General features: G+C 44.2%; 1 protein-coding gene and 1 long non-coding RNA gene across 2 annotated transcripts; one reads left to right on the plus strand and one right to left on the minus strand.

Annotated features, from left to right (window-relative positions):
• Nucleotides 1-8420: 8420 nt before the first annotated feature.
• Nucleotides 8421-34948, minus strand: LOC123401062. Its single transcript, XR_006611023.1, has 2 exons — nucleotides 34663-34948; nucleotides 8421-10369 (listed from the first exon to the last, which is right to left on the minus strand). It is a non-coding gene; the product is annotated as an uncharacterized LOC123401062 (long non-coding RNA).
• Nucleotides 11763-15704, plus strand: LOC123401061. The gene is made up of 2 exons (XM_045094774.1): nucleotides 11763-13372; nucleotides 15338-15704. Exons 1-2 carry the CDS (start codon nucleotides 12589-12591, stop codon nucleotides 15379-15381), a joined length of 828 nt encoding a protein of 275 aa, XP_044950709.1. The 5' UTR covers nucleotides 11763-12588; the 3' UTR covers nucleotides 15382-15704.
• Nucleotides 34949-72089: the final 37141 nt, after the last annotated feature.

The following is a 72089-nucleotide window of genomic DNA, read 5'->3' on the forward strand; positions in this document are numbered from 1 at the left end:
AAACGACCTATAGTTAGCTAGGGTTCCACCTAGATGACATAATTAGCTTGGTTAGCTCCTAAATGGTCTATTTAATAAAACATGACCTATACTTAGCTAATTATCCTCGCAATGACATAATTAGCACGAAAAAGGCATTCTTAGCCAATTTAGCCCGAAGAAGGGGACAAGAGGAGAAGCAAGAGGAAAAATGAAAGGAAGGAAAAAGAAGAAGAGGAGAAGAAGAAGAAGGAGAGGGAGGAGGAGAAGGAGAAGGAGAAGAAGGAGGAGAAGCAGGAGAAGGAACTCCTCCTTCTCCTTCTTCTTCCTCCTTCTTCCTCCTTCTCCTTCTTCTTTTCTTCTTCTTCTCCTCTTCCTTCTTCTTCTCCTCCTCCTCCTCCTCCTCCTCCTTTTACTTCTTCTTCTCTTTCTCTTCTTCTACGTAGCTTAGACTCATCCAAGAAAGGCTAAATTGGCTAATTATCCTACGAAATGACATAATTAGCTTAGTTAGCTCCAAAATGACCTATTTAATAAAAAATGACCTACTGTTAGCTAAGTTATCTCCTAAATTACATAATAAGGCTTACGTAGCTGCAAGATGACATATTCCCCCTAACTTAGGTATTAAATGGCCTATAATTAGCCTAGCTAGATCCAAAATGTCTTAATAAGCATAGTTTGCTCCGGAATGACCTATTTTACCCAAGTTAGCTCCGAAACGACCTATAGTTAGCTAGGGTTCCACCTAGATGACATAATTAGCTTAGTTAGCTCCTAAATGGTCTATTTAATAAAACATGACCTATACTTAGCTAATTATCATCGAAATGACATAATTAGCTCCAAAAAGGCATTCTTAGCCAATTTAGCTCAAAGAAGGGGAGAAGAGGAGAAGAAAGATGAAAAATGAAAGGAAGGAAGAAGAAGAAGAAGAGAAGAAGAAGAATGAGAAGGAAGAGGAGAAGGAGAAGGAGAAGAAGGAGGAGAAGGAGGAGAAGGAGCTCCTCCTTCTCCTTCTTCTTCCTCCTTCTTCCTCCTTCTCCTTCTCCTTCTTCTTTTCTTCTTCTTCTCCTCTTCCTTCTCCTTCTCCTCCTCCTCCTCTTCCTCCTTCTTTTACTTCTTCTTCCCTTTCTCTTCTTCTACGTAGCTTAGACTCATCCAAGAAAGGCTAAATTGGCTAATTATCCTACGAAATGACATAATTAGCTTAGTTAGCTCCAAAATGACCTATTTAATAAAAAATGACCTACAGTTAGCTAAGTTATCTCCTAAATTACATAATAAGGCTTACGTAGCTGCAAGATGACCTATTCCCCCTAACTTAGGTATTAAATGGCCTATAATTAGCCTAGCTAGATCCAAAATGGCTTAATAAGCATAGTTTGCTCTGGAATGACCTATTTTACCCAAGTTAGCTCCGAAACGACCTATAGTTAGCTAGGGTTCCACCTAGATGACATAATTAGCTTAGTTAGCTCCTAAATGGTCTATTTAATAAAACATGACCTATACTTAGCTAATTATCCTCGAAATGACATAATTAGCTCCAAAAAGGCTTTCTTAGCCAATTTAGCCTGAAGAAGGGGACAAGAGGAGAAGAAAGAGGAAAAATGAAAGGAAGGAAGAAGAAGAGGAGAAGAAGAAGAAGGAGAGGGAGGAGGATAAGGAGAAGGAGAAGAAGGAGGAGAAGGAGCTCCTCCTTCTCCTTCTTCTTTTCTTCTTCTTCTCCTCTTCCTTCTCCTTCTCCTCCTCCTCCTCCTCCTCCTTCTTTTACTTCTTCTTCTCTTTCTCTTCTTCTACGTAGCTGAGACTCATCCAAGAAAGGCTAAATTGGCTAATTATCCTACGAAATGACATAATTAGCTTAGTTAGCTCCAAAATGGCCTATTTAATAATAAATGACCTACAGTTAGCTAAGTTCTCTCCTAAATGACATAATAAGGCTTACGTAGCTGCAAGATGACCTATTCCCCCTAACTTAGGTATTAAATGGCCTATAATTAGCCTAGCTAGATCCAAAATGGCTTAATAAGCATAGTTTGCTCCGGAATGACCTATTTTACCCAAGTTAGCTCCGAAACGACCTATAGTTAGCTAGGGTTCCACCTAGATGACATAATTAGCTTAGTTAGCTCCTAAATGGTCTATTTAATAAAACATGACCTATACTTAGCTAATTATCCTCGAAATGACATAATTAGCTCCAAAAAGGCATTCTTAGCCAATTTAGCCCGAAGAAGGGGACAAGAGGAGAAGAAAGAGGGAAAATGAAAGGAAGGAAAAAGAAGAAGAGGAGAAGAAGAAGAACGAGAGGGAGGAGGATAAGAAGAAGGAGAAGGAGCTCCTCCTTCTCCTTCTTCTTCCTCCTTCTTCCTCCTTCTCCTTCTCCTTCTTCTTTTCTTCTTCTTCTCCTATTCCTTCTCCTTCTCCTCCTCCTCCTCCTTCTTCTTCTTTTACTTCTTCTTCTCTTTCTCTTCTTCTACGTAGCTTAGACTCATCCAAGAAAGGCCAAATTTGCTAATTATCCTACGAAATGACATAATTAGCTTAGTTAGCTCCAAAATGACCTATTTAATAATAAATGACCTAAAGTTAGCTAAGTTCTCTCCTAAATGACATGATAAGGCTTACGTAGCTGCAAGATGACCTATTCCCCTTAACTTAGGTATTAAATGGCCTATAATTAGCCTAGCTAGATCCAAATGGCTTAATAAGCATAGTTTCCTCCGGAATGACCTATTTTACCCAAGTTAGCTCCGAAACGACCTATAGTTAGCTAGGGTTCCACCTAGATGACATAATTAGCTTGGTTAGCTCCTAAATGGTCTATTTAATAAAACATGACCTATACTTAGCTAATTATCCTCGCAATGACATAATTAGCACGAAAAAGGCATTCTTAGCCAATTTAGCCCGAAGAAGGGGACAAGAGGAGAAGCAAGAGGAAAAATGAAAGGAAGGAAAAAGAAGAAGAGGAGAAGAAGAAGAAGGAGAGGGAGGAGGAGAAGGAGAAGGAGAAGAAGGAGGAGAAGCAGGAGAAGGAACTCCTCCTTCTCCTTCTTCTTCCTCCTTCTTCCTCCTTCTCCTTCTTCTTTTCTTCTTCTTCTCCTCTTCCTTCTTCTTCTCCTCCTCCTCCTCCTCCTCCTTTTACTTCTTCTTCTCTTTCTCTTCTTCTACGTAGCTTAGACTCATCCAAGAAAGGCTAAATTGGCTAATTATCCTACGAAATGACATAATTAGCTTAGTTAGCTCCAAAATGACCTATTTAATAAAAAATGACCTACTGTTAGCTAAGTTATCTCCTAAATTACATAATAAGGCTTACGTAGCTGCAAGATGACATATTCCCCCTAACTTAGGTATTAAATGGCCTATAATTAGCCTAGCTAGATCCAAAATGTCTTAATAAGCATAGTTTGCTCCGGAATGACCTATTTTACCCAAGTTAGCTCCGAAACGACCTATAGTTAGCTAGGGTTCCACCTAGATGACATAATTAGCTTAGTTAGCTCCTAAATGGTCTATTTAATAAAACATGACCTATACTTAGCTAATTATCATCGAAATGACATAATTAGCTCCAAAAAGGCATTCTTAGCCAATTTAGCTCAAAGAAGGGGAGAAGAGGAGAAGAAAGATGAAAAATGAAAGGAAGGAAGAAGAAGAAGAAGAGAAGAAGAAGAATGAGAAGGAAGAGGAGAAGGAGAAGGAGAAGAAGGAGGAGAAGGAGGAGAAGGAGCTCCTCCTTCTCCTTCTTCTTCCTCCTTCTTCCTCCTTCTCCTTCTCCTTCTTCTTTTCTTCTTCTTCTCCTCTTCCTTCTCCTTCTCCTCCTCCTCCTCTTCCTCCTTCTTTTACTTCTTCTTCCCTTTCTCTTCTTCTACGTAGCTTAGACTCATCCAAGAAAGGCTAAATTGGCTAATTATCCTACGAAATGACATAATTAGCTTAGTTAGCTCCAAAATGACCTATTTAATAAAAAATGACCTACAGTTAGCTAAGTTATCTCCTAAATTACATAATAAGGCTTACGTAGCTGCAAGATGACCTATTCCCCCTAACTTAGATATTAAATGGCCTATAATTAGCCTAGCTAGATCCAAAATGGCTTAATAAGCATAGTTTGCTCCGGAATGACCTATTTTACCCAAGTTAGCTCCGAAACGACCTATAGTTAGCTAGGGTTCCACCTAGATGACATAATTAGCTTAGTTAGCTCCTAAATGGTCTATTTAATAAAACATGACCTATACTTAGCTAATTATCCTCAAAATGACATAATTAGCTCCAAATAGGCATTCTTAGCCAATTTAGCCCGAAGAAGGGGACAAGAGGAGAAGAAAGAGGGAAAATGAAAGGAAGGAAGGAAGAAGAAGAAGAAGAAGAGAAGAAGAAGAAGAAGGAGAAGGAGGAGGATAAGGAGAAGAAGGAGGAGAAGAAGGAGAAGGAGCTCCTCCTTCTCCTTCTTCTTCCTCCTTCTTCCTCCTTCTCCTTCTCCTTCTTCTTTTCTTCTTCTTCTCCTCTTCCTTCTCCTTCTCCTCCTCCTCCTCCTCCTCCTCCTCCTCCTCCTCCTCATCCTCCTTCTGTTACTTCTTCTTCTCTTTCTCTTCTTCTACGTAGCTTAGACTCATCCAAGAAAGGCTAAATTGGCTAATTATTCTACGAAATGACATAATTAGCTTAGTTAGCTCCGAAATGACCTATTTAATAAAAAAATGACCTACAGTTAGCTAAGTTCTCTCCTAAATGACATAATAAGGCTTACGTAGCTGCAAGATGACCTGTTCCCCCTAACTTAGGTATTAAATGGCCTATAAGTAGCCTAGCTAGATCCAAAATGGCTTAATAAGCATAGTTTGCTCCGGAATGACCTATTTTACCCAAGTTAGCTCCGAAACGGCCTATAGTTAGCTAGGGTTCAACCTAGATGACATAATTAGCTTAGTTAGCTCCTAAATGATCTATCTAATAATACATGACCTATACTTAGCTAATTATCCTCGAAATGACATAATTAGCTCCAAAAAGGCATTCTTAGCCAATTTAGCCTGAAGAAGGGGACAAGAGGAGAAGAAAGAGGAAAAATGAAAGGAAGGAAGAAGAAGAAGAAGAGAAGAAGAAGAAGGAGAAGGAGGAGGAGAAGGAGAAGGAGAAGGAGAAGAAGGAGGAGAAGAAGGAGAAGGAGCTCCTCCTTCTCCTTCTTCTTCCTCCTTCCTCCTTCTCCTTCTCCTTCTTCTTTTCTTCTTCTTCTCCTCTTCCTTCTCCTTCTCCTCCTCCTCCTTCTTTTACTTCTTCTTCTCTTTCTCTTCTTCTACGTAGCTTAGACTCATCCAAGAAAGGCTAAATTGGCTAATTATCCTACGAAATGATATAATTAGCTTAGTTAGCTCCAAAATGACCTATTTAATAAAAAATGACCTACAGTTAGCTAAGTTCTCTCCTAAATGACATAATAAGGCTTACGTAGCTGCAAGATGACCTATCCCCCCTAACTTAGGTATTAAATGTCCTATAATTAGCCTAGCTAGATCCAAAATGGCTTAATAAGCATAGTTTGCTCCGGAATGACCTATTTTACCCAAGTTAGCTCCGAAACAACCTATAGTTAGCTAGGGTTCCACCTAAATGACATAATTAGCTTAGTTAGCTCCTAAATGGTCTATACTTAGCTAATTTCTCTCCGAAATAACCTATATATACACTTCTTAATCTAATATTATTCTTCTAACTTTCTTATTTGTCATTTTGCAGATTATCTTCACTTCACGGGAAGCTTGGATTATATTGATGGAATGCTTGAAGATGATTTCTTGTACCATGGCTTGTATTAAAACTATTGTAGTATATGGATATATATATGAAACTTTGTATGCATGTGGATGAAACTGGTGTAATATATGGTTTGGTACGGATGCAACTTGCATAATATGTATGCACTATGGATGAGAGTTATTTTAATATGGTTATGAGTACGGAAAGAAATTTATTTATGTCAAATATATATATATATATATATATCCTGATTATTGTTAAAAATGTTGGATATAATAAAAAATAAATTAAAATGGGGCAGGTTCCCCTCTTTGCCATCTGCCCCCACATGGCAAAGGGGGGTGGGCAGACGGCAAAGGGGGGAATATGCCCCCTCTGTTTCCCCTCTTTCTCGTCTGCCCCCACATGGCAAAGGGGGGTGGGCAGACGGCAAAGGGGAGAATCTGCCCCCTGTGTTTCCCCTCTTTGTCGTCTGCCCCCACATGGCAAAGGGGGGTGGGCAGACGGCAAAGGGGTGAATCAGCCCCCCCTCTCTCCCCTCTTTGCCGTCTGCCCCCACATGGCAAAGGGGGGCGGCAGACGGCAAAGAGAGGACGCCTGCCGTTAACACTTAACGGGGACGTTGCACTATGTGCCGTCCCAGTTAATTTGCCGGCTGCCCCCTCATGGCAAAGAATCTTTGCCGTCCGCTTTACAAAAGCAGACGGCAAAGAACCTCTTCACCGGATTTTTTTTACCGTCTAGTTTGCCGTCTGCTAACCGACGGCAAGGCCTTTGTCGTCCGTGGTAGCCCCCTTTGCCGTCTGCCGTGGCAGACGGCAAATTTCTGAATTTCAGTAGTGCACGGACCAAACATATTGAGATTGACTATCATTTATGAGGGAACGTGAAGCTACTACAAATTGGGTTATCTCTTCACAAGCCTCTACCTTCTCCCATGTTTGAGGTTTGTAGGTGCAATCTCAACCTTCTAGATGCTTCAGGAGTGAGTTGAGATTGAGAAAGGGTGTTAGACTTTGTATAGTAGCCCAACTGTGTAATCCATACCGTATTGGTGACTTGATTATACATTGTACATCATTATATATATATGTGATAGGCCACCCCATAGAGGGTTGAGCCAATTCCCACAAAACCTACGTCTTACACGGCGCGACCTGGCTTTCCCATCCCTTATCGGCCTCGCCAAGGCCAAGTGGGCATGTCGGCTTCACCATAGCCGACTGGAGGCTGCGAAGGCCGAGTGACGTGCTCGGGCCAGTCGTCGGTTGCGATGTGGCCGAGGGGCCACTTATCGGCCTACAGGTAGCCGACTAGATCCAATCGGCTTCCTCGCGGCCGACTAGGTCCTATCGGCCTCCACGAGGCCGACTGAAACCAGTCGGCTTCCTTAACACCGACGTGTATTATTTTTGAAAATACTTGAACCTGCGTAATTTACTAAAAAATGTATTATTTTTAAAAAAATAGCACGTATAACATCCAAATGCACTATGCATGGGGCTCCACAAACCTGTTTGTAATCGGGTCAGCTTTGAGGATTGTGGTCCATAGAGGAACTATTTTCTGTAGTTTCGAGAACAAAAGTAGTGTTGTCAAACAATTTTTTTTTGGAAATATCCAGCGATAGCTGGCTTGTATTAAAATAGCAGGGAGCACATGATAAAGAAACACATAAAAAAGGAGGGTGATCAATGGATCAAGGATGTAAGAAGAAGAAACGTAAAAAAGGAGGTAACTAGGTATCTCTCATGGTGGCTCCCCAAAGGGGTGCTTCAATAAAACTGCGCCTGCCTCGCGCCACAACCTAAGTGTTTTGTTGATTTCCTCCTTTATGTCTTGAACTTGCGCCTTCTTGTTCCTAAAGGTGCATTCGTTTCGCTGCTTCCAAATCTCAGCAAGTATTAGGATGATCATTGTTTTGATTGCCTTGTTGTGCTCTGTCGGTGCACTGCTTATCATTTTGGATATGATAGTTGTTGACTTGTTGTTGCCAGATCATTTGCTCGGGTGGAGAGAGCTGCAACCGACATACAATGCCGCATGTGTCTACACTGATATTGCTATCGGACATTGCCAGAACAAATGAACTGATGATTCAAGGTTTCTGAGGCACAGTTGGCAGAAGTAGTTGTTTGTCCATCCTCTTCTTTGTAGGCGATCATTACACCATAACCTATCCTTGAGGAGCAGCCATGTGAAGAACTTGAGCTTTGCAGGTGCCCAGGTGGCCTATACTAGCTTTCGAAAGTCTGATTTATAAAACCCCTGAAATTGGGCTTTATACGCAAAGCCGGCAGTGTATATCCCTGAAGCTTCGTGTTTTCATCTGATAGAGTCGCTTACTTGCTCTTGTAGCTGGGTGTTGTCAAACATCAAATATTGGCTTGTGCATTATTGTAGTTGCATGAGTGAATGACTAAAATGCTTCCCATCCTGGACATGGGCTGCCGCTGAACCAACTTGGATGGCATCGGTTGCAAGTTTATGAATTTGCTGTGCTAAGGTTGTTTAGGAATTGGCCTTCTCTTTGTTTTGTGCTTTTATCCTTTCTCAGTTTTCGCTCCAACCGAACCATTTTGATAAGAATTGTGTTTCTAAATGCTCACTTTTGCATTCGTGACACAAGAAGTTTCATTGGGCAGTATAGTGTTCCAGTCTTCTACCAATTTGTCAACCGAGTAATTCTTCCTTCCACCATACATTTCAAATTTTGTTTAGTACATTTTGTTCAACTTTCATTTGTACGCACAAAAGTTGTACTCGTAAGGTTTGGTTTCTTCCTAGCTCCAAAAAGAAGGGTGTCTTTTTATCAACCCAAGTTTACAATGCACATGAACTAGTTGAAGTTTGCAAAAGCCAGCTCTTCCCTTTTCTTTTGAAACTACTGCGTCCTCCATCTTCACCCTGCCAGAAGACAAGTTGTCATATGTCTCCTGATCAGCCGTTCCTCCACCATTTCATGTCGCCGTACCCTCCTTATGTGCTTGCCTTCTTCAACTGTAGCATATTTTGTTGTGTTTCCAAGATTGCACCTCGACTATCTCTTTTTATGCAGAGGGTTTTCATTTTGCACAACATAATGTCCAAACATTACACCCCCCAACTTTAGTCAGAAGTTATATTTCCATTTTCTCAACCGTTGGATCCCACACGGTCAATCTGGAATTGCAGCAACAATCTGTCACAAAAAAAATGCCAAGCCCTGGACAAAAACATTAGCATAATACGCCTAAAGCCATCACACATCACTACATAGGAATAGGTTTTAACGGCAATAATAAAAACAACTCTGCATAATCCTGCATTCTCATGGTCAAAGGATATTATGTCCCAGCCAAAATGATTCATACAAATGATTGACTTCGGAATTTGGAATTGTACTTGGCTAGGAAGTTTTTTTAATAAGCCAAGCTAGGAAGTTTTGTTCCCCCTATGCATTTTTATATATGCAACCTTTGCTAAGAGGAAGTGATATATATCAGTCTCTTTTAGAGATAGAACAAACAGAATAAGTTCACATTTTATCACAGGCAGATAATTGGTAATAAACGATGAACCAGATAAACAAATAAACATAACAAAGTTGTTCTTAGCAGTTTAACATCGAAAGATCAACGACAAAAACTTGAATATAAATGGCATGACCATTGAGGCAAAGAGCACCACATATACAAGAAAAGATGATCAGGGCACCAAGAATGCTCTCAACTTTTATATACTCCCGCTTGTTCTTGAGAAATTACCGTTTTACAAAGGTGCACTATCGGGACCCGGGATCCAAGGTGTACAAGAAAAGATGACAAGGGCAGGAAGAATGCTCTCAACTTTTATTTACTCCCGCTTGTTCTTGAGAAATTATCGTTTTACAAAGGTGCAGTGTCGGGACCAAGAATCTAAGGCATGCAAATCTAGCTATAGAGATACAAGAAGCCGCCGCGGCCATGGTGACGCACTCGAACCACATGGCCACGCACGGGATGGTGATCCTTCCATGGCGCAAGCGCAGTTCGTGCTGGAGCGCAGCCTCCCGGCCATCCTCCAGCCGGCCTCAAGGCCTCCGCCGCTGGCCAGTACCTACCCGCAGAGTCGAGGCCGATGCTCCAGCTTCCTCGATTGGACCTGAAGGACAGGGGGGCCTGGCCGCATCCTGGAGGTTATTGAGCCTGTTGCTGGAGAACGGCGTCGCCCGCAGCGTCCCCTGGCACGGCAGGCGCACCCAGCGTCATTGCGCGGCTCATGGAGCTCGACGCGCTGTTGTACGGCGCCGCGGACGAGGGGGACGGGCAGCACATCTCGGGACCCCTCGCCGGCGCGTACTTGGAGCAGGACCGCACATCTCAGGCCTCCTCGTCGGTATGTACTTGGAGCAGGAGCACGTCGCCGCGGCGGCCATGAGAGCCGGAGCGCGCATCTCGTGGCTCACAGAGTGCGGCGGGGATAGAGAAAGAATGATGAAGAATCCGCATGTCCGTCCCAAATAGGTCCTTCACGTCGGGTTCACAGGCCGTGTCCGCTTGTCCGTCCGTTTCCGTCTGTCCGTTTGGGGCGTTTGAAGACCCAAACGGAAAAAAAACAGACAAAATTTTGGTCTTTGCGTTGGAGTTCCCCTAAGGACCTGTTTTTTTTAGGGAGTCTAGGATTTTGTTATGCTAGTAAGCGAAGTTGATTAGCTAAATGCAAGTGTACCATTTGTACTGACAAACAAATAAACAAGTTTAGCATAGTGAACATGTTCTTGACTGGATAACGTAGACAAATATGAATTGCAAGAAACTGGAAAATAAAAAAAGACTAAGTTCAACGGAATGACTATGAATAAGATAGGCATAAAGAATGACTATGAATATGATAGGCATAAAGAACCAGATAAGGATCTTTTTTTTTGGAGGGAGTCAGGATCTGTTATGCTATTGGAAAAGATTTATTAACCAATTGCAAGTGTACCATTTCGACTGACGAACCAGATAGACAAAGCATGGTAAACACGTTCTTGAGTGTGCAACATAGAAAGAGATGAATACTAAGAATTTGAATAATGAAAACATACTAAGTTCAACGGTATAACCATGCATATAATAGGCATAAAATACCAGAGAAGTACTTTCAATGAACAGTGGATATAACAAGGATCTGCATTCTAAGGAGTTTAAGAAAATCCATTCTTATTAGTTGGACAACTAACACTAAGCCTTGAAGGATGATGCCAATAAACGGAGAAAGTATGGTAAATCTGTTCTTAACAGTTCGATATGAAAAAAGATGGATACCAAGAACTTGAATAAGGAAAACATACATCAGAGCAGTGGCAGAGCTTCGGCTGGGAGAACTTAGCCCCCCACCTCCCCAGCCCATGAAGTTTTTTCCAAACAGCTACTAGTAAAAATGGCCCATATACCCAGTAATCCAAGCGCAAATCTCATTTTGTTTGCCCCCCACCCAGAAGTGCAGCCCAAGCTACACCATTGCATCAGATATCTATGGATAGGAGAAATGCTCTGAGGTTATATATACTCCCTCTAGTTCTTGAAAAGTCATCGTTTCAGATTTCAAACTTTGCCTGGCTAATTTTTCTAACATATAGATTAGATATGTGAAACCACGTGCATGTTATCTATATTTTAAAAATAGCTGCAGTTAATCTTTTCAAACTTTCAAAACCTATATTTTGCAATATAATTAGATTGGATATGTGAAAACAATACATGTATGCAAACAGGTTGTCTCATTAAGTGTTTTGAAAGAACTATAGTTTCAGAAAATATATAATGAAAATAAGAAGTCAAAGTTGTTGAACCGTTATGGGCTGTCTGGGCCATCTCACTTAAGCCCACAGGGCCCAGCCCTTGAGAAGACCTAGAAGGTGGAGCTCCCAGTCCCTCCCGTGAGAGTCAGCAGCCACAACACCACACGGGAGCAACCAGGAAAAGCTTGTCCCATCGCGAGGTAGTCCTTCCCCCTTCCCGTTTCTACATGGTATCAGAGGCCAGCGACAGCAGGGCCTGAGGAGACGGCGGCGGCGGCCGGCGCGGCGGCGGCGGATCTGGGAGGCGCGGCATGGCTGCGCAAGAGATGCGGCTCGTTGGCTGCGCGGCGGGAAGAAGGAGAGGTGGAGCTGCTGCGCGGCAGAGGAAGGAGGAGGCAGCTGAGGAGCTGCTTGGTCTCCTCGAGAGTGGAGCTTTTCCAAAGATCTTGTACCTCTTGCTGCGGCTGCTGCTTGCTCCTCAGTGTGACGCGCTGTGGTGCTGCGGGAGGAGAAGAGGAGAACGGTAGTGGAGAAGGGCAGCTCCTTGTTGTACTGCTGTGTGAGCTGGAGAACTGCTGCGGGGGTTGGCTGCTGTTGGAGGCCAAGATCCTCTGAAACTGCTGCTGTTTGCAGAGGAAGGAGGAAGAGAACTGCTGCTGTTTGAAGGAGGAAGAGAACTGCTGCTGGAGGAAGCGGCTGTGGTTGCTGCTTGCACTTGGGTGCTGCTGCTAGCCAGGGGGTGTAAAGGGACCAACTGTGCAGCTGTAGGGCTGTGCTGCTGAGGGCTGCTGTTGCTGGTTACCGGATCGGAGATGGCTGAACCAAATGCGCTTGCTGCGGCTTTTGAGAAGCTCGCTAAGATCCTCGCAGAGTCCAACTCTGGGGCCATCGTTCCTCGACACGAAGTGGCTCAGAAGCTCGAAATGTCACCCTTGGACATAAAGCTGGAGAGGGCCACAAATTACTTGAGTTGGTCCAGGAGGGCATTGCTGGCTGTAGAACAGAAGGAACTTGATGGGCACTTATTGGGTACGATTGATCCAGGAGACAAGAATACCACGGAGGGAAAAAGGTGAAAGGTCATAAACTCTATGCTCGTTGGCTGGTTGTTGAACTCAGTGGTGCCCTCAATTGGACGCACTGTGGAGGGACTATCCACGTCCGCTGAGATATGGAAGACCCTCTCCATCCAATACTCAGGCAAGGGTAATTTCATGCTAATCGCTCAGATTGAGGGGAAGATCAGTCGGTTGCGCCAAGGTGACGACATGTCAGTGATGGCCTATGTGGCAGAGCTGCAGGCTTTGTGGGCAGAGCAAGATAATTGTGATCCTTTGGAACTATATGATGCAGCTTGTATCGAGTCAGGGCGCAAGTGGATTGCACGCAGGCGTGTGCTGAAACTGTTGGAAGGGCTCAGAGGTTGCTTTCATGAAAGGGGGGCATCCTTGTTGCACCAACCTCTCCTGCCAACTATTGAGGAGACCAATGCAGCAATGTCTCAAGAGGAGGTGAGGCTATCTCTTGAGCATGCAGACGTGAAGGTTGTGCCGGCTTTGACATTTGCAGTCACTGAGCGCATGGAGTGGAAAGATCCTAACAAATGTCATATCTGTAGGGAGGTAGGTCCAACTCGTGGCAGAGGCAGGGGATACAACAGAGGAGGAACTGGCAGAGGCAGGCAGGCTAGAGGCAGAGGTGTATACATAGGGACCTCAGGGGGTCAACCTTCTTGGGGCAGAGGTGGCCACTCAGGAAACCCAGGGGGGCAGAGTGCACATATGGTAGTTGAAGGGGACACTGTGAAATCAAAGGGCGAGGCAGTTGACGAATCTACCTATGGAGAATTTGCTCATTGGGCCTCCACTGATGAAGGTAATCCGACAAAGGCATCTCTTACTCCTAATATGGATGCTCCTGAGTGGGTCCTAGACTCTGGAGCATCTAAGCATGTTGCGGGTAATTCCTGTGTGTTTTGAGTCTTACAATAAGCATCCTCCTACTCACAAGGGCACTATTCAAACTGTCGATGGTACTGTTAGGAAGTATTAGTATTAGTCTAGGAATCCTTATTAGTCTATGTTTACTTTCCTTGCACCTCAAGTCATGTATAATATATATATGCCCCTTGGGCCTTCAATAAAGATAAGTTGCTTTCCTAACATGGTATTAGAGCTTAGGGTTTTTTTTTTCGGGCGCCGCAATTCGCCCTCCCGATCCAATCTCGCGCGTCGCCGCTGCTTTTCTTGCGTGGTCGCCGCTGCTTTCTCAGGGTGCAGCCATCTGGTCAAGCCCTCATGCGGATCCGCTCGCAGGATGACCCAGCAACCCGGTTTCCTCTGGTTCGAGTCGTTCTCCGCCTCCAGCCGTCGTCGCTGCCGCCTCCAGCCGCCGCCGCCTCATCCCGCTGGATCTCGCGCCCCCAGCCGCCGCCAGATCCCGCCGCCTCCCTCCTTATTTCATGCCCGCATGGCGGCATGGATCCAGATCGACCCGGGCATCCAGGTCAACGCCCGCCGCCCCGTTCAGGCTTCATCAACCAGCCCGTGCATCTACTACTGCATCTACTACTGTGGCTCTGTTGGATCGATGTGCCGCTCGGCTTCTACATGCTCGCTGTTGGAGCCACGGGCCGCCTCCTGGGACTCTCGACAGTCGTCCGTGTTCATCCCTTCCAGATCGACCCGCCTTCATCTATGAGGTCGCCACCCTTCATGCGGCCGTCGGGATGCTGCCTGCCTCGAGCAAGGACGTGGCGCCCTCCTGCAGCTGTTGCCGTTCCGCCTCCAGTTGCGTCCCGAGCGTATGTCTCTTCCTCGTGGACGTGCACGAGTCTCTTCCCGGAGCAGCTGGTAGCGTGCTTGCTGCTCTGCGTGCTCCTCTGTCTGCTTCCGCATGCACGCCATGCTGTCCGCTGGTGCTAGCTACCACTTGCTACAACGTGGTGTACGCTACCTGTTGCTAGCTGCTTACGTGTTGCTACTGCTAGCTACTTCCTGCTGCTACTACTCTGTTGTTTTGGCCTCTCTGTCATTTTCCGCTGCGTCCACCAAATTCGTCGATGTTTTGTGTTATCACGTCATGCGAGTCCACCATACCTTTGTCCGTCGGCCTTTTCTTTGGTCCTGATCCTTTCTATGCAACTTTTGTGGCCTATTTGCCCTTGTTGTTTTCTATAGGATTTCCTGGACTTCTTTTGCATTGTCAATCTATGTTCATCGTGCCTTAACTGCCGAGCTTCTTTTGCCGTCGGTTGTCGTGGACTATGATTTTCCACGCAATGCTTTATTCTCTTGATGTGCCATCTTCTTTTGACAACCCATCTTCTCTTGATACTTATCTTGTATCTTCAAGTGATGCGGTGTCTACCTCTGATGTGCCATCTCTCCGTTATCTCCTTCGGCGACTCGACAATTTTTGAAGACTCTTCATGCTATGACGACACTCTCAAGACGCGGATTTGGATTATCATTTTTTTTTAGTATTACACTTCTTCAAATGCAATGCTATTGCATACGCTTTGCATTTGAGGGGGGGGGGGTGTTAGGAAGTATTAGTATTAGTCTAGGAGTCCTTATTAGTCTATGTTTACTTTCCTTGCACCTCAAGTCATGTGTAATATATATATGCCCCTTGGGCCTTCAATAAAGATAAGTTGCTTTCCTAACAGGTACAAATCAGCCTGTCATAGGGGTTGGCACAGTCAAGTGCACTTCAACTATCTCGCTATCGTCAGTTTTACATGTGCCAGCTTTTCCTGTCAATTTGGTCTCTTTCAGTGCTCTCATTGATCAAATAGACTGTCGTGTGATCCTTGACAAGTTCGGTTGCTTGATTCAGGAGCGCCAGACGAGCCAGACGGTTGGGACTGGCACCAGGTGTAAGGAGCTCTGGTACATGGACCAGGAGGTGCAGCCGGACTTGATGTATGCTGCGACCATGGAGGACAAGGAGAAGCAGGCGATGATCCATCACTGCAGGATGGGGCACGTATCTTTTGATAAGATGAGTAGAATATTTCCGGATGTTATGTGTGGAATAGGCAAGGGCAAGTTGACATGTGATGTTTGCGAATATGCAAAACACACACGAGCCTCATATGTGAGTAAGGGGCTTAGGAGCATATCTCCCTTTATGCTTATTCATTCGGATGTATGGACTAGCCCAGTAGTGTCAATGAATGGAAAGAAGTATTTTGTTACCTTCATCGACTGCTATTCTCGTATGACTTGGATTTACTTGATGCGTCACAAAGATGAGGTGTTTAGTTGTTTTCAGAACTTCCATGCTCTTGTAAAGAACCAGTTTCAGGTGCAGGTCAAGGTGCTTAGGACTGACAATGGCACAGAGTATGTCAACAACAATTTTTAGGGCTTTCATGGCTGGCCAAGGGATTCTTCATCAAACTTCATGTCCGGACACCCCCCCTCAGAATGGAGTGGCCGAAAGGAAGAATCGTCATATTCTTGAGGTTGCTCGGTCGTTGATGTTTACCATGAATGTGCCTAAGTTCTTGTGGGATGAAGCAGTTATGGCAGCTACATACCTGATCAACCGTACACCTTCCAGGATACTAGGCACGAAATCTCCCTCTGAGTTGCTCGTTGGAGATAACAAGATTGTTGTCCCCCCAAAGCTGTTTTGGCAGTACCTGTTTTGTTCGTGATCACCGACCATCTGTTGGCAAACTTGATCCTCGAGCAGTGAAGTGTATCTTTCTGGGATACTCTTCTAGTCAGCAGGGGTATAAATGTTGGTGTCCCTCTGAAAAATGCAGGTTTGTGAGTATGGATGTTACCTTCAGGGAGTCTGAGCCATTCTATGGCGAGCCGACTGATCTCAGTCTGCTGTTTGCAGAGCTTGACCACCTACACCCCATGCATGATGGACAAGAGGGGGAGAAGGAGGTGTCCCATACTCACAGTGATTCTGTCGGCATTAACACTGATAATGATGTGCAGGTTCGGGTCCAACCAACAATGGGTACAATTTCGGTTAGTACTCTCACTAATGATGATGTGCAGGTTCATGTCGAACCAAGTGTTGGTACACTTAAGATTGGTGCTCTCCAGGTTCCTGTTCGAGATCGATGGCAGACGAATACCCTAGTGTACTCTCGACGGCCACCACAAGTGCAGGGGGAGCAGCAAGGCAATGAGGCAAGAGTACATGGGGAACAGCAAGGCAGTGAGGCAACAGTACATGGGGAGCAGCAAGACAGTGGGGCAAGCTCATCTGACACGGTGGAGCTGCCCATTGTGTTGCGAAAGGCTACACGTGAAGCAGCAAGGGTGAAGTAGCAAGGAAGGCTCTACCAAAGGATGATGCTTGTGATTGACCTTGATATTGGCAATTTTGTGTCTTATAAGGATTTGTCACCTTCATACAAGGCGTTTGTTGCATCCCTTCAAACTGTGTCAATCCCAAAGGATTGGAAGGCTGCAAAGCAAGATCCGAAGTGGCGCAAAGCGATGATAGAAGAGTTGGAAGCACTGAGGAAAAACAAGACATGGGTGCTAACCACATTGCCGGCAGAAAAGAAAGCAGTGAGTTGTAAGTGGATCTATACAGTGAAGCAGAATCCTGAGGGTAAGGTGGAACGGTATAAGGCCAGATTGGTCGCCAGAGGATATAGTCAAACTAATGGAATTGATTATGATGAGACATTTGGCCCGTGGCAAAGATGAACACGGTTAGGATATTGGTCTCTTGTGCTGCAAACTTTGGGTGGAAGTTGCATCAATTAGATGTCAAGAATGCCTTCTTACATGGTGAGTTGCAGGAAGAAGTGTACATGGAGATACCACCAGGTTTTGGTACTTCAGAGACCACGGGGAAGGTATGCAGGCTGAAGAAATCCTTGTATGGATTGAAGCAATCACCGCGGGCATGGTTTGATAGGTTCAGACGTGCTATCTGTGGTATGGGGTATGGTCAGTGTAACGATGACCACACGATGTTCTACAGACACTCTGATCGGAAAACCACCATTCTTGTTGTTTATGTAGATGACATTATTATCACGGGAGATGATAATGAGGAAATAGAGAGATTAAAGGGTTGTCTGAGCAAGGAGTTTGAGGTAAAGGATCTAGGCAACCTAAAATATTTCCTTGGCATTGAAGTGGCTCGGACAGAGAAGGGAATCTCTATGTGCCAATGAAAACATACCTTGGATCTCTTGAGTGACATGGGCATGATGGGATGTCGTGTTGCCCCTACTCCGATTGAACAAAATCATCAAGTGACAGCACAATCAGGAGATCTAGTGAATAAGGAAAACTATCAGAAATTGGTTGGAGATTATTGTACTTGTGTCATACCAGGCCTGACAATATGTATGTTGTGGGGGTGGTAAGCAGATACATGCATGAACCAAGGAGTGGGCACCTTGATATCGTGCACAGAATCCTGAGATACTTAAAGGGGACTCCGGGTAAAGGGTTGTGGTTTGGGAAGAGTGGACACCTTGAGGTGGATGGCTATAGTGACTCTGATTAGGCTAGTTGTCAAGATGATAGAAGATCAACTTCTGGCTACTGTGTGTTTGTGGGAGGAAATTTGGTGTCATGGAGAAGCAAGAAACAACCTGTTGTATCTAGATCAACGGCAGAAGCTGAGTATAGAGCTTTATCTCAAGGATTGTGTGAGATGCTCTGGGTGAAGCACGTACTGAGCGAGTTGAAACTTCTAAGGAAGGGGCCCTTGAAGGTGTGGTGTGACAATCAGTCCGCTATAGCCATTGCTAATAATCCAGTTCAACATGACACGACAAAACATGTGGAAATCGATCACTTCTTCATTAAGGAGAAGCTTGATGCTGGGATCATCAGTCTTACTCATGTCAGCTCTGGGCAGCAGTTTGCACATTGCTTGACAAAGGGACTGGGAACAAACGACTGTAACTTGGCATGTGACAAGATGGGAATGCTAGATATCTACCACCCATCTTGAGAGGGAGTGTTGAACCGTTATGGGCTGTCTAGCCCATCTCACTTAAGCCCACAGGGGCCAGCATTTGAGAAGACCTAGAAGGTGGAGCTCCCAGTCCCTCCCGTGAGAGTCAGCCGCCACAGCAGCCACAACACCACACGGGAGCAACCAGGAAAAGCTTGACCCATCGCGAGGTAGTCCTTCCCCCTTCCCGTTTCTACAAAAGTTGTATTTGGAGACTTTTCAAGAACTGGAGGGAGTATATTCGGTTATCATTATTGAGAATAAGGTCTTAATCCAATAACATGTTTTATCAACATATAAGTAAATCTGTGAAATCATTACATGATCCGGCTAAGTATCAAGGAAAAACTATGTTCTTTTCAGGTAAATAACTAATATTTAAGGTTGAAAGATAAATGATGAACTAGACAAATAAATAAAGCCATATAAAATCTGCTATTAACAATTCAACATACCGAAAAAGGCTTCAGCCCCGCTTTATATATGAAGCGAAGATCACCAATCATACCGATACAAACGCACGCCACCACAACACATACACACACACCCAAGGCATGATACACAAACGCTGAGTGCAGCAGCAGCACCCCAATCTACGAGGAGATGAAGCCGCATACAATGATTTGTGGACTCCAAGACGGCGCCTTCAGGAAGGATATGACACCGGAGCGCCACCACCGCCCGATCCAAGGATCAGAGTTTCCCCTGAAGCAACATGATGGACTCCAAGACGGCGCCTTCAAGAAGGAAACGAGCTTCGCCGCAGCCGGACTGTCCAAAAAAAGAACAGGTTTTCACCCCGACCAACACTCACCGCCACTGAACGCCACACCCCAGCTGCCGCGCCGCCCACACTGCCATGTCCACCGGGCAACACCAAGCCATGGGGTCTACCCAAATGCATCGCGCTACCACCACCAGGGCCGCCGCCCCGGCATCCTAGACCTAGGCACCACCTGACCCGAGACCCGCCACAACCCTAACCGAAGAGACGAGCGGAAAGGCCCCGCCTTTCGCACCCCTGGATGGCCCCAAGTGCCGAGACCCAATAGGCCGGTAGGAACTAGCCTCCATCGCCCCATCCTGCAGCCCCGAGCACAAGACGAGCTCGATCCTGCCGCCGGGCGCGAGACGAGCGATGGGCCGCAGCTGGGAAAGGGCCAACCCTTGGACTGAAGAATTGTCCGGACGACGAGGAGATGGGGCGAAGGTCGAAACGGTCTGACCGCAGACGAGCCGACGCCGGAGTAAAGCCGGCCGTCGCCGCGGGCAGTGTCGTCGAGTCACCGTGTAGCGGCCACGCCTCCAGGAGGCCACCGCCATGTGTCGGGCCTCCGCGTGCCGCCGCCCACGGCCGGAGCAACAGCCACGCCAAGCCATTGCCCCGCCCACGCCGCCCACCCGAATCCCAGCGCCAAATCCAAGACGAACCCATCGGAAAATGCAAGATCCGCCCAGCACGTACCGTCGCCACCACCACCAAGCCGCCGAGGCGCCGGTCACCTCACTGCCAACACCGCCGCCCGCGAACGCAAGACCGAGGCACCCTCAGCCCGTGCCGCCCGTTGGCCGCCTGCCAGGGAGATCATCCGAGCCAGATCTGGGCCGGGGACGACCACCGCCGCCACCACGCACAGGCATGCCCAGCCACACCCTGACGCATAACCGCCCACGCCGCCACACCTGGACGCCCCCGACCGGTTGCCTCGGTCACCGACGCGCCACGTCACCCTGCAGAGCCGTGCGCCTCCGCTCGATGCAGCTGTGCCGCGCCAACCCACCGCAAGGAAGGGGAAAGAGGCCCCGCCCCCACCGACGCCGGCCGGGCTTTGCCTAGCGGCACGTGCCGACGGCGGCGAGGGAGGAAGAGGGGAGGGGGAGTAGGGGCTGGAGGCGCCAGGGTTCGCCTCCCCGCTCGCGGGAGCGGGCGAGACGAGAACGGGAGAGACCCATTAGCCATTTTTCTCCTACTGCCACACAGTCACAATTCAACATAGAAAAGATGAATAACAAGAATTTGAACAATGGACAGGTTTTCAATGGTATGATCAAGGATACGATAGGCACAAAGCACAACAAGTACAATCAATGAGCAGTCAATATAAGGACACGGTATTTTATTCTTAGGCAATCTCAGAATTTGTATTGCTAGTGTGCAGGATTGACTAATCAAATGCAAGTGTATCATGTTTTTTCTTTCTGTTTTATGCATATCAGCTCAGATAAGACAACATTGCCGCTTAAATAAATAGAGCACCACAAGTACATCAAATAGATTAAATGAAAGGAGTACAAAGGATGCTCTCAGGTTATATAATCCCTTCTTCTGGTTCTTAAGAAGTCACCGATACAGAAATAGGTGCAGTAAATTTCTGAAACTTTGAGTATCTTAAATTTTAAATTCCAACTCAATTTTTTAAATATATGTATGCACACGTCAAAACCATATGTGCAGGAAAGAATGCTCTCAGGTTATATAGTCCCTTCTTTTGGTTCTTAAAAAGTCATCAATATAGAAATAGGTGCAGTAAATTTCTGAAAATTTGAGTAGCTAAAATTTTAAATTCAAACTCAGTTTTAAAAAATATATGTAGATTGGATACGTCAAAACCATATGTGTGTTAGAGTTATAATACAAGTCATGTACCCTTTTGTATTTATCCCAATATATAAGAGGTTTTCCTGCATATAGTCCATAACCTGTACATGTATATATATCGGCCTATGGCCTCATGGGAAGATAAGTTGCTTTCCTAACATGGTATTAGAGCTTAGGTTCTTTTTGCACGCGCAACTCGTGTTTTTTCCGATCTAGCTTTCCCACCGCTGGTACCGGCCCTCGTCCCGCACGTGGAGGAGCTCCAGCCGCGTCTCTACAATCTCCCGACGCGTCGCTTCAATCCCGGGTCGAGGCGGCTCTCGCCAGATCGCATCTTCGATCCAGTGCACGCCACCGGACCGATCTGCAGGGTCGTCCCGCGCCTGCCAGATCCGCTCCTCCACGCGTCGCCCCGCGTCCGCCCGCTTCAGTCGCCGCCGCCCTTCCTCGCTCTGCCGCGCGTCGCCCCGCGTCGCCAGGACCGCTTCAGTCGCCGCCGCCCTTCCTCGCTCTGCCGCGCGTCGCCCCGCGTCGCCAGGACCGATCCAGTGCCCCGGGACCCTGTTGTGTTGTCCGTTGACCGCGACCCTGGCCTGATCTGCTCTATTCGACGCGGTCTCCACTACCGACGGGGCCCCCAGGCCGAGTCTCGCCTTCTGCTGTCGACGCGGTTTCCTCCCGTTGACTGATTTCTTTCCAAAAAAAAAAAAAAAGTCTACTGGCTATGTTGTTGTTCCTCGTTGTCCGGTGATCTTTGATGGCACTAACTACACCGAGTTCATTGGCTTCATGCGCATTCACATGCGTGGCATCCGCCTATGGGGTTTTCTTTCCGGCGAGGTCTGTTGTCCGCCATGTCCGGTTCCTCCCGTGGCTCCCACTCCGCCGACCCCACCGGCTCTTCCTGCGGATGCTTCTCAGGCCGCAAAGGATGCGACTAAGCTTGCTGATGAGGCCGCTGTGAGTGCTTATGATGAGAAGGTCTTGGCTTATGAGGAGGCTCTTCAGCTGTATCATGGTGCTCTGTCCGTTTACACCCAGTGGCTTGATGATGATGCTCGTGCTGCCGCTGTTCTCACTGCTAGTGTTCTGCCTCAGTGTGCTTCTGAGTTTCTGGGCCTTCCTACTGTATTTGAGATGTGGACCCGCCTTCGTCAGCGCTATGAGCCCTCTGGTGATGCCTTATACCTCTCTATGGTCCGTCAGGAGCATGCTCTTCAGCAGGGTGACTCTACTGTTGATGACTTCTATGCACAAAGTTCTGCTATCTGGCGCCAGCTTGATTCTCTTCGCAGTGCTGGTTGTCGTACTTGCCCCTGTTGCCAGGCTGTCCAGGCCGACTTGGAGTTTCATCGCGTCTACGAGTTCCTGTCTCGGCTCCGTAAGGAGTTTGAGCCCCGGCGTGCTCAGTTGTTTGCTCGTGGCCGTATTTCTCTCATGGAGGCGCTTTCTGAGGTTCGTGCTGAGGAGACTCGCTTACGTGGTGCTGGTTTGCTGGAGGTTCCCTCGGTGCTCGCTGCTCGGACTTTTTCTATGCCACCTGCTGCACCGACCCCTTCTCGCTCGAGTGATCCGCCGCTCTTGCCCACTCCTTCTGGCGGCTCAGCTCGCCCCCGTCCACATTGTAACTACTGCAACAATGATGGTCATATTGAGCCCCACTGCTACACGAAGAAGAAACACTTGCGCAAGGCGCGGTCATCATCTACAGCGACTTCGTCATCTACCTCGACAGCTTCAGCCATCGCTTTGACTGAGCAGGATATTCTGAGACTTAAGCGTCTGCTCGCTGCTTCAGGTTCTTCCTCAACGGGTACTGCTGGTTCTATGACTGAGGCTTCCCGCACTGAGCAACCACCTTCTTCACAGTCAGGTACATCCCCATGGGTTCTGGACTCTGGAGCTTCCTTTCATATGACTTCTAATTCTTCCACTCTGTCCTCTCTTCGTTCGCTTGATTCTCCTGTTCATGTCCTCACCGCTGATGGTATTCCCCTTCATGTCGTTAGTAGAGGCACTCTTACCACTCCTTCTTATTCTGTTCCTGATGTTGCTCATGTTCCTCGACTTACCATGAATTTGTTTTCCGCTGCTCAACTTGCTGATTCTGGTTGTCGTGTCATCCTTGATCTTGACTCTTGTTCTGTCCAGGACCGTCGCACGCACACTCTGGTTGGGGCTGGCCCTCGCCGCCGTGATTCTGAGGGTCTTTGGGAGGTGGACTGGCTTCATGTTCCTTCCTCTGCCCATTCTCTCGCCAGTTCTTCCGCTTTGGTCGCCTCGGCTACTGGTTCTTTCCAGCAGTGGCATCATCGACTTGGTCATCTGTGTGGTTCTCGTTTGACGTCGTTAGTTCGTCGAGGTCTTCTGGGGTCTGTCTCAGGAGATGCCTCCTTAAAGTGTCAGGGTTGTCGTCTTGGCAAGCAGATTCAGTTACCATATCCACATAGTGAGTCAGTGTCTAAGCGTCCTTTTGATTTAGTCCATTCCGATGTATGGGGTCCGGCTCCCTTCGATTCGAAAGGGGGTCATAAATACTATATTATTTTCATAGATGACTTCTCTCGTTACACATGGCTTTATTTCATGACTTCTCGTAGTGAGGTGTTGTCCATTTATAAGCGTTTTGCTGCCATGGTTCATACTCAGTTCTCTTCTCCCATTCGTGTGTTTCGTGCTGACTCCGCTGGCGAGTATATCTCTAAGATGTTGCGTGGTGTTCTTGCTGAGCAAGGGACTCTCTCTCAATTCTCTTGTCCTGGTGCTCATGCTCAGAATGGCGTGGCTGAGCGCAAGCATCGCCATCTTCTTGAGACGGCTCGTGCATTGATGATTGCTGCCTCTCTCCCGCCGCATTTTTGGGCTGAGGCCGTCTCCACCTCCACCTATCTCATCAATTTCCAGCCTTCCGCTGCTCTACAGGGTGGTGTTCCTTTCGAGTGTCTTTTTGATCGGTCTCCCGATTATTCGACGCTTCGCTTGTTTGGTTGTGTTTGCTATGTTCTTCTTGCCCCCCGCGAACGCACCAAACTGACCGCTCAGTCTGTTGAGTGTGTCTTCTTAGGCTATAGTGATGAGCATAAGGGCTATCGTTGTTGGGATCCTATCGGTCGTCGGATACGTATCTCTCGGGATGTGACTTTTGATGAGTCTCGTCCCTTCTACCCACGCCCATCTTCCTCGACTTTTTCAGTAGAGGATATCTCTTTTCTCACTTTTCCTGACACGCCTATCACACTCGTCGAGCCTTTGCCTACTCATTCCGCTCCCTCTGCTTCTCCACCTCCCGTCGATTTGTCGCCACCATCTTCCACGGTCTCCTCGTCTAGCATGTCACCGGATTCTACACCTTCATCTCCGGTGACTTCTTTGTCGCCACTCTCCGATTCTACTTTAGCGATTCCTCCTTCCATTGTTCCATCTTTTCCTCAGTGTTACACTCGTCGTTCACGTTCTGTGGATGCTTCTCTGGATGTGTCGTCATCCTCGTCTCAGCCTACTTATGGCTTGCGTTCTCGTCCTCGTCCGCCTGTTGATCGCTTAGGCTTTTCCACCGCTGGAGCTGCTGTTCTTGAGCCGACTACTTATCATCAGGCTGTTGTTCATCCTGAATGGCAGTTTGCGATGGCTGAGGAGATTGCTGCTCTTGAACGCACAAGTACGTGGATCTTGTTTCCCTTCCTCCTGGAGTCCGCCGTCCCATCACTTGTAAGTGGGTCTACAAGGTAAAGACTCGATCCGATGGTTCTCTTGAGCGTCACAAAGCTCGTCTTGTGGCTCGTGGTTTTCAGCAAGAGCATGGTCGTGATTATGACGAGACTTTTTGCTCCTGTGGCTCATATGACCACTGTTCGTACACTTCTTGCCGTGGCCTCTACACGCCACTGGTCTATCTCTCAGCTTGATGTTAAGAATGCTTTTCTTAATGGTGAGCTGCGTGAGGAGGTGTACATGCAACCTCCACCTGGGTATTCTGTTCCTGATGGCATGGTATGCCGTCTTCGTCGCTCTCTCTATGGCCTTAAGCAAGCCCCCCGAGCCTGGTTTGAGCGTTTTGCCTCTGTGGTGACTGCCGCTGGTTTTTCACCCAGTGTTCATGATCCAGCATTATTTATTCACCTTTCTCCTCGTGGTCGGACTATTCTTCTTCTTTATGTTGATGACATGGTCATCACTGGGGATGACCCTGAGTATATTGCCTTTGTCAAGGCTCGTCTTAGTGAGCAGTTCCTTATGTCTGATCTTGGACCTCTTCGCTACTTTCTTGGGATTGAAGTCTCTTCTACCTCTGATGGCTTTTTTATATCCCAGGAAAAGTATATCCAGGATCTTCTTGCTCGTGCTGCTCTTACTGATGAGCGCATTGTTGAGACTCCTATGGAGCTCAATGTTCACCTCTCTGCTACTGATGGTGATCCCCTGCCTGACCCGACGCGCTATCGTCATCTTGTTGGCAGTCTTGTTTATCTAGCTGTCACTCGTCCGGATATTTCTTATCCGGTTCATATTCTGAGTCAGTTTGTCTCTACTCCCACATCGGTTCACTATAGTCATCTCCTCCGTGTTCTCCGATATCTTCGGGGCACAATCTCTCATCGTTTATTCTTTCCTCGCTCCAGTTCTTTACAGCTTCAGGCCTATTCGGATGCTACGTGGGCTAGTGATCCTTCAGATCGCCGTTCACTTTCTGCTTACTGTGTTTTTCTTGGTGGTTCTCTCATTGCCTGGAAGAAGAAGAAACAGATTGCCGTTTCCCGTTCGAGTGCAGAGGCTGAGTTGCGAGCGATGGCTCTTTTGACGGCAGAGGTGACTTGGTTACGGTGGTTACTTCAGGATTTTGGTGTTTCTGTCACTACACCGACTCTGCTCTTATCTGACAGTACAGGTGCTATTAGCATTGCGCGCGATCCTGTGAAGCATGAGCTCACCAAGCATATTGGTGTTGATGCTTTCTATGTGCGCGCTGCTGTGCAGGATCAGGTTGTTGCTCTTCAGTATGTGCCTTCCGAGTTACAGTTGGCGGATTTCCTGACGAAGGCCCAGACTAGAGCACAACATGGCTTTTATCTCTCCAAACTCAGTGTTGTTCATCCACCATGAGTTTGAGGGGGGGTGTTAGAGTTATAATACAAGTCATGTACCCTTTTGTATTTATCCCAATATATAAGGGGTTTTCCTGCATATAGTCCATAACCTGTACATGTATATATATCGGCCTATGGCCTCATGGGAAGATAAGTTGCTTTCCTAACAATGTGTAGGTCTCATAACGTATTTTCAAAAAAGTATAATTTCAGAGAGCTCTATGAAAATATATGAAGAAGAAATATCTAGTGAAATCTAAGGAGTTAAAGTTGTATTTTGAAGACTTTCCAAGAACCGGAGGGAGTATATTCGGTTATCATTGAGCATAAGGTCTAATCTAACATGTTCTATCAGCATATAAGTAAATATCTGGAATTATTACATGAATTATTACATGATCCAGCTAAGTTTCAAGGAAAACTATGTTCTTTTCAGTAAAATCTAAGGCATGCAAATCTAGTTGTAGAGGATCATACAAGAGGTCGTGGCGGCTAGGGCAACGCGCTCGACACGCATGGCCGTGCACGGGATGGTGATCCTGCCATGACGCAGGTGCAGTTCGTGCTGGAGCGCGGCCTCCCGGCCATCCTCCACTCGGCCTCGAGGCCTCTGCCGCCAGCGAGTCCCTACCTACGGTGCCAAGGCCGGTGCTCCAGCTTCCTTCACTGGACCTTTAGGATAGGGGGCCCTGGCCGCATCCTGGAGGTTGCCGCACCTGTCGCTGGAGAACGGCGTCGCCCGCGGTGTCCCCTGGCATGGCAGACGCGCCCAGCGTCATCGCGCAGCTCATGGAACTCCATGCGCTACCACATGACCCGCGGACAGGCAGCACATCTCGGGACTCCTCATCGGCGCGTACTTGGAGCAAGAGCGCACATCTCGAGCCTCCTCGCCATCGCGTACTTGGAGCAGGAGCACGTCGCCGCAGCGGCCACGAGTCGAAGCGCACATCTCGCGGCTCACACAGTGCGGCGGGATAGAGAAAGAATGAGGAAGAATCCGCATGTCCCTCCCAAATAGGACCTTCAAGTTGAGTTCACAGGTCGTGTCTGCCTGTCCACCTGTTTTGGTCTATCTGTTTGAAGACCCGAACCGACAAAAAAAAAGACAAAATTTGGGTCTCTGCGTTGGAGTTGGAGTTGGCCTAAGGACCTGTTTTTTAGGGAGTTCGGGATTCTGTTATGCTAGTAGGCGAGGTTGATTAGCTAAATGCAATTGTACCATTTGTACCGACAAACAAATAAACAAGTTTAGCATAGTAAACATGTTCTTGACTGTATAACGTAGATAAATATGAATTGCAAGAAACTGAATAATAAAAAAAGACTAAATTCAATGGCATAAAGAACAAGATAAGGATCTTTTTTGAGGGAGTCTAAGGATCTGTTATGCTATTGGAAAAGATTTATTAACCAATTGCAAGTGTACCATTTCGACAGACAAAGCATAGTACACGTTCTTGAGTGTGCAACATAGAAAGAGATGAATACTAAGAATTTGAATAATGGAAACATACTAAGTTCAATGGTATGGCCATGCATCTAATAGGCATAAAATACCAAAGAAGTACTTTCAATGAACAGTGGATATAACAAGGATCTGCATTTTAAGGAGTTCAAGAAAATCCATTCTTATTGGTTGAACAACTAACACTAAGCCTTGAAGGATGGAGCTAATAAACGGACAAAGTATGGTAAATCTGTTCTTAACAGTTCAATATGGAAAAAGATCGATACCAAGAACTTGAATAAGGAAAACATACGTCAGAGCAGTGGCAGAGCTTCGGCTAGCCACCCCCCCCCCCCCCCTCCTCCCCAGCCCATGAAGTTTCTTCCAAATAGGTACTAGTAAAAATGGCCCATATACCCAGTAATCCAAGCCCAAATGTCATTTTGTTTGCCCCCCATCCAGAAGTGCAGCCCAAGCTACACCATCGCATCAGATATCTATGGATAGGAGAAATGCTCTGAGGTTATATATACTCCCTTTAGTTCCTGAAAAGTCATCGTTTCAGATTTCAAACTTCGTCTGACTAATTTTTTTAACATATAGATTAGATATGTGAAACCACGTGCAGGTTATCTATATTTTAGAAATGGCTGCAATTAATCTTTTCGAACTTTCAAAACCTATATTTTGCAATATAATTAGATTGGATATGTGAAAACAATACGTGTGTCCAAATAGCTTGTCTCATTAAGTATTTTGAAAGAAGTATAATTTCAGAGTTTCAGAAAATATATAACGAAAATAAGAAGTCAAAGTTGTATTTGGAGACTTTTCAAGAACTGGAGGGAGTATATTCGGTTATCATTATTGAGCATAAGGTGTTAATCCAATAACATGTTCTATCAACATGTAAGTAAATCTGTGAAATCATTACATGATCCGGCTAAGTATCAAGGAAAAAATATGTTATTTTCAGGTAAATAACTAATATTTAAGGTTGAAAGATAAACGATGAACTAGACAAATAAATAAAGCATATAAAATCTGCTATTAACAATTCAACATAGAAAAGATGAATAACAAGAATTTGAATAACGGATAGGCAAAAAGCACAACAAGTACAATCAATAAGCAGTCAACGTAAGGACACAGTATTTTATTCTTAGGTAATCTCAGAATTTGTATTGCTAGTGTGCAGGATTGATTAACCAAATGCAAGTGTATCATGTTTTTTCTTTCTGTTTTATGCATATCAGCTCAGATAACATAACACTGCCGCTTAAATAAATAGAGCACCACAAGTACATCAAATAGATTAATGAAAGGAGTACAAAGAATGCTCTCAGGTTATATACTCCCTTCTTTTGGTTCTTAAAAAGTCATCGATACAGAAATAGGTGCAGTAAATTTCTGAAACTTTGAGTAGCTTAAATTTTAAATTCCAACTCAATTTTTTAAATATATGTATGGACACGTCAAAACCATATGTGTAGGAAAGAATGCTCTCAGGTTATATAGTCCCTTCTTTTGGTTCTTAAAAAGTCATCAATATAGAAATAGGTGCAGTAAATTTCTGAAACTTTGAGTAGCTAAAATTTTAAATTCAAACTCATACTTTTAAAATATATGTAGATTGGATACATCAAAACCATATGTGCAGGTCTCATAAAGTATTTTCAAAAAAGTATATTTCGAGAGAGCTCTATGAAAATATACGAAGAAGAAATATCTAGAGAAAAATAAGGAGTTAAAAGTTGTATTTTGAAGACTTCTCAAGAACCGGAGGGAGTATATTCGGTTATCATCATTGAGCATAAGGTCTAATCTAATAAAATGTTCTATCAACCTATACGTAAATATCTGAAATCATTACATGATCCGGCTAAGTATCAAGGAAAAACTATTTTCTTTTCAGTAAAATAACCGATGACCTATATAAATCAATAAAGCAAAGGAAATATGTTATTAACAATTTAACATAGATAACACAGAATAGATGAATAACAAGAACTTTGACAAAGGACCTGCATATGGTGTTCATTGACTTGGAGAAGGCCTATGATAAGATAACGCGTAATGTTATGTGGTGGGCCTCAAAGAAACACAAAGTCCCAGCAAAGTACATTACCCTCATCAAGGACATGTACAATAATGTCGTGACAAGTGTTCGAACAAGTGATGGCGACACTGATGACCTCCCGACTAAGATAGGACTGCATTAGGGTCAGCTTTGAGCCATTATCTTTTTGCCTTGGTGATGGATGAGGTCACAAGGGATATACAAGGAGATATCCCATGGTGTATGCTCTTTGCGGACGACGTGGTGCTAGTCGATGATAATCGCACGGGGGTCAACGGGAAGTTGGAGTTATGGAGGCAAACCTTGGAATCGAAAGATTTTAGACTTAGTAGGACTAAAACTGAGTACATGAGGTGCGCTTTCAGTACTACTAGGCACGAGGAGGAGGAAGATGTTAGCCTTGATGGGTAGGTAGTGCCTCAGAAGGACACCTTTTGATATTTAGGGTCAATGTTGCAGAAGGATGGGGATATCGATGAAGATGTGACCCATTGAATTAAAGCCAGATGGGTGAAGTGGCGCCAAGCTTCTGGCATTCTCTGTGACAATAGAGTGCCACAAAAGCTAAAAGGCAAGTTCTATAGGACGGCGGTTCAACCCGCAATGTTGTATGGCGCTTAGTGTTGGGTGACTAAAAGGCGACATGTTGCAACAATTAGGTGTGGCGGAGATGTGCATGTTGATATGGATGTGTGACCACACAAGGAAGGACCGAATCCGGAATGATGATATACGAGATAGAGTTGGGATAGGGGACGATCTAAGAGAAGCTTGTCCAACATATGCAACGTAGGCCTCCAAAAGCCCCAGTGCATAGCGAACGGCTAAAGCGTGTTGATAATGTCAAAAGAGGTCGAGGTAGACCAAACTTGACATCGGAAGCGTCCGTAAAGAGAGATCTGTAGGATTGGAGCATCACCAAAGAACTAGCCATGGACAGGGGTGCGTGGAGGTGTGCTATCCATGTGCCAGAACCATGAGTTGGTCGCGAGATCTTATGGGTTTCACCTCTAGCCTACCCCAACTTGTTTGGGACTAAAGGCTTGGTTGTCATTGTTGTTGTACGATTGTGGAGACGATAGGCACAAAGCAGAGCAAGTACAATCAATGAGCAGTCAATATAACGACACATTATTATTCTAGGTAAGCTCAGAACTTGCATTGCTAGTGTGCAGGATTGATTAACCAAATGCAATTGTACCATGTTTTTTTCTGGTTTATTCATATTAGTTCAGATAAGATAGCATTGCCGCTTAAATAAATAGAGCACCTCAAGTACATTATTAAATGAAAGGAGTAGAAAGCATGCTCTCAGGTTATATACGCCCTTCTTCTAGTTCTTGAAAAGTAATCAATATAGAAATGTGTGCAGTAAATTTCTCAAACTTTGAGTGGATACAATTTTAAATTCAAACTCAAATTTTAATTATATGTAGATTGGATACATGAAAACCATATGTGTAGGTTGTCTCATAAAGTATTTTCAAACAAGTGTTAATTTTCAAAGAGTTTACGAAAATATACAGCGAAAAATAAGTAGTCAAAGTTGTATATTGAAGGCTTTCCAAGAACCGGAAGGGGTATATTCGGTTATCATTGAGCATAAGATCTAATCTAACAACATGTTCTATCAGCATATAAGTAAATATCTGGAATTATTACATGATCCAGCTAAGTTTCAAGGAAAAACTATGTTCTTTTCAGTAAAATAACTGATATTTAAGGTTGGAAGATAAATGATTAACAAAATAAATGACTAAAGCATTGAAAAACTGTTATTAACTATTAAGGTAAAGATGAATAACAATAATTTGAACATAGAACAGACTAATGCAATTGTATGATTATGGATATGATAGACACAAAGCACAACAAGTACAATCAATGAGCAGACGATATAAGGACACGCTAGTGTTTTAGTTAATCTCAGAATTTGTATTGCTAGTGTGCAGGATTGATTAACCAAATGCAAGTGTACCATGCTTTTTTTTCCCTCTGTTTTATGCATATCAGTTCAGATAAGATAGCATCGACGCTTAAATAAATATAACACCACAAGTGCACCAAATAGATTAAATGAAAGGAGTAGATAGAATGCTCTCAGGTTATATACTCCCTTATGGTTCTTGAAAAGTCATCAACATAGAAATATGTGCAGTTAATTCCTCAAACTTTGAGTAGCTAAAATTTTAAATTCAAACTCATTCTTTAATATATATAGATTTGATACATGAGAACCATATGTGTAGGTTGCCTCATAAAGTATTTTCACAAAAGTATAATTTCAAAGAGCTTTATGAAAATATATAAAGAAAAAATATCTAGCCAAAAATAAGCAACCAAAGTTGTATTTTGAAGACTTTTCAAGAACCCGAGGGAGTAAATTCGGTTATCATCATTGAGCATAAGGTCTAACCTAATAACATGTTCTACCAGCATATAAAATATCTGAAATCATTACATGAATCTGGCTATGTAACAAGGATAAAAAAATCTTTTCGGTAAAATAACTAATATATAAGTTTGGAAGATAAACAATGAACTAGATAATCCAAATAAAGCAAAGTGTATCTATCATTAACAATTTAACGTAGAAAAGATGCATAACAAGAACTTGAATAATTAAAAACAGACAAAATTCAACGGCATGACAATGAATACAATGGGCATAAAGCCCAAGTACTACCGATGAACAGTTGACATAAGGATCTGTGTATGTGTGTGTGTGTTTAGGGAGTCTAAGAATTTGTTATGTTAGTGGTCAAGATTGATTAACTAAATGCAAGTGTATCATTCCTACCAATGAACCAGGTAAACAAGTAAAAGATAATAAACATGTTCTCGACTGTTAAAACATAGAAAGGGATGAAAATAACGGAAACAGACTAAGTTCAATGGTATGACTATGAATATGTAGAAAGCACCAGAAGTATTATCAATGAACAGGGGATATAAAAAGGATCTTTTTTTTTATTTTTTGAGGGAGTCTAAAGATCTGTTATGCAAGTGACATTTTTTAAACTAACTGCAAGTGGACAAAATTGATTAACTTTGCAAGTGTAACATGCTTTACTGTTATATTCATATATCAGGTTCAGATATTTCGCACTAAATGCAAGTGTATCCTTTCTACCAACGAAACAGATAAACAAGTTTAGCATATTATAAACGTGTTCTTGACGGTTTATAACATAGAAACAGATGAATAGTAAAAACTTAAATAATGAAAACAGACACAATTTCAATGGTATGACTATGAATACGTATAAAGCACCAGAAGTATTATCAATGAACAGGTGATATAAAAAGGATCTGTATTTTTTTTCATTTTCCTTTTTTGAGGGAGTCTAAGGATCTGTTATGCAAGTGACATTTTTTAAACTAACTGCAATTGGGCAAAATTGATTAACTTGCAAGTGTAACATGTTTTACTGTTATATGCATATATCAGGTTCAGATATTTGGCACTAAATGCAAGTGTATCCTTTCTACCAACGAAACAGATAAACAAGTTTAGCATATTATAAACGTGTTTTTGACGGTTTAACATAGAAAAAGATGAATAGTAGGAACTTAACTAATGAAAACAGAGAAAGTTCAATGGTATGACTATGAATACCTATAAAGCACCAGAAGTATTATCAATGAACAGGGGATACCAAAAGGATCTATATTTTTTTTCCATTTTCGTTTTCTGAGGGAATCTAAGGATCTGTTATGCAAGTGAAAAATTTTAAACTAACTGCAAGTGGGCAAAATTGATTGACTTTGCAAGTGTAACATGCTTTACTGTTATATGCATAAATCAGGTTCAGATATTTGGCACTAAATGCAAGTGTATCCTTTCTACCAACGAAACAGATAAACAAGTTTAGCATAGTATAAACGTGTTCTTGACGGTTTATAACATAGAAAAAGATGAATAGTAAAAACAATAATGAAAACAGACTAAATTCAGTGGTACGACTATGAATACGTACGTATAAAGCACCAGAAGTATTATCAGTGAACAGGGGATATAAAAAGGATCTATATTTTTTTTTTTCATTTTCGTTTTTTGAGGGAGTCTAAGGATCTGTTATGCAAATGTAACATTTTTTAAACTAATTGCAAGAGGGCAAGATTGAATTGAATAACTAATTGCAAGTCTAACAAGTTTTACTGTTATATGCATATGTCAGGTTCAGATATTTGGCGATGAAATAAATACTAGAGCATCATGCCTAACCGATAGTAAAATGAGGGAAGTCACAGGGTTACCGAGGCAGGAGAGGGGCTTTACTTACGCGGCGGCGGTAGGAAGAGAATGTAGAGAGAAGGTCCCAGCAGCACCCCGACACTGAGAGCATATTGATGAGCCCCCAGTATCCCATTTGGGGGCCGTGGACGAGAACTTGCAGGCCAGACAGTAGATTTAGCAGAACAAGGGCAGCGTAGAAAGCTAAGAGGGGGATGGGGGGCTTCGCAAGGAAGAGAAAGCACATGTCCAAGAGGCCACCCAAGACCCCCAGGACGTTGGAAATCTCCCACAAGAGGGTGGTCGGGACGCTGGATATGAGCGCGAAGGCGCTCGAGAGGAGGTTAAATACCTGGAATCCCGAGTACAGCCGCCGGAAAATCCTTGTGATCCTGATCCTCGAACGGGCCATGGCTGCCTCCCGCCCACCGAGAGGAGGAAGACGGTCGTGCTGCCTTCCGCCCGCCGAGAGAAGGAAGACGGTCGTGCTGCCTTCCGTCCGACGAGACGATCGTGCAGGGCAGGAAGGGGGCGTGGGGATTGTAGGGAGATTAGGGCAAGGGGGGCGAAGATGAGCTCGAGAGATTAGGGCAAGGGGGGCGAAGATAAGAGAGATTAGGGCCGGCGATGCAGGAGCCGACGGTATAATTATGATTCTCATCTCACCGAGATCGACTCGAACTCGGATTCGTAGGTCGGTGATCGCCGGAATCTTGTATGTAAGTTTTCGAATTAATTCGAAATCCGGTGACTCGTACCTGGGATAATAAGCTGGCTAAAGGCTAGCGCCGCCGCAGCTGCTGCGCCTCCCCGCCGGCTCCTCCGGCATATCCTCCGGCGCCGCCGAATCTCGCCCCGCGGCCGCGGCCATGCCACCGCAGCTGCTGCGCCTCCCCGCCGGCTCCTCTGGCATATTCTCCTCGGACGCCGAATATCCCCGCGATGCAGCCGGCCCTCTCGTTGAGCGCCGCCTGCGGGCTCCTGCTCCTGGAGTGGAGTCTATGGCGACTGTCAGGAGCCAAGTGCGGCGCTGTCTGATTTTAACTGAATATATACTTCAGTGAGAGAAAGGGGGAAGGCGTAAAGAAACAGGGGAGAAAGCGTAACGCACTAACAACTAACAGCGAACGTTAGGATCATCGGACGGTCACGATGCAAATTATCATGGGTACAGATATGTTCAGACGAGTTACCTTCACTATTACTTTTGATTCGAGTTCATGGAACGATGATTATTGAGCTGTTAAACTGTTACTAGTAGGAGTACTAAATCTTATCTTATCTTATCTTATCTTACCTACTAATATATCAAATAGTGCTTTTTCCAAACGTCATCCAAATTGTCCTTAAAGTTGACTAAAATTACCCACCAATGCCACCTATAAGTCATAAAAAACGTTCCAAATAGGAAAATCTCCGGACTGAGCCGGCCCATGTAGGCACCTCCTATATTACGCTCCGGACGTTAGAAAAAGATGTATCACACCTGTTTGGGCCGGCCCATGCGTGGGTGCCTGTTTTTTTAGTTTAGTTTTTTTATTTTTCTTTTCAGTTTCATTTTGTTTTTCTACTTTAAATAATTTAGAACTTCAAGCAACTTCTCTCAATTTTAAGAAACTGAGAATTTCAAAATAAAATATTCAAAAAAACATTTTTTTAGAATTCAAAAACTACTCGGGAGTTTTGAAAAATGTTTGCATATAAAAAAAGTTTAAACTTTGAGAAAAAGTCCATAAAATAAAAAAGTCAATGATTTTAAACAAAAGTCCGTGTAAAAATCTTAAAAACATTTTGTGCCTCTGTTTTTAGTCTTATTTTTTATTTTCATTTTTCGTTCCATTTTTTAGTTTAAATAATTTAGAACTTTGAAAAACTTTTGCAATTTATAAAATTGGGAATTTTGAAATAAAAGTTTGAAGAAGACATAAAATGTTTGTGAATTCAAAAAATGCTCAGGATTTTTGTAAAAATATTCACATATTCAAAAAAATGTTCATAATTTTGAGAACAATGTTGGTGAAAACAATAAAAGTCCATGATTTTGAAAAAAGTTTGTGTGTTATTTTTTGAGTGCAATTAAAAAAAATGTTTGCTTATTTAAAAAATGTTCATGCATTTTAAGAAATGTCCTAAAATTTTAAAGACATAATATGATCAGCACTATTGGAGATTATAATTGTTTTTCTCCCGTTGCAACGCACGAGTCCTTTTGCTAGTCTATATCTATACTCTATACCTATTAATAAAACCTATTAATAAAAGAAATAATATTCTTAATCCGTCATTATGTTTTACACAAAACCCTTGAGATTTTAGCCAATAAACTCGCAGTTCTTGTTTAAGTTGAAAAAAAATGTCCAACCATATTTTATGTAAAGACCCCCTGAGTTATCAAATAATAAATTTGTGATCTTTAAAAAATAGTTGTGAAAACTCGGGTTCAATTCTACCACCCATCATGTCTATCTATGGGGTTAACCAAATGAGCTAGCTTCTATACGAGTTTTAATTCGAAGGATTCGGTCTATAAAACACCGCCTTGTTTTCTTTACAGCTACTTCCATTCGCATTACTGGCCACATAGATGTCCTCATGGGTCTAGAGTATTGGATTTGAGCCATCGTGTGTTGGGGCTTCTCAATGCACGGTATGGAAAACACTTCTCTTCTTCTAAACGAGCACGAGCAGACACACATCTCCGTCTTGAGTTCTTAAAAAATGTCCTTCTCATGAACACGCACAGACTACTTCTCTTGAATGCCTCCACGTCGCCGATCTGTCCTCTCCGACGTCCTTCCAGATTCTGATCTCCTTCCCCTCCGCATTCGCCCTCAATCCACCTCGACGGCACGCCAATCCTTCTATGCGTTGACCTCCTGACGCTGAAGATTGTGTCCAATTTCAATCGGATTCAATGGTGTGCCATGCAGGAAAACTAAGAACGGCTCCAACACGATGGCCATGGGTGCGAGACCCAGATTACCGATATCCTTTGGTGTCATGAAAAGAAAGCCTCGACCGGATCACATCTCAAATTTTGAAGATGAATCGTCTAATGTCGACTTCACCATCGCCTCCGCCCGAAGAACATCCGGCATCGTCTCTGTCGACTTCACTACAAGACCATACGCCGTCGCCTTCACCGACTTTGTCAGAAGACCATCAACCATCTCCTTTGCTTACTTCATCGCAAATATCTTTTTTCTGGTCAAATTATGATGGCAATAGAGCCGGTAGGATGTACCAATACCATACGATTATTGTGTGTGCATTGCAAAATTGTGCTTCTCTAATACACCTGCCATCTGCCTCGAGCCCTAGACAAATATCTTGGATAAATGATGTCCACAGTATCACATTTTGAGTCCAGCGTGCTCTCTAGATGCCATTTATTTGGGATGTGGAAGCCTTGATCAATGATGAATTACATTTTCAATTGGCATTCGTTTTTATTATAGGCACACACAATTGTTGAATTCCACTTAGCCTAAACAAGCATCGTTAATACACATCATCCCAATTTGTCAAGTGATTCCTGCTATATTTCTTCAAGTCTTATTGGCCCCTGTTTGAATCAATGAGTAAATCAATGTGTCCATGAACAAATAAACTATGTTCGCTCCCTGTTTGATTCAAGTCTAAAAGTTGATACAATAATTTTGTCAACTGAAACTAAGTTAAAACTAAGTTCTACATGTACTATCAATTATGTGAAATAAGGTAAAACTATGTCAAAAAAAAATTCAAACCTAGACGAAAGTATGGTATTCTAGTAGTGATCCTTGTTACATAAAAGAGAGTCAAAAGGCTTTATTTATCTCATGCAAATTTGTCACTAGAGTAAAGTTTATAAGAAAACAAGCTAGATATATTCCTTCTTGTGCAATATAAAGTTTGAAAGAAAACAAGCTGGTAAAGTTTGAAAGAAAACAAGCTACAACACTTTGGGCAAGATTCCCAATCTATTCCTTCTTGTGCAATATAAAGTCTAAAATATTGTTTGAACAAACTAAAGGCTGAAGGTTTGGCTTTTTGTTGTAATTGCACAAAATGGATGACAATGCTCAATTAGTCATCGTCGAGGATTTTGATAACCGACCTTCAAACAAAAACTCTCACAAAGAAAGCGACCAACTATCTACAAAAAAAGTTTTAAAATGTTCACAGTTTTACATATGGTCAAACTATTTTTGTTTCAAAAAAGTATGTTTGTAATTTCTAAAAAAAATCAAAATTCCCAAAAGTATTTTTTAAGAAACATCTGTTCAAAAGATGTTCTTTTTGGAGAAATGTTCCAATTTTCATAAAAACATGATATATTGTTTAAAAAGTGTTCCATATCTTATCAAAATGTAGTTTTTTATTAAAAATAAGGAAATATCCATGTTTACGTCCGGTGCAACGCACGGGCATTTGTACTAGTTATGAACTAAAACGAATAGACTTATTTTAAAAGGGGTGAGTACGTAAGTACTCCATGCGTTCCTAAATACTCTATTCGTCGGGAGTTATTTGTCATACAAATGGATAAAATGGATGTATCCAGAACTAAAATACATCTAGATACATCCATTCTTATGACAAGTATTTTCGGACCATGGGAGTATTAGTCTTTTTAGAGATTTCACTATACGGATGTATATATACATACTTTAGAGTGTAGCATCACTCATTTGGCTTTGTATGTAGTTCATAGTAAAATCTCTAGAAAGGTTTATATTTAGGAAACAGAGGGGTAGTATGTGTTGGGGAACGTCGCATGGGAAACAAAAAATTTCCTACGCGCACGAAGTCCTATCATGGTGATGTCCATCTACGAGAGGGGATTTCCGATCTACGTACCCTTGTAGATCGCACAGCAGAAGCGTTAAGAAACGCGGTTGATGTAGTGGAACGTCCTCACGTCCCTCGATCCGCCCCGCGAACCGTCCCGCGATCCGTCCCACGATCCGCTCCGATCTAGTGCCGAACGGATGGCACCTCCGCGTTCAACACACGTACAGCTCGACGATGATCTCGGCCTTCTTGATCCAGCAAGAGAGACGGAGAGGTATATGAGTTCTCCGGCAGCGTGACGGCGCTCCGGAGGTTGGTGGTGATCTAATCTCAGCAGGGCTCCGCCCGAGCTCCGCAGAAACGCGATCTAGAGGAAAAACCGTGGAGGTATGTGGTCGGGCTGCCGTGGCAAAGTTTTCTCAAATCAGCCCTAATACCTCAGTATATATAGGAGGTAGGGAGGGAAGGAGACAGCCTCAAAACCTCAAGGTTTGGCCGAAATTTGAGGTGGAGGAGTCCTACTCCAATCCTACTTGGTGTAGGATTCCACCTTCCCACTTGGAAACTCTTTCCACCTTGTGTTTTTCCCTTCTCAAACCTTATGGCCCTTAGTGGGAACTTATTCCAGCCCACTAGGGGCTGGTTTATCTGTTCCCATAGCCCATGAGACCCCTTGGGGCGTGACACCCCTCTCGATGGTCCCCGTCACCCCTCCCCGCACTCCCGGTACACTACCGATGAGCCCGAAACTTTTCCGGTAATGCCCGAAAACTTTCCGGTAACCAAATGAGGTCATCCTATATATCAATCTTCGTCTCCGGACCTTTTCGGAAACCCTCGTGACGTCCGTGATCCCATTCGGGACTCCGAACAACATTCGGTAACCAACCATATAACTCAAATACGCATAAAACATCGTCGAACCTTAAGTGTGCAGACCCTGCGGGTTCGAGAACTATGTAGACATGACCCGAGGGACTCCTCGGTCAATATCCAATAGCGGGACCTGGATGCCCATATTGGATCCTACATATTCCGAAGATCTTTATCGGTTGAACCTCAGTGCCAAGGATTCATATAATCCCGTGTGTCATTCCCTTTGTCCTTCGGTATGTTACTTGCCCGAGATTCGATCGTCGGTATCCGCATACCTATTTCAATCTCGTTTACCGGCAAGTCTCTTTACTCGTTCCGTAATACAAGATCCCGTGACTTACACTAAGTCACATTGCTTGCAAGGCTTGTGTGTGATGTTGTATTACCGAGTGGGCCCCGAGATACCTCTCCGTCACACGGAGTGACAAATCCCAGTCTCGATCCATACTAACTCAACGAACACCTTCGGAGATACCTGTAGAGCATCTTTATAGTCACCCAGTTACGTTGCGACGTTTGATACACACAAAGCATTCCTCCGGTGTCAGTGAGTTATATGATCTCATGGTCATAGGAACAAATACTTGACACGCAGAAAACAGTAGCAACAAAATGACACGATCAACATGCTACGTCTATTAGTTTGGGTCTAGTCCATCACATGATTCTCCTAATGATGTGATCCCGTTATCAAGTGACAACACTTGCCTATGGTCAGGAAACCTTGACCATCTTTGATCAACGAGCTAGTCAACTAGAGGCTTACTAGGGACAGTGTTTTGTCTATGTATCCACACATGCACTGTGTTTCCAATCAATACAATTATAGCATGGATAATAAAAGATTATCATGAACAAAGAAATATAATAATAACTAATTTATTATTGCCTCTAGGGCATATTTCCAACAGTATGTATATTCTCGAGGCCTCTTTCGACAGTGATGTAGCAATGGTTCTCTAGTTCTGGGAGGCACTGGCCACACACAGCCCTCAAACGACGATTGTGGTGTTGGGGGATGCTTTGGTGTGGTGTGGGGTGAGGGGCTGAGCAAATTTGTACTTGCGGCTCGATCCGGTGAATTCGGGAAGGGGTGGCAGCCATTCGGGAAGGGGTGGCAGTCCTTCCTTTCAGTGCATGTGTTGCTCGGCGTTCACTTCTCGCGACGTGGTGGTGTAGTGGGTGGTGGGCGGGTCAGTGGATTTGCAGTGCATGGGGTGCTGGTGGTGGTGGATTTGCTCCGTGCAAAAGCTTGTTGCACTCTTACCGGTCCACGGCGGCATGTGTGGGCGTCGTTTCACCTCCTTATAGGCGTCGTCATGGAGACATGTATCCCCTCCACTAGGCCCCCTAACAGCCTCCTTGTGAACAATGAATTTACTGTCCGGGTCCATACGACCCACTAGGACATGTCTAAATCCAGTCCAATACTGCACATAGACATTCTACATTATTACGGCTTGTCGATAGTTTTGATCCATATATGGCATTTTGTGTCTTTCACCCGATGTAGATCGTTTTGTGCCTTACAACCCATGTTTACATTGGGCCAAAATACGAAATGTTTCCTCTTTCATCCCATTAACGGTATATGGTGTCTTTGGGCCCATTTACGACCTAGGGTGTCTTTGGCCTCTTTGACGTCCCCGCCTTAATCGTACTCTAATCATACACGTAAATGCATACGATTAAGATCAAGGACTCACAGGAAGATATCACTACACATCTCTAGACACAAAAAATAATTCAAGCTTGATATTACAAGCCAGGGGCCTCGAGGGCTCGAATACATAAGCTCGAGTACATATGAGTCAGCGGAAGCAACATTATCTAAGAACAAGCAGAATTAAACAAGTCTGCCTTAAAAGGCTAGCACAAACATAAACATCGATCAAAAAGGCAACGCCTCCTTCTGGGAGCCTCCTAACTACCCATGGTCATGAGCGGCCTCCACGTAGTTATAGGCTCCGTCGGGGTAGTGGTAGTCGTCAACGGGATCAGCTTGCTCCTTGGATCCATCTGTAATGACTAAGATGCGGCCCTTTCCTATTTTGGGGGCGATGCCCCAAAAGGGAAAGAGGCGCATCTAAGCGTTTCACAAGCGAGATAATCATAGCGCATACATAAACGAGGATTGACAAATAGGGCATACATTTGCCATCTCACATAGTATAATATAAGGTTTACATCCACACAATTATTCAGACAAGTTAGTCCCGCTACGGACTACATGAAACAAGGAAAAGTCTATGATATCCCGCATGCTGGCCCACAATCACGACCACGGCCTTAGTCCTCCGGATAGTTCACTTACAGACGGTCGTTCTCCTCATCGTACTGCCACGCCAGCTGCGTGCCATCTGGATCTCCTGCGTCGGGCGTACTTGTACCTGTTGGGGTGTTGTAGTAAACTATGAGCCACGGGGACTCAGCAATCAGATGACCTTGGTACCGAAACTAGTCAAGTTATTAGGTGAGGAAGGTTCAGTGTTTAGGTTGCAGCATCCTAAGCATATATGGTGGCTAACTTACGAAGATCAGAGTTATTGATATGGTAGTCTACACGAGCGGTCGAAGACTAGGTGATCACTAAGTGATCCTGAACACCTACTTACGTCAAGCATAACCCCACCGTGTTCCCGATCGAAGAGAGGTCTTCGAAGGAGACAGTCACGGTTACGGACACAGTTGGCAGTTTTATTAGAGTTAATTCAAATTGTCTAGAACCGGATGTTAACAAATTATCCATGTTTGCCACATAACCGCAGACACGGCTTCTCGAAAGATTAAACCCTGCAGGGGTGCTCCAACTAGTCCATCACAAACTGTTTAGGGCCGCAAAGTAATCCTCTATCACGAATCTCGTGATCTCGTCGGATTCCTTAGAGGAAAACCTCAACTTTGAGGAGACCCAAAGTTTCACCGGGATTCCTATACGCAAGATATATCGCTAAGGTAAGACAAATCTGGCAAGACCTCCCGACGTGTCGACGAACCCAATAGGAGCCGCGTATCTCGTTCTCAGGACACGACGGATTGTCCAAACTCCCGATAGGCCAAACACAAAGTTGCCCCTGGTAGCCACCGGTGGTTGACAGGGTGGACCAACACTCATGAGGAGCACTGGCCCGGGTTGTTGATTAATTCCTCAGGGTAGCTATTCCCTATGCAGATTATTATTAGGTGATTAGCAAATTAAAACCAATGTTGGGTCCTGCCACACGAGCCTTAACACTACACGATTTATCAAGGGGGTCCCCATAACAACCCCGAACATGTTAGGAGCGATCAGTTATGGAATCAAACACCGGTAGCCGAAACTAAGGCGACAACAACGGAACAAATCACCTGGCAAAAGGCTAGGCCTTCCGTCATTTACCAAGTATATAGGTGCATTAATTAAATAGAAGTTTAATCATAATGATATCAAAATTACTCATGTTATCACATGAGACAGCTAGCACCTGCAACTAGCAAAGCTACACATTAGAAGTTGAGCAAGCCTACTTAGCCAAACAACATTAGCTAGGAGGGGAAGGTGTTTGGGTTTCATGGCAATGACATGTGGCATTATATCAAGTGGTAGGCAGCGAGCATATATCGAAGGAAACGTGATTCTAAGCATAACAAAGCGAGATACAGTATCAAGGTCACGGTCATCTTGCATGTGATGTCTTCAGCTTGGAACTGCTCTTGATCGTCCTGCACGTACTCTTCAGAATCCACGTACTCGCTCTCCGACCCTGGTGCTACCCAAGATAAAAATAACAGCCAATGAACAACAACACAACATGATGCAACAAACAATATGATGCATGAGATGAGAAGGAAGCATGCATCACTATTCTAGTCACTTTCATATGCATGGGATGAGAAGATAAACTTCCGGACAGAACTTCACACTAGTCTATCTTGACATGCATGAGGATCGCATGAACCGGTGCATCATGAGAAAATGATGCAAAAACATATAAAGAACGTAGAGAACGGAGCTACGGATCAACCGAAAACTACGAAAGAAGATATGGAGTCCTATGGTTCAAATCCACCACAAGCACACTCCAATGGCACACTTCTGGTGTTCCCAGGTTGCCGCATGATCAAACAAACAAATATAAGTGGGGTGGTGCAAAGAAACACACCACACCATCAACAATGCTCACATAAGCTTCAAAACAACTAAAACATGCAATCTGTCCTAAACAACATCATAGTAGTTTGTCTACAACATTCAAAGTACCTACAACCACCCAAATGAGCCAAACAAGAAATGTGGCAAAAACCATTCAAAAGCTCTACAAGCCTGATCAAGAAGCTACTTCAAAGGCATCACACATGGGAAGATCTATGCACACAACTTGGACAAAAATAACAGATTCTGGGACTTAGTGCAAATCTCAGATTTTCACCACCTGCTTATGCTCTGAAGCATTTTGACAGCCTTCAAAATGATATCTACAGGAAATGAAAGCGCATGAAATTTAACAAAGAGCTAGACAAACCCAAAAGCTCACAGACCATAGTTTGTTGCATGGGCTGATTCCCAACACGTGAGCTTGAGCAACCACATCAACGAGGAAAGAAAATAACAACAGTTTCTCAGACTTAGTGAAAATCACATATTTTCACAAAGCTGACAATTTCAGCCAAGTGTCAACTTTGACAAGGCACAACAAGTTCATGCAAACTCCTATGTATAAAACAAAGACTGTTGTAGAGGGGTTCACCCACTGCTGCCACATCAAGGATTCATCCTCATAGGGCCAACACACCACATGACACTAAGCTCTAAACATGGCATCAAAATAGAAAAATGACAGTTTATGAAGTTGCTCCAAAGTGAAATCTGATTCCACCAGTGGATTCCTGGGATGATTCTACCCCAAATCCATATATAATACATGGGTACTTGCATGGAACATGTAGGCACAAACCTAGCTCGAAAATCAACCTAGAAATCACTATACACACATACTTCACCCACATACACATGCGCAAAACCATACACCTACACATACTACAACTAATACTCCACTAAACACACACACACATGCATGTCATTAACACACACCACATATATACACACACAAGTATAAAATCTAGGCAGGAGTTTTAATACAACCCAAGGCTCTAGCTAAAGAAATCAACTAGCTTGCTGCCCAAGCAAAGAATAGACCCTCACATGTGTGCACCTCTTCCCAAGTGCACACACACACAAACAACACACACTAGTCCATGCACAAGAACTTGCAAACACACACACAAATACATGGGTTGGTGCAAACTTGCACAACTATGTGGGTGTAACCCACACACATACACACATACTTCACCCACATACACTGTTGGGGAACGTCGCATGGGAAACAAAAAATTTCCTACGCGCACGAAGACCTATCATGGTGATGTCCATCTACGAGAGGGGATGTGTGATCTACGTACCCTTGTAGACCGTATAGCAGAAGCGTTAGTGAACGCGGTTGATGTAGTGGAACGTCCTCACGTCCCTCGATCCGTCCCGCGATCAGTCCCACGATCTAGTACCGAACGGACGGCACCTCCGCGTTCAGCACACGTACAGCTCGACGATGATCTCGGACTTCTTGATCCAGCAAGAGATACGGAGAGGTAGAAGAGTTCTCCGGCAGCGTGACGGCGCTCCGGAGGTTGGTGATGATCTTGTCTCGGCAGGGCTCCGCCCGAGCTCCGCAGAAACGCGATCTAGAGGTAAAACCGTGGAGATATGTGGTCGGGCTGCCGTGGCAAAAGTTGTCTCAAATCAGCCCTAATACCTCAGTATACATAGGAGGGAGGGGGAGGGAAGAGGCAGCCTCAAACCCTCAAGGTTTGGCCGAAATTGGAGGTGGAGGAGTCCTACTCCAATCCTACTTGGAGTAGGATTCCACCTTCCCACTTGGAAACTCTTTTCACCTTGTGTTTTTTCCTTCTCAAACCTTATGGGCCTTAGTGGGAACTTATTTCAGCCCACTAGGGGCTGGTTTATCTCTTCCCATAGCCCATGAGACCCCTTGGGGCATGACACCCCTCCCGATGGTCCCCGGCACCCCTCTCGGCACTCCCGGTACACTACCGATGAGCCCGAAACTTTTCCGGTGACCAAAACAGGACTTCCTATATATCAATCTTTACCTCCGGACCATTCCGGAGCTCCTCGTGACATCCTGGATCTCATCCGGGACTCCGAACAACATTCGTTAACCAACCATATAACTCAAATACGCATAAAACAACGTCGAACCTTAAGTGTGCAGACCCTGCGGGTTCGAGAACTATGTAGACATCACCCGAGAGACTCCTCGGTCAATATCCAATAGCGGGACCTGGATGCCCATATTGGATCCTACATATTCTACGAAGATCTTATTGTTTGAACCTCAGTGCCAAGGATTCATATAATCCCGTATGTCATTCCCTTTGTCCTTCGGTATGTTACTTGCCCGAGATTCGATCGTCAGTATCCGCATACCTATTTCAATCTCGTTTACCGGCAAGTCTCTTTACTCGTTCCGTAATACAAGATCCCGCAACTTACACTAAGTCACATTGCTTGCAAGGCTTGTGTGTGATGTTGTATTACCGAGTGGGCCCTGAGATACCTCTCCGTCATACGGAGTGACAAATCCCAGTCTCGATCCATACTAACTCAACGAACACCTTCGGAGATACCTGTAGAGCATCTTTATAGTCACCCAGTTACGTTGCGACGTTTGATACACACAAAGTATTCCTCCGGTGTTAGTAAGTTATATGATCTCATGGTCATAGGAACAAATACTTGACACGCAGAAAATAGTAGCAACAAAATGACACGATCAACATGCTACGTCTATTAGTTTGGGTCTAGTCCATCACATGATTCTCCTAATGATGTGATCCCGTTATCAAGTGACAACACTTGCCCATGGCCAGGAAACATTGACCATCTTTGATCAACGAGCTAGTCAACTAGAGGCTTACTAGGGACAGTGTTTTGTCTATGTATCCACACAAGTATTGTGTTTCCAATCAATACAATTATAGCATGGATAATAAACGATTATCATGAACTAAGAAATATAATAATAACTAATTTATTATTGCCTCTAGGGCATATTTCCAACAGCCTCCCACTTGCACTAGAGTCAATAATCTAGTTCACATCACCATGTGATTCCAACGAATCCAACACCCATATAGTTATGGGGTCTGATCACGTCTTGCTCGTGAGAGAGGTTTTAGTCAACGGTTATGAAACTTTCAGATCCGTGCGTTCTTTACAAATCTTTATGTCATCTTATAGATGATGCTACTACGTGCTATTCGGAAATGCTCCAAATATCTACCCTACTATATGAATCCGTTTCTCTACTCATAGTTATTCGGATTAGTGTCAAAGCTTGCATCGACGTAACCCTTTACGACGAACTCTTTAACCAGCTCCATAATCGAGAAAAATTCCTTAGTCCATTTGTTACTAAGGATAAATTTTGACCGTTGCTAGTGATTCAATCATGGATCACTCTCTGTACCTCTCAACAGACTTTGAGTCAAGGCACACATCAGGTGCGGTACACAGCATGGCATACTTTAGATTCTACGGCTAAGGCATAGAAGACGACCTTCGTCTATTCTCTTTATTCTGCCGTGGTCGGGTTTTGAGTCTTACTGAAATTCACACCTCACAATGCAACCAAAACTCTTTCTTCGCTGATCTATTTTGAACTCCTTCAAAAACTTGTCAAGGCAGGCATCTTGTTGAAACTTCTATTAAGCGCTTTCGATCTATCTCCATAGATCTTTGATGCTCAACGTTCAAGTAGCGCAATCCAGGTATTCCTTTGAAAAACTCCTTTCAAACAACCTTGTATGCTTTACAGAAATTCTACATTACTTCTGATCCACAATATGTCAACCACATATACTTATCAGAAATTCTATAGTGCTCCCACTCACTTCTTTGGAAATACAAGTTTCTCATAAACCTTGTACACACCCAAAATCTTTGATCATCTCATCAAAGTGTATATTCCAACTCCGAGATGCTTGCACCAGTCCATTGAAGGATCACTGGAGCTTGCATACTTGCTAGTATCTTTAGGATCGACAAAACCTTCTGGTTGTATCACATACAATGTTTGCTCAAGGAAACCGTCGAGGAAACAATGTTTTGACATCCTACGTGCAATATTTCATAAATAATGCATCAACAACTAACATAATTCTAACAGACCTTTAGCATCGCTATGAGTGAGAAAGTCTCATCATAGTCAACTGTTTGATCTTGTCGAAAACATCTTTGCGACAAGTCGAGCTTTTCTTAATATTGACTTGTCACCATCATTGTCTGTCTTCCTTTCAAAGATCCATCTTTACTCAATAGTCTTATGACCATCAAGTAGTTCTTCCAAAGTCTACACTTTGTTTTCATACATGGATCCTCTCTCGGATTTCATGGCTTCCAGCCATTTGTCGGAATCCGGGCCCACCATCGCTTTCTCCATAACTCGTAGGTTCACTGTTGCTCAACAACATGACCTCCAAGACAAGGTTACCGTACCACTCTGCAGTAGTACGCGACCTTGTCGACCTACAAGGCTTGTAGTAACTTGATCCGATGCTTGATGATCACCATCATCAGCTTCCACTTCAATTGGTGTAGGCGCCACAAGAACAACTTCCTGCGCCCTGCTACACACTGGTTGAAGTGATGGTTCAATAACCTCATCAAGTTCTACTACCCTCCCACTCAATTCTTTCGAGAGAAACCTTTCCTCGAGAAAGGATCCGTTTCTAGAAACAAACACTTTGCTTTTGGATCTGAGATAGGAGATGTACCCTACTGTTTTGGATATCCTATGAAGATGCATTTATCCGCTTTGGGTTCGAGCTTATCACACTGAAACTTTTTCACATAAGTGTCGAAACCCCAAACTTTCAAGAAACGACAGTTTAGATTTCTCTAAACCTCAGTCTATACTGTGTCATCTCAACGGAAATACGTGGTGTCCTATTTAAAGTGAATGCGGTTGTCTCTAATGCTTAACCCATAAACGATAGTGACAATTCGATAAGAGACATCATAGCATGCACCATACCAAATAGTGTGTGGCTATGACGTTCAGACACATCATCACACTATGATGTTCTAGGTGACATGAACCGCGAAACAATTTCCACAGTGTCTTAACTGCGTACCAAAACTCGTAACTCAGATATTCATTTCTATGATCATATCGTAGACAGTTTATCCTCTTGTTACGACGAACTTCACTCCGAAACAGAATTGAACTTTTCAATATTTCAGACTTGTGATTCATTAAGTAAATACTCTAGTATCTACTCAAATCATCATTGAAGTAAGAACATAATGATATCCACTGCGTGCCTCAGCACCCATTGGACTGCATACATCAAAATGTATCACTTCCAACAAGTTACTATCTTGTTTCATCTCAATGAAAACAAGGCCTTGCTCATGTGGTATGATTTGCATGTCACTAGTGATTCAAAATCAGGTGAGTACAAAGATCCATCAGCATGGAGCCTCTTCATGCAATTTATACTAACATGACTCAAGTGGCAGTGCCACAAGTAAGTGATACTATCATCATTAGCTCGTATCTTTTGGCACCAATTTTATGAACATGTGTAACACTACGATCGAGATTCAATAAACCATTGAAGGTGATTATTCAAGCAAATAGATTAACCATTATTCTCTTTGAATGAATAATCGTATTGCAATAAACACGATCCAATCATGTTCATGCATAACGCAAGCACCAAATAACGATTATTTAGGTTTAACACCAATCCCGCTGGTAGAGGGAGCGTGCGACGTTTGATCATATCAACCTTGGAAACACTTCCAACACGTATCGTCACCTCGCCTTTAGCTAGTCTCCGTTTATGCCGTAGCTTTCATTTCGTGTTACTAGTCACTTCGCAACCGAACCGGTATCCAATACCCTCATGCTACTAGGAGTACTAGTAAAGTACACATCAACATCATGTATATCAAATATACTTCTTTAGAATTTTGCCAGCCTTCTTATCTACCAAGTATCTAGAGTTGCTCCGCCTCAGTGACTGTTCCCCTCATTACAGAAGCACTTAGTCTCGGGTTTGGGTTTAACCTTGGGTCTCTTCATTAGTGCAGCAACTGTTTTGCCGTTTCACGAAGTATCCCTTCTAGCCCTTGCCTTTCTTGAAACTTAGTGGTTTTACAAACCATCAACTATTGATGCTCCTTCTTGATTTCTACTTTCGCAGTGTCAAACATCGCGAATCGCTCAAGGCTCATTGTATCTATCCTTGATATGTTATAGTTCATCACGAAGATCTCACAGCTTGGTGGCAGTGAATTTGGAGAGCCATCACTATCTCATCTGGAAGATTAACTCCCACTTGATTCAAGTGATTGTCGTACTCAGACAATCTGAGCATACGCTCAACGATTGAGCTTTTCTCCTTTACCTTGTGGACAAAGAATCTTGTCGGAGGTCTCGTACCTCTTAACAAGGGCACAAGCATGAAATCACAATTTCATCTCTTTAGAACATCACTTATGTTCCGTGACGTCTCAAAACGTCTTCGGCGCCTTGCTTCTAAGCCATTAAGTATTTTGCACTGAACTATCGTGTAGTCATCAGAAACGTGTATGTCAGATGTTCACAGCATCCACAGACGACGCTCGAGGTGTAGCACACCGAGTGGTGCATTAAGGACATAAGCCTTCTGCGCAGCAACGAGGACAATCCTCTGCAAAGTTTGCTACTATCAACTTTCAACTAAATTTTCTCTAGGAACATATAAAAACAGTAGAGCTATAGCGCAAGCTACATCGTAATTCGCAAAGACCATTAGACTATGTTCATGACAATTAGTTCAATTAATCATATTACTTAAGAACTCCCACTCAAAAAGTACATCTCTCTAGTCATTTGAGTGGTACATGATCCAAATCCACTATCTCAAGTCCGATCATCACGTGAGTCGAGAATAGTTTCAGTGGTAAGCATCTCTATGCTAATCATATCAACTATACGATTCATGCTCGACCTTTCGATCTCATGTGTTCCGAGGCCATGTCTGCACATGCTAGGCTCGTCAAGCTTAACCCGAGTGTTTTGCGTGTGCAACTGTTTTGCACCCGTTGTATGTGAACATTGAGTCTATCACACCCGATCATCACGTGGTGTCTCGAAACGAAGAACTGTCGCAACGGTGCACAGTCGGGGAGAACACAATTTCGTCTTGAAATTTTAGTGAGAGATCACCTCATAATGCTACCGTCGTTCTAAGCAAGATAAGGTGCAAAAAGGATTAACATCACATGCAATTCATAAGTGACATGATATGGCCATCATCATGTGCTTCTTGATCTCCATCACCAAAGCACCGGCACGATCTTCTTTTCACCGGCGTCACACCATGATCTCCATCAATGTGTTGCCATCAGGGTTGTCGTGCTACTCATGCTATTACTACTAAAGCTACATCCTAGCAAAATAGTAAACGCATCTGCAAGCACAAACGTTAGTATAAAGACAACCCTATGGCTCCTGCCGGTTGCCGTACCATCGACGTGCAAGTCGATATTATTTATTACAACATGATCATCTCATACATCCAATATATCACATCACATCGTTGGCCATATCACATCACAAGCATACCCTGCAAAAACAAGTTAGACGTCCTCTAATTTTGTTGTTGCATGTTTTACGTGGTGACCATGGGTATCTAGTAGGATCGCATCTTACTTACGCAAACACCACAACGGAGATAAATGAGTTGCTATTTAACCTCATCCAAGGACCTCCTCGGTCAAATCCGATTCAACTAAAGTTGGAGAAACTGACACCCGCCAGTCATCTTTGAGCAACGAAGTTACTCGTAGCGATGAAACCAGTCTCTCGTAAGCGTACGAGTAATGTCGGTCCGAGCCGCTTCGATCCAACAATACCGCGGAATCAAGAAAATACTAAGGAGGGCAGCAAAACGCACATCACCGCCCAGAAAAACTTTTGTGTTCTACTCGAGAAGACATCTACGCATGAACCTAGCTCATGATGCCACTGTTGGGGAACGTCGCATGGGAAACAAAAAATTTCCTACGCGCACGAAGACCTATCATGGTGATGTCCATCTACGAGAGGGGATGTGTGATCTACGTACCCTTGTAGACCGTATAGCAGAAGCGTTAGTGAACGCGGTTGATGTAGTGGAACGTCCTCACGTCCCTCGATCCGTCCCGCGATCAGTCCCACGATCTAGTACCGAACGGACGGCACCTCCGCGTTCAGCACACGTACAGCTCGACGATGATCTCGGACTTCTTGATCCAGCAAGAGATACGGAGAGGTAGAAGAGTTCTCCGGCAGCGTGACGGCGCTCCGGAGGTTGGTGATGATCTTGTCTCGGCAGGGCTCCGCCCGAGCTCCGCAGAAACGCGATCTAGAGGTAAAACCGTGGAGATATGTGGTCGGGCTGCCGTGGCAAAAGTTGTCTCAAATCAGCCCTAATACCTCAGTATACATAGGAGGGAGGGGAGGGAAGAGGCAGCCTCAAACCCTCAAGGTTTGGCCGAAATTGGAGGTGGAGGAGTCCTACTCCAATCCTACTTGGAGTAGGATTCCACCTTCCCACTTGGAAACTCTTTTCACCTTGTGTTTTTTCCTTCTCAAACCTTATGGGCCTTAGTGGGAACTTATTTCAGCCCACTAGGGGCTGGTTTATCTCTTCCCATAGCCCATGAGACCCCTTGGGGCATGACACCCCTCCCGATGGTCCCCGGCACCCCTCTCGGCACTCCCGGTACACTACCGATGAGCCCGAAACTTTTCCGGTGACCAAAACAGGACTTCCTATATATCAATCTTTACCTCCGGACCATTCCGGAGCTCCTCGTGACATCCTGGATCTCATCCGGGACTCCGAACAACATTCGTTAACCAACCATATAACTCAAATACGCATAAAACAACGTCGAACCTTAAGTGTGCAGACCCTGCGGGTTCGAGAACTATGTAGACATCACCCGAGAGACTCCTCGGTCAATATCCAATAGCGGGACCTGGATGCCCATATTGGATCCTACATATTCTACGAAGATCTTATTGTTTGAACCTCAGTGCCAAGGATTCATATAATCCCGTATGTCATTCCCTTTGTCCTTCGGTATGTTACTTGCCCGAGATTCGATCGTCAGTATCCGCATACCTATTTCAATCTCGTTTACCGGCAAGTCTCTTTACTCGTTCCGTAATACAAGATCCCGCAACTTACACTAAGTCACATTGCTTGCAAGGCTTGTGTGTGATGTTGTATTACCGAGTGGGCCCTGAGATACCTCTCCGTCATACGGAGTGACAAATCCCAGTCTCGATCCATACTAACTCAACGAACACCTTCGGAGATACCTGTAGAGCATCTTTATAGTCACCCAGTTACGTTGCGACGTTTGATACACACAAAGTATTCCTCCGGTGTTAGTAAGTTATATGATCTCATGGTCATAGGAACAAATACTTGACACGCAGAAAATAGTAGCAACAAAATGACACGATCAACATGCTACGTCTATTAGTTTGGGTCTAGTCCATCACATGATTCTCCTAATGATGTGATCCCGTTATCAAGTGACAACACTTGCCCATGGCCAGGAAACATTGACCATCTTTGATCAACGAGCTAGTCAACTAGAGGCTTACTAGGGACAGTGTTTTGTCTATGTATCCACACAAGTATTGTGTTTCCAATCAATACAATTATAGCATGGATAATAAACGATTATCATGAACTAAGAAATATAATAATAACTAATTTATTATTGCCTCTAGGGCATATTTCCAACAGCCTCCCACTTGCACTAGAGTCAATAATCTAGTTCACATCACCATGTGATTCCAACGAATCCAACACCCATATAGTTATGGGGTCTGATCACGTCTTGCTCGTGAGAGAGGTTTTAGTCAACGGTTATGAAACTTTCAGATCCGTGCGTTCTTTACAAATCTTTATGTCATCTTATAGATGATGCTACTACGTGCTATTCGGAAATGCTCCAAATATCTACCCTACTATATGAATCCGTTTCTCTACTCATAGTTATTCGGATTAGTGTCAAAGCTTGCATCGACGTAACCCTTTACGACGAACTCTTTAACCAGCTCCATAATCGAGAAAAATTCCTTAGTCCATTTGTTACTAAGGATAAATTTTGACCGTTGCTAGTGATTCAATCATGGATCACTCTCTGTACCTCTCAACAGACTTTGAGTCAAGGCACACATCAGGTGCGGTACACAGCATGGCATACTTTAGATTCTACGGCTAAGGCATAGAAGACGACCTTCGTCTATTCTCTTTATTCTGCCGTGGTCGGGTTTTGAGTCTTACTGAAATTCACACCTCACAATGCAACCAAAACTCTTTCTTCGCTGATCTATTTTGAACTCCTTCAAAAACTTGTCAAGGCAGGCATCTTGTTGAAACTTCTATTAAGCGCTTTCGATCTATCTCCATAGATCTTTGATGCTCAACGTTCAAGTAGCGCAATCCAGGTATTCCTTTGAAAAACTCCTTTCAAACAACCTTGTATGCTTTACAGAAATTCTACATTACTTCTGATCCACAATATGTCAACCACATATACTTATCAGAAATTCTATAGTGCTCCCACTCACTTCTTTGGAAATACAAGTTTCTCATAAACCTTGTACACACCCAAAATCTTTGATCATCTCATCAAAGTGTATATTCCAACTCCGAGATGCTTGCACCAGTCCATTGAAGGATCACTGGAGCTTGCATACTTGCTAGTATCTTTAGGATCGACAAAACCTTCTGGTTGTATCACATACAATGTTTGCTCAAGGAAACCGTCGAGGAAACAATGTTTTGACATCCTACGTGCAATATTTCATAAATAATGCATCAACAACTAACATAATTCTAACAGACCTTTAGCATCGCTATGAGTGAGAAAGTCTCATCATAGTCAACTGTTTGATCTTGTCGAAAACATCTTTGCGACAAGTCGAGCTTTTCTTAATATTGACTTGTCACCATCATTGTCTGTCTTCCTTTCAAAGATCCATCTTTACTCAATAGTCTTATGACCATCAAGTAGTTCTTCCAAAGTCTACACTTTGTTTTCATACATGGATCCTCTCTCGGATTTCATGGCTTCCAGCCATTTGTCGGAATCCGGGCCCACCATCGCTTTCTCCATAACTCGTAGGTTCACTGTTGCTCAACAACATGACCTCCAAGACAAGGTTACCGTACCACTCTGCAGTAGTACGCGACCTTGTCGACCTACAAGGCTTGTAGTAACTTGATCCGATGCTTGATGATCACCATCATCAGCTTCCACTTCAATTGGTGTAGGCGCCACAAGAACAACTTCCTGCGCCCTGCTACACACTGGTTGAAGTGATGGTTCAATAACCTCATCAAGTTCTACTACCCTCCCACTCAATTCTTTCGAGAGAAACCTTTCCTCGAGAAAGGATCCGTTTCTAGAAACAAACACTTTGCTTTTGGATCTGAGATAGGAGATGTACCCTACTGTTTTGGATATCCTATGAAGATGCATTTATCCGCTTTGGGTTCGAGCTTATCACACTGAAACTTTTTCACATAAGTGTCGAAACCCCAAACTTTCAAGAAACGACAGTTTAGATTTCTCTAAACCTCAGTCTATACTGTGTCATCTCAACGGAAATACGTGGTGCCCTATTTAAAGTGAATGCGGTTGTCTCTAATGCTTAACCCATAAACGATAGTGACAATTCGATAAGAGACATCATAGCATGCACCATACCAAATAGTGTGTGGCTATGACGTTCAGACACATCATCACACTATGATGTTCTAGGTGACATGAACCGCGAAACAATTTCCACAGTGTCTTAACTGCGTACCAAAACTCGTAACTCAGATATTCATTTCTATGATCATATCGTAGACAGTTTATCCTCTTGTTACGACGAACTTCACTCCGAAACAGAATTGAACTTTTCAATATTTCAGACTTGTGATTCATTAAGTAAATACTCTAGTATCTACTCAAATCATCATTGAAGTAAGAACATAATGATATCCACTGCGTGCCTCAGCACCCATTGGACTGCATACATCAAAATGTATCACTTCCAACAAGTTACTATCTTGTTTCATCTCAATGAAAACAAGGCCTTGCTCATGTGGTATGATTTGCATGTCACTAGTGATTCAAAATCAGGTGAGTACAAAGATCCATCAGCATGGAGCCTCTTCATGCAATTTATACTAACATGACTCAAGTGGCAGTGCCACAAGTAAGTGATACTATCATCATTAGCTCGTATCTTTTGGCACCAATTTTATGAACATGTGTAACACTACGATCGAGATTCAATAAACCATTGAAGGTGATTATTCAAGCAAATAGATTAACCATTATTCTCTTTGAATGAATAATCGTATTGCAATAAACACGATCCAATCATGTTCATGCATAACGCAAGCACCAAATAACGATTATTTAGGTTTAACACCAATCCCGCTGGTAGAGGGAGCGTGCGACGTTTGATCATATCAACCTTGGAAACACTTCCAACACGTATCGTCACCTCGCCTTTAGCTAGTCTCCGTTTATGCCGTAGCTTTCATTTCGTGTTACTAGTCACTTCGCAACCGAACCGGTATCCAATACCCTCATGCTACTAGGAGTACTAGTAAAGTACACATCAACATCATGTATATCAAATATACTTCTTTAGAATTTTGCCAGCCTTCTTATCTACCAAGTATCTAGAGTTGCTCCGCCTCAGTGACTGTTCCCCTCATTACAGAAGCACTTAGTCTCGGGTTTGGGTTTAACCTTGGGTCTCTTCATTAGTGCAGCAACTGTTTTGCCGTTTCACGAAGTATCCCTTCTAGCCCTTGCCTTTCTTGAAACTTAGTGGTTTTACAAACCATCAACTATTGATGCTCCTTCTTGATTTCTACTTTCGCAGTGTCAAACATCGCGAATCGCTCAAGGCTCATTGTATCTATCCTTGATATGTTATAGTTCATCACGAAGATCTCACAGCTTGGTGGCAGTGAATTTGGAGAGCCATCACTATCTCATCTGGAAGATTAACTCCCACTTGATTCAAGTGATTGTCGTACTCAGACAATCTGAGCATACGCTCAACGATTGAGCTTTTCTCCTTTACCTTGTGGACAAAGAATCTTGTCGGAGGTCTCGTACCTCTTAACAAGGGCACAAGCATGAAATCACAATTTCATCTCTTTAGAACATCACTTATGTTCCGTGACGTCTCAAAACGTCTTCGGCGCCTTGCTTCTAAGCCATTAAGTATTTTGCACTGAACTATCGTGTAGTCATCAGAAACGTGTATGTCAGATGTTCACAGCATCCACAGACGACGCTCGAGGTGTAGCACACCGAGTGGTGCATTAAGGACATAAGCCTTCTGCGCAGCAACGAGGACAATCCTCTGCAAAGTTTGCTACTATCAACTTTCAACTAAATTTTCTCTAGGAACATATAAAAACAGTAGAGCTATAGCGCAAGCTACATCGTAATTCGCAAAGACCATTAGACTATGTTCATGACAATTAGTTCAATTAATCATATTACTTAAGAACTCCCACTCAAAAAGTACATCTCTCTAGTCATTTGAGTGGTACATGATCCAAATCCACTATCTCAAGTCCGATCATCACGTGAGTCGAGAATAGTTTCAGTGGTAAGCATCTCTATGCTAATCATATCAACTATACGATTCATGCTCGACCTTTCGATCTCATGTGTTCCGAGGCCATGTCTGCACATGCTAGGCTCGTCAAGCTTAACCCGAGTGTTTTGCGTGTGCAACTGTTTTGCACCCGTTGTATGTGAACATTGAGTCTATCACACCCGATCATCACGTGGTGTCTCGAAACGAAGAACTGTCGCAACGGTGCACAGTCGGGGAGAACACAATTTCGTCTTGAAATTTTAGTGAGAGATCACCTCATAATGCTACCGTCGTTCTAAGCAAGATAAGGTGCAAAAAGGATTAACATCACATGCAATTCATAAGTGACATGATATGGCCATCATCATGTGCTTCTTGATCTCCATCACCAAAGCACCGGCACGATCTTCTTTTCACCGGCGTCACACCATGATCTCCATCAATGTGTTGCCATCAGGGTTGTCGTGCTACTCATGCTATTACTACTAAAGCTACATCCTAGCAAAATAGTAAACGCATCTGCAAGCACAAACGTTAGTATAAAGACAACCCTATGGCTCCTGCCGGTTGCCGTACCATCGACGTGCAAGTCGATATTATTTATTACAACATGATCATCTCATACATCCAATATATCACATCACATCGTTGGCCATATCACATCACAAGCATACCCTGCAAAAACAAGTTAGACGTCCTCTAATTTTGTTGTTGCATGTTTTACGTGGTGACCATGGGTATCTAGTAGGATCGCATCTTACTTACGCAAACACCACAACGGAGATAAATGAGTTGCTATTTAACCTCATCCAAGGACCTCCTCGGTCAAATCCGATTCAACTAAAGTTGGAGAAACTGACACCCGCCAGTCATCTTTGAGCAACGAAGTTACTCGTAGCGATGAAACCAGTCTCTCGTAAGCGTACGAGTAATGTCGGTCCGAGCCGCTTCGATCCAACAATACCGCGGAATCAAGAAAATACTAAGGAGGGCAGCAAAACGCACATCACCGCCCAGAAAAACTTTTGTGTTCTACTCGAGAAGACATCTACGCATGAACCTAGCTCATGATGCCACTGTTGGGGAACGTCGCATGGGAAACAAAAAATTTCCTACGCGCACGAAGACCTATCATGGTGATGTCCATCTACGAGAGGGGATGTGTGATCTACGTACCCTTGTAGACCGTATAGCAGAAGCGTTAGTGAACGCGGTTGATGTAGTGGAACGTCCTCACGTCCCTCGATCCGTCCCGCGATCAGTCCCACGATCTAGTACCGAACGGACGGCACCTCCGCGTTCAGCACACGTACAGCTCGACGATGATCTCGGACTTCTTGATCCAGCAAGAGATACGGAGAGGTAGAAGAGTTCTCCGGCAGCGTGACGGCGCTCCGGAGGTTGGTGATGATCTTGTCTCGGCAGGGCTCCGCCCGAGCTCCGCAGAAACGCGATCTAGAGGTAAAACCGTGGAGATATGTGGTCGGGCTGCCGTGGCAAAAGTTGTCTCAAATCAGCCCTAATACCTCAGTATACATAGGAGGGAGGGGGAGGGAAGAGGCAGCCTCAAACCCTCAAGGTTTGGCCGAAATTGGAGGTGGAGGAGTCCTACTCCAATCCTACTTGGAGTAGGATTCCACCTTCCCACTTGGAAACTCTTTTCACCTTGTGTTTTTTCCTTCTCAAACCTTATGGGCCTTAGTGGGAACTTATTTCAGCCCACTAGGGGCTGGTTTATCTCTTCCCATAGCCCATGAGACCCCTTGGGGCATGACACCCCTCCCGATGGTCCCCGGCACCCCTCCCGGCACTCCCGGTACACTACCGATGAGCCCGAAACTTTTCCGGTGACCAAAACAGGACTTCCTATATATCAATCTTTACCTCCGGACCATTCCGGAGCTCCTCGTGACATCCTGGATCTCATCCGGGACTCCGAACAACATTTGGTAACCAACCATATAACTCAAATACGCATAAAACAACGTCGAACCTTAAGTGTGCAGACCCTGCGGGTTCGAGAACTATGTAGACATCACCCGAGAGACTCCTCGGTCAATATCCAATAGCGGGACCTGGATGCCCATATTGGATCCTACATATTCTACGAAGATCTTATCGTTTGAACCTCAGTGCCAAGGATTCATATAATCCCGTATGTCATTCCCTTTGTCCTTCGGTATGTTACTTGCCCGAGATTCGATCGTCAGTATCCGCATACCTATTTCAATCTCGTTTACCGGCAAGTCTCTTTACTCGTTCCGTAATACAAGATCCCGCAACTTACACTAAGTCACATTGCTTGCAAGGCTTGTGTGTGATGTTGTATTACCGAGTGGGCCCTGAGATACCTCTCCGTCATACGGAGTGACAAATCCCAGTCTCGATCCATACTAACTCAACGAACACCTTCGGAGATACCTGTAGAGCATCTTTATAGTCACCCAGTTACGTTGCGACGTTTGATACACACAAAGTATTCCTCCGGTGTTAGTAAGTTATATGATCTCATGGTCATAGGAACAAATACTTGACACGCAGAAAATAGTAGCAACAAAATGACACGATCAACATGCTACGTCTATTAGTTTGGGTCTAGTCCATCACATGATTCTCCTAATGATGTGATCCCGTTATCAAGTGACAACACTTGCCCATGGCCAGGAAACATTGACCATCTTTGATCAACGAGCTAGTCAACTAGAGGCTTACTAGGGACAGTGTTTTGTCTATGTATCCACACAAGTATTGTGTTTCCAATCAATACAATTATAGCATGGATAATAAACGATTATCATGAACTAAGAAATATAATAATAACTAATTTATTATTGCCTCTAGGGCATATTTCCAACATACACATGCGCAAAACCATACACCTACACATACTACAACCAATAGTCCACTAAACACACACACATGCATGTCACTAACACACACCACACATACACACACACAAGTATAAAATCTAGGCACTGAGTTTTGATACAACCCAAGGCTCTAGCTAAAGAAATCAACTAGCTTGCTGCCCAAGCAAATAATAGTGCAAAAAAAATCAAAACAACAGAAGAAAATAAAAGGGGTGCACTGGGATCGAACCCAGGATCCCTCTAGTGCACAACCAGCGCACCAATCACTGCGCTAGGCCATTCCCTTCGACAGAGAGGAGGAGGGAAACAGGGTAACATCTCTTGTCGAGCTACTGCACCACAAAAACACGAATTAAAAAGGGGGCGCCTCTGGGACTCGAACCCACGACCAACAACACCAAGAAAACTACCCCTACCACTACGCTACACGATCGGAACTTAACAGAGAGGGGGGTGTTGCTCTTTTGAGCATCCCTCTCTGTTCCTGCTACAGATCGACGGCGGCCGGAACAGGAGAGCCACGCCGGCGTAGCTACGACCAAAATTGGCAAGGGGGGACTAGCGGGGAGGAAGAGGAGTCTACCAGAGACTCATTCCCATGCCAACCGTAGCAGGAGGAGGCCCGCTACGACGGTGCACCAGATCTTTGCATCACGGCGGCACGGTGACAACAACGGTGACGCTACGCATCTGGGGACTCTACGCGAGGGAAGAGGGAGGAGGAGGAGAAGCTGCTCACCCTGGAGTGCTCGGGGAAGGATTGCTATGGCGTAGAGGAAGAAGAGGAAGCAGAGGCGCGGGATCAACGGCGTTCTGCTCCGGCCTGACGGAGCCGCCGTGGAGGGAGCGCTAGAGAGGGGGATCCACCCCTCTAGCGACGGGAACGGAACGACGGGAGATGCCCCGTGCTCACGGACGCCTCGGACGCTGTGGGGAGAGGCTGCCGGCGATGAAGGGGACGCGGATTCGACGGCGGCGATCCTCTGAACCTCACCGACACTTACATGTCGAGGGGTAGGAAGAGGGAGATGGGAACGAGAGGTGACGGCGCCTAGGAGGAACCCTAGACGACCCAAACGTCGAGGGGAATAAATAGAGGGCGAGGGGGCCGCTTTGACGTCCGCGAGACGACGGCGCGTGCGCTCTCTCTCTCGGAACCTGACGAAAGCGAGCGAGGAAGGAGACGCCGTCAGAGAAGAAAGGCACGGGGGAGATGGGATGCTCGCTAGGGAGAAGAGGAAGATGGGCCTGGGATGGGAGAGAGCCCATCCACTGGCGCCAGATAGAAAGAAAGGAAAACCCAAAGGGTTTTCCATTTAAAGCAAATACACAACAAGATAAAACTCCTAGGGAAATCTAGGTCGCCAAAAATAAAAATAAAACAACCCTCGTCATAAGGGAATTGTGACCCAATTAAATAAAATACAAAGATGATTTTTGGAGCAATAAAATATTTACAAAACAGAATTAATTTAATCTGTTTTGTGAATAAAACCCCATTTAATCAAAGTGTTAAATACCCTAGTCACATCACCACATCCACAAGAGAAGGCACTAAATAATCTACATTTTAAAATCAGGAACGGAGCAAGTAAAACTTGATCTCAAGAAAAATAAAGAAGAAGGGGTTTCCTTTGAAATCTAGTTTGAAAACTAACATAGTTGAAACCCAAGCTTTGCACACCACATCAACATGTCACATGCACTCATCACCCCACACATATTGATCAACAACAACAACAACAACACAAGGCATGGCATGAATGCTATGAATGGTATGATGTAAAGGGGAAGATATGAAATGCCCACATGAAATGACAACTCTCATAGCATGACCACATGGATCCAAACATGAAAGGTTTCCAAATATGGCAATGTTACATCTGGGGCATTACACCATCATCTGATCACAGCAATCGTATCGAAGGGGAAAAGGGAAAGCAAAGCAATGCTGAGTACTCATCCAAAGTCCTCGCAAGACTTACATCAGATCTACGCTAAGTATGCATCAGTATCAAAGGAATGGGGTTATAAGTTTGGACTAAACTGCAAAATACAAGTAGCGAGGGGAAAGACCTAGTCCTATTCAAGACTAGCATCTTGAGTGTCTTTCAGCATTACAAGAGTTCAGATTAGTATAATATATACAAGCATGTTGTATGAAGGCCTAGAGATCCTTCCTTGACTCCCTGCGAGAAAGCGATCCCAGAGCTAACATTTCCTTTTAAGTGTCACAAGTATCTAGTTCTAGTTGTAGTAGATCAGGATACTCTGTGAGTGTCTGTTATCGTGGACATGACTGTTCGAATAGATATACTTCCTAGAGGGGTGCACCATATTATCCAACACGAACGATTAACTCCGACCGGACATACTTTCGTGGGTCATGCCCAACCTCGGTTGATCGACATGCCATAGTCCTACCTAGGCTCAACAGAGAGGCCAACGCGTTGGTCTAAATCCTAAGTGCTCACGGGTCTTGGGCCCATCGCCCTTTGCACTCCTGCTTCTTACAAGGACAATTGGGATTAGTCCTAGCAACCTCTTAATCCAAGGAAGATGCCTACGCGGACCACCCGGGCGTGTGTTGATGACCGGCAAGTATAGGGATCAATTGTAGTCCTTTCAATAAGTAAGAGTGTTGAACCCAACGAGGTGCAGAAGGAAATGATAAGTAGTTTTCAGTAAGGAATTCTGTGCAAGTGTTGTAAGTAGCAATGATAGATAGTTTTGTAGCAAGATAATTCATAACAAGTGACAAGTAACAATAGTAACAAAGGTGCAGCAAGGTAGCCCAATAATTCTTATAACAAAGTACAGGCCTGGAAGTTCTCTTATATAAAGCAAGCGCTCCCGAGGACACATGGGAATTTCTATCTAGTCATGTTCATCATATTAAGTTGATTCACATTCACTACTTTAATGATTTGATGTGTGGTTGGACCGGTGCTAAGGTGCTATTCTTAGTTGAACTAACAACCTACTTATGATTACCCCCTCTCACAAGCATCCGCAACTACGAAAGAAGAATTAAGAATAATCTAACCATAGCTTGAAATGTGTGGATCCAAATCAGCCCCTTACGAAGCAACACATAAACTAGGGTTTAAGCTTTTGTCATTCTCGCAACCCATCATCTATTTGTTACTCCACAGTGACTTCCCTTAGGTCCATAACATGGTGAAGTGTCATGTAGTCTATGTTCACATGACACCACTAAGAGAAGTAACAACATCCATATTATCAAAATATCGAACGAATACCAACTTTACATGATTACTTATAACAAGACTTCTCCTATGTCTGCATGAATAATAATTAATACTCACACAACATCAACATGTTCAAGATCAGAGGTGTAATAATAATAGTTAAGGATCTAAACATAATGTCTTCCACCAAGTAATCCAACAAGCATCAACTACAAGATGTAATCAACACTACTAGCAACCCATAGGTATCAATCTGAGGTTTTGAGACAAAGATTGAATACACGTGATGAACTAGGGTTGGATATGAGATCATGTTGGTAAATATGTTGATGAAGATTGATCCTCACATGAAGGAGGAAGCGTTGGTGATGATGATGGCTTCAATTCCCCCTCCCGGAGCGGAATTCCCCCGGCAGAATCTCTCTACCGGAGAGAAAAAGGGCCTCTGCCCAGGTTTCTGCCTCGAGACGGTGGCATTTCGTCCCAAGAGATAACTTATGATTTTTTCTATGGTAAAACACACCATATAGGAGAAGATGGTCGCCAGAGGGTCAGCTGGGCCCCCACAAGCTATTAGGGTGCGGCCACGGAGGGCGCCCTGTTGGCTTGTGCCCAGCTGGTAGCCCCTCTTCAGTGTATTTTTGGCCCAACAATTCTCAAATATTCCGGAAAAATCTCCATCAAGTTTCAGGTCATTTGGAGCAAGTTGATTTTTCTGCCTTTTTCTCGGTTTCCCGGTCCAGAATTCCAGTTTTTAGATATTTCCCTCTTTGTGATGTACCTTGCATATTCAGAGGGAAAATGCATAATAATTGTATGGTAATAATGGATAATGGACATCATCAACACAATATCAATAGTAATTCATGATGCAAAATGAGCGTATCATGTGTCGCTCACTGTGGCATCTAAAGAACTTTTGGGAGAATGTACGATGAATAGTGCCCATACTTATTCTCATGTGGTGGTTAGTGCGATAAAGGCCAGAGGCCTACTCAGATCACATATCCAAACCCATTAGTGTTTTGGTAGCTCACAGAAATGATCAGTGCTCCTGTCGCCCCGTCTTGAGGACCTGTGGCAAGGGTCAAGCACATCCCTCTCCTGGACGATCTGCCTTCCCGGTCACGCCTCGTAATTATCTCGCGGGTACCTTCCCTGGCAACCCGACTACAAATCACTCGCGGGTACCCCTCTGGGACGACCCATCTTTCCGGTGAATCTAGGGGAAAGTTAAAGTAACCACGTGTCCATAACATCAAAGGGAAATCCGAGGAATCACCCTCAATGGATTCTACTCGATGTAACCATCAAGGCAACCTAGGAGGAATCACCCTTGAGGGTTCACACTTGAGGTGTTGTACAACAGAGTCGTTATCGGGAGTGGTGAAGGAGGAATCACCCTCCATAATCCACGACCGACTAGCTACACTACAGAGTTAACACCAGGAAGACTTTACGAGGTATCACCCTTGGCACTCGATATTAACTCCGTAGAGTCGTACAACTAATTAAGGGGGTGTGATGTGATGTGTTGGGCTCAGGGCGTCGATCAGGTTGATCGAGTCATTAATGATGAAGCGGGGGCAACATGGACAAATTGAGGGGTCACTTATGGTTCACTAACTTACCTATACTAAGCAAAGAGGATAAACAGGTAGGTAACAACAGCATGTTACAAAATCAGGCTATGCATCAGAATAAGAGCAACCAATGCAATAGCAAATTCTAATGCAACATGAGGGAGAAAGAATTGGGCGATATAAGAATGATCAAGGGGAAGAGGGTTGCTGCCTGAAAGATCTGCTGCAAGTGGGTGAACGTTAGAAGCGTAGTCGTACCCAATAGCATCATCAGTCTCGGGGTCTATCAGAGAGAAGAGGCGGATAAACAATAAATATAAAGAAATAAAACACATCATGATGCATGACAAGGCAATATGCACTGATAGGGGTGACCTAACCCAATACTACACGTTGCACACGGAGCGGGAATTTTTTTGAGGATATTTCCTGGATCTTAGGCAATTATCGAGCAAACGATCCGGAGGGGAAAGTTCCATGTTCATCATGCTAGAGGCATGTGACGCATGAATGGATAACGTATTTGGATTAGTTGTATTTTTCTGAGCAACTTTCATATATAATATATTTTCACCTGACTTACTGATTAATTTATATGAATTTTGAAAGTTTTAAACATTTCTAAATAATTATTAATTCAAAAGGTTAGTTTTATTGCACCATCATGCCATCTGCATGATGTCAGCAGTCAACCCCGTGAGTTGACTGGTCAAACTCACCATGGGGACCCACCTATCATAGGTAGAGCATCTAACTGTGCTAATTTTTACCAAGTTAGCAGGTAGGACCCACTTGTTAGTGTCACATTAGGTTAAACTAATTAAATTGAATATTTTAAGTAATTAACATGTTAATTAGTGGCACGGGACCACCAGTCAGTGACTCGGGGTTGCCGAGTCAGTAGTTAACTAGGTCAACCCAGTCAACTAGGCCAGGGGACACTCATTAGTGACCCTGGGGGTGGCCCTAGGCTAGTCACGACGGCGGGTGGAGTCGGAGTAGCTTCGGAAGCTAAAATCTGCAACAGAGGGCACTCGAATTCATTGGAAAAGCACTAAGGGGACATTTCGCACGGGACCGAGCGGAATCGAACGTGCGCAGAGTTGCACGTCGAATGGCATCGGTGGGAACGGCTGGGTCGGCTGGGTCGACGTTGGCGATGAGCAGGGAGGCGACGGAGTTCGGGCCTTGACGGGGACGGTGCTACGGAGCACGGTATGGCGGGCGGGTAGGCACGCTGGATTCCTACGAGCGCGCTAAGCACGCCTATGTGCTCATGTAAGTGCATCTAGTGCCCCTTAGAGATTTTGGTGTATTGAAAACTTATAGATTAAGATACTAATATGTTTGTGAGTGTACACAGGCTCTATAAGTCGTTGAGGAGTTTGAAATATTTTAAGAATGTCGACCCCTAAAAATGAATGTCTTCAACTGAAGACTTTGGTACTTTCCTGAAGATTTTGAAAGTGAGGAAATTGGTGTGTCCTTGAAGATATTGATGCGAGGACTTTGAAGCGTGAAGACTTTTGTTTTTGTAGTTACATTTCCTTTATTTTGAGTCATAGGAGCACTGTAGTGTTAAAGGGGGTCGAGGTAAAACTAAGGAAAAGTTTCGAAGTGATGCTCATCTCAAAGCCTACACATAACCAATCCTTCGAGTGAAGCCTTTGGAAATCTCTTGCACTTCAGTCAATTTCTTCAGTATGAGAGTCGTAGGTCTTCTAGTCTTTGAGGAAATTGTTGTGACTGAGGAGTGAGGAACATGATAGATCTGAGAATTTTTATAGTTCGAAAATTCCGACCGTTGTTGTGCTTTGCGCCAGCTGTCCTAAAATCTTATCCACTTAACGATCATATCATTAGGGGGCATTTATGTCATATCATGTCGGGATTGCTTCGAGGCTATAAATAACCCCCCCTACAACTACTAGCTAGTTGGCTGCTCTGTGAGAGAACTTGACACTTGTCATTTGAGAGCATCCCATCCTTTGTGTACTTTGAGAATAAATCATCTGTGAGGAAAAACCCAAACACCCAAACCAAAACCAAAAACCCAAAGTGATTGAGCATCACTGAAGAGATTGTTCCTATGTGGAACCGACACTTGTTACCTTTGAAGACTGTGCATCTTCCTGACGGTTAGGCATCAATGGTCTAGATCATACAACAGTAAATTGTGTTTTGTCGGGTGACCGAGTTTGTGAGGGTTTGGAATTCTGCACTAAAGACTTACCACGAGTGTTGGGTGAGGTCTGTGTGACCTTAGCTCAATGAGAATACGATAAGGACGGTGTGTCCTCGGACCGTGTGTCCTTTGGTTTAAATACCAAGCTGCTTCAAACGAGACATACGACTGTCACAAAAGTTGGAACCGGGTCATCAAATCGCTGTCTTTACCGAGTACCTGGTTCTGTTTCCTCAACCCTTGTATTTGCTCATTTACGTGTTGATGAAATTGATTGTTACTATTTGAAGAATTTGAGTGCAGACTTTCTCAATTTCGTCATCTCAAATTCTCCAGCCAACTTGTTCTTCATGTGCTTATCCTGTTCACGCTACTCGCACTTTGTATTTGATTTATTCCATCATGACGACCATGTGTTTGCCATGTTACACTTGCACCTGTGTGCTTGTTCCACTACATGCAGTTTGTTACTTAGCTATTTCTTCAAAGGGAATGTCCTCAGTAACGAATTCATAAAAATCGCATATTCACCCCCTCTAGTCGATATAACACACTTTCAATTGGTATTAGTGCAAGGTACTCCCTTGTTCTGTGTGATTTTGGTTTAACCACTTAGAGTTTTAGTTATGTCGCGTGCAGGTATGATCAAGCTATCTGTGGGCTGTCCTACCTTTGAAGGGACGGACTACCCCTACTTGAAGAACAAGATGCGCATGCATCTTGAAGCAATTGACAATGATATATGGTATGTTGTGGAAAATTGTGTTCCCTTTGTCACCCCAACTATCAACGCTGCTGACGTGAAGAGATTCAAGCAACTTGACTCACAAGAGAAGAATATCATATGTGGCCATATGAGAAAAAGGTCAGTATGGCAGAGTGAGTGCTTTGGGATCTGCAAAGCTCATCTGGGATAGGCTGTCCAAGGTCAACAAAGGAATCTCAACTCAACATGACTCTCGGTTTGATGTTCTTCGCAATCTCTTCAAAAGACTCGACAATGAAAATGTTCAACAAACTTTCAATCGCCTCACTAATATCTCCAATGAGCTCCAAGCTCTTGGTGCCACTAACATCACCGATCATGAGGTGGTGCAGAAATTGCTGAGATCTCTTCATTCCTCATTTGATACACTTGCTTTGATGATTCAAGAGCATGGAGACTACAAGTCACTAGATCCCGATGACATTCTTGAGAGACTCAATACTCATGAATTCCAACAATTTGAGAAGAGAGATCTCTATGGGCCAAGCTACGGAAGATCTCATGCACTGAAGGAAAGGGCAATGTCCTCATCTGAAGAAGAAGAATTTGATTGCAGTCTTGGTGATCCTGAAGAACTTGGTCAGGAACTTGCAATGCTTGTGAGGAAATTCCAGAAGATTTCTAGACAAGGTTAGTTTGGAAAATCTTCAAGAAGTGTTATGAAGAAATCAAAATCTTCATCCGAGGATTACAAGAAAAGAACTTGTCACAAGAAATCTGGCCACTTCATTGCTGATTGCCCTTGTTGGGTAAAGGAATCAAAGAAGAAGAACTACAAACATGACAGTTTTGATGACTCGAAGAAAAAGAAGAAATCTTCAAACTCCTAATCACACCAAAAGAGCAGTTGTAGAAAGGCTCGCGCTCTTATCGACAAGGAAATGGATTCTCAGGAAGAATCAAAAGAATGTGAAGAAGAGGAAGGGTCTCAGGAGGAGTCAGAGTCTGGTGTGGCTAGCCTAGCTCTTGCCACCACATTCGTCAGCAAGTCCATCTTCAATCTTGAAGAAAATCATCTTGTCAACAACACTAATGATTGTGATGACGACTTTTCTCCCACCCGTTGATTCATGGCAAAAGGTGTTGAGTTCTACCGTAGGTGCATCACATGCAAATTAAAATTTTCCTACACGAAGAACAACCAAGAACATGCTACGGAGATGGATCACAGATGGTTACGACTAGACGTGTAGTGCCGTTTAGCGGAAGTAGATGTGGCTGCGCGTCCGTGTGGTCCGTCTCCTCCTCGTCCGATCTCCCTCGAACAGCCGGTCGACGGATCCCACGTACAGGTTCGTCGGAGCGGTGCACGTACACTGCCTCTACCTGTATCCACTCGTGCAGGAGGAACACCATGCGGCAGACTGCTAGGTCCGGATCACACGGTAGGCGGCAGCGAGTGGAGATGTCTAGTTGCAACACATGCAAAGCCCTAATCATGGCGCCGAAGCGATCAATCGAATAAGTGTGCCGTGTTAGCAGATTCCTGGCAATGGCTAGAAAAATGTTGTTCCCAATAGCTCAACAATTAGAAATTGTCTTGTAATAGCCCACCAGCGCGTGGGATCGAGGCAGTTTTCGAGGGTAGAGTATTCAACCCAAATTTGTTGGTTCGCATGACGGGAAGTGAAAGTATATTCTCAAGTATTAGCAGCTGAATGTGTCAGATTCAACAAGACCTGAAAGATTAGTATCTGCAAGCAAAGTGTCAACAGCAAGGTAGTACGATAACAACGGTGTCAGAAACGATCTGGTGACAAGGCAGACTATTCCTAACTGTCGTATCAATGGCGCCAGAAGTTGCCCGTGGACGGGAAATGTTCTTTCCCGGCAACGGTGCATGAAAAAGTATTGTAGCAGGTAGCAGCAGTGTAACGAGTAACAGCAGTGGCAAGGAACAACAGTAGTGACAGCAGTAGCAAGTAGCAACAGCAGCAAGTAGCAGTAGTGGCGGCAGCAGCAGCAGGACAAAGCAAGTAACAGTAGCAACAACAGTAGTAACATCAGCAGAGCAAAGCAAGTAACGGCAGCAACAACAGCAGTAACAGCAGCAGAGCAAAACAAGTAACAACAGCAGCAACAGTAGTAACAGCAGCAGAGCAAAGCAAGTAACGGCAGTAGTGGGACAAACTCGTAGGCAATGGGTCGATGATTTGTTTGGATGGCATTCATCATGCAACAGTTATAACACGGAGAGATATGTGGCTAGCTCCCGTTCGTCAATGTGATGTAGGCATGCATTTCGTGTGTCGTCATACGTGCTTAGGGAAAAGAACTTGCATGACATCTATTGTCCATCCCTCCCATGGCAGCGGGGTCCAAAAGGAAACTACGGGATATTAAGGTTCTCCTTTTAATAAAGAACCAGACCAACGCATTAGCACTTGGTGAACACATGAACTCCTCAAACTATGGTCATCACCGGGAGTGGTTTCGGTTATTGTCACTCCGGGGTTGCCGGATCATAACACATAGTAGGTAACTACAACTTGCAAGATCGGATCTAAAACACACATATATTGGTGACAACATAATAATTTCAGATCTGAAATCATGGCACTCGGGCCCTAGTGACAAGCATTAAGCATGACAAAGTAGTAGCAACATCAATCTCACAACATAGTGGATACTAGGGATCAATCCTCGTCAAAACTAACACGATTACATGATAGATATCATCCTACTCATCACCGCCCAGCAAGCCTACGAATAGATTACTCACGAACGATGAAGAGCTTCATGGAATTGGAGAGGGAAGAAGGTTGATGATGACGATGGCGATGATTTCCCTTCTCCGGAGCCCAAAACAGACTCCATATCTGCCGTCCAGATGAAGAACAGGATGTGGCGACGCCTCCGTATCGCAAATGCGACGAAATCTTCTCTCTTGATTTTTTCTGGGACGAAAGTGAATTTATAGAGCTGAGTTTGGGGGCGGCAGAGCCACGTGGGCCCCACAAGCTTGGTAGCCGCCACCACGGGGGGGGGGGGCTACTGGGCTTGTGGCCCACTGGCCCATTGATACGTCTCAAACGTATCTATAATTTTTGATGGTTTCACACTGTTATCTTGTCTTCTTTGGTTGTTTTATGTACCTTTTATATCTTTTTTGGGACTAACTTATTAATTCAGTGCCAAGTGCCAGTTCCTGTTTTTTTCCGTGTTTTTGACTCTTTTCGGATCTGAATTTGGAACGGAGTCCAAACGGAAGAAAAACCCCGAAATGATTTTTTTCCCGAACGGAAGAAGATCAGGGGGCCTTTGGGCCAAGCCACGTGGGCTCCAGGGAGCCCACAAGCCCCCACTCCGCCACCAGGGGGGAGACGGCGGTGGGCAGGATTGTGGCCTCCCTGGCCGCCCCCTGACCTAGATCTTTGGCCTATAAATTCCCAAATATTCCACAAAAAATCAGGGGAGCCTCGAAAATACTTTTCCGCCGCCGCAAGCTTCCGTTTCCGCGAGATCTCATCTGGAGACCCTTCCCGGCGCCCTGCCGGAGGGGACTTTGGAGTTGGAGGGCTTCTTCTTCATCATCATCGCCCCTCCAATGACTCATGAGTAGTTCACTTCAGACCTACGGGTCCGTAGTTAGTAGCTAGATGGCTTCTTCTCTCTCTTGGATCTTCAATACAAAGTTCTCCACGATCTTCATGGAGATCTATCCGATGTAATCTTCTTTGGCGGTATGTTTGTCGAGATCCGATGAATTGTGGATTTGTGATCAGATTATCTATGATATATATTTGAGTCTTTGCTGATTTCTTATATGCATGATTTGATATCCTTGTAAGTCTCTCTGAGTCTTGGGTTTTGTTTGGCCAGCTAGATCTATGATTCTTGCAATGGGAGAAGTGCTTGGTTTTGGGTTCTGCCATGTGGTGACCTTTCCCAGTGATAGTAGGGGCAGCAAGGCACACATCAAGTAGTTGCCATCAGGGGTAAAAAGATGGGGTTTTTTATCATTGATTTGAGATTATCCCTCTACATCATGTCATCTTGCTTAAGACGTTACTCTGTTCTTATGGACTTAATACACTAGATGCATGCTGGATAGCGGTCGAACGTGTGGAGTAATAGTAGTAGATGCAGACAGTATCGGTCTACTTGTTTTGGACGTGATGCCTATAGAAATAATCATTGCATAGATATCGCCACGACTTTGCGCGGTTCTATCAA

The sequence above is a fragment of the Hordeum vulgare genome, chromosome 6H, assembly GCF_904849725.1.
Source record: "Hordeum vulgare subsp. vulgare chromosome 6H, MorexV3_pseudomolecules_assembly, whole genome shotgun sequence".
Lineage (NCBI taxonomy): Eukaryota > Viridiplantae > Streptophyta > Magnoliopsida > Poales > Poaceae > Hordeum > Hordeum vulgare.

Bases quoted from the DNA above. Each gene is read 5' to 3' on its own strand.
- LOC123401061 (XM_045094774.1), top strand. From the start codon at position 12,589: ATGCTCGTTGGCTGGTTGTTGAACTCAGTGGTGCCCTCAATTGGACGC. The intron at 13,373-15,337 runs GTAATCCGACAA...TGCTTGATTCAG, and splicing joins TTGGGCCTCCACTGATGAAG to GAGCGCCAGACGAGCCAGAC.